The sequence below is a fragment of the Alligator mississippiensis genome, chromosome 3, assembly GCF_030867095.1.
Source record: "Alligator mississippiensis isolate rAllMis1 chromosome 3, rAllMis1, whole genome shotgun sequence".
NCBI classification, from domain to species: Eukaryota; Metazoa; Chordata; order Crocodylia; family Alligatoridae; genus Alligator; species Alligator mississippiensis.
In genome coordinates this window covers 49,900,731-49,972,819 of record NC_081826.1, presented here as the reverse complement: position 1 = coordinate 49,972,819, position 72,089 = coordinate 49,900,731, and the positions used below count along the sequence as shown (strand labels likewise).

Here is a 72,089-nt window from a genome sequence, read left to right as displayed (position 1 = left end):
TTTGGTAGCTGTGTTGGTCTGAGACAAAAAGAAATGCAAAACTCTAAAACTATTGGTTCAGAGATGATACCTTTAATTAGACTAACTAAGAAAGATTTGTTTTTCTATTTTTGTTTGTGATTTCTTAGCTTGTCTAATAAAAGGTATCACCTCTGAACCAGGAGTTTGAGTTTTGCATTTCTTTCAACCTCAAAGTTATTCAGGAAACTATGCCTTGATTAAGGAGACCCACTTAACACTTTGACACCTTCTAGGAAATTTGCCACATCCTTATTTCATTCCTAGGGTGATTCAGACTGTCAAACAATCTTGAGCTAGCCAACACTATTGATGCTGGGGGGGGGCGGGGGGCAGGGCTAGAATGATCCCCTGACACACAGTACTGAATCTTCTTTCAAGCTGTTCTGAAGTAGACTTAAAAAAATACAGGTAAAAGTCTGCTCAGACTTCATGGCCTGAATGTAAGGACTAGAACGAGAATTAAAATGCTAGTCATCTGACCTAATTCTGATTTTCCCCCTGTATTTACTTAATTCAGTTCGGTAGTAGCTTTTGTTTTCTTATAGGGGACAAATGCCCATGTACAGTAGAAAAGACAAGTAAATCTCACTGCTTCCTTTAGAAAAAATCTGTAGAGTATGGAGAGAGAGAAATACAGGGGATTTGTGGTAGGAGTACACAGATGGGTGGGATGTCCTAAAAATGTGTTCTTGGAAAGTTGTTTATTGTGACATGAGGTCATGATGGAGCTTGTGGTTTCATAAGGATGTCTCAGGGCAGGGGTTGTCAGTGCTACCCAGATAGCTCAAAGGAAGACAATTTATGGAGATCCAGAAAAATAACCAATACTCCTGAATCTCATACACGAGGTATCTCATGGGGGAGTGGTGTCATGGATTAGGAACACGAGACACTCATGTCTTCTGGGATGCTTCTTGAGGGCCATTTATCTCGCAGGAATACTGGGACTTTCGTAAAGAAATGAGACTGTCCCTCCCACCTCATAACACTTGGTGTGTCTGAAGAGAACAAGTAGAAGTTATCAATCACAGTTTCTCTCTAAAATCCTAATTCTTCTTCTTCTTCTTCTTTTTCTTTGGCAATCCCTCGCAGTCAAGGATGACCGTCTTCCATGATTGTCTTATCTGCGTGCCTGAAGATGGCTGATGAGGCTTATCCAGGATCAACAGACTCTACTGCAGCTAGGGCATGTGTTTCTTTGTGGGGTAAGTAGGTGGCATCAGATTTTTGATTTGGCCCACAAAATCTTAACTACATACAGCAGAACCTGAAAGTGTGTATTGCTTCACTTTTACCTTGTTTTGTTTTTATCATGATGATCTCCCTGTTTGACCAGCCTTGAGTTGACTTATTTAGCAATATTTACCTTTTTCAGCCTTCTGTATCAGTAGATATTCTGCAAAGAGGACTGTCTCATAGTTTGGACAATGTCATTGGTGTGCTGGGACAGAAGTTTTGGTTTTATAACTTATTAGTTTTGGTTTTTTTTCTGGTCTTACTTAACTGTTTGGTTAGAATGGCTTTCGTGCATTTGTGTGTTCTGGTCAGCCTTGAGTATTCAAAGTCAAGGTCAAAGATAAAGCTCTACCTTGGTTGAGGAGTCAGCAATCTGCTAGAATTTCAGAGTACACACGTCCAGAGCTTATAAAAGCAAACAGCTTAGGTCAGCTTTTCATTCCTGGATTATTTGGAGTCATACTGTGCCAAGCTGTGTAAAAGTAGATAGCTCAGATTTTCATTCTTGAAAGGAGATTTGAATTCAGTGTGCATGCCACGAAGTGAATTGCAATGACAAAACCATAATAGTCACTCACTTAGAAATTACATAGTTCAATGTAGTAAATTTGGAAGGTAAATCTTAAATGGAGAGAAAATGCGTGCTGAAGAAGTCCTATATGGATTGAGTAGTTTATTATATATAAGCATTGACAGGAATGCTCATTTTATCAGATTTCACAAGGAAAACCATTTGATTTGCCTTTTGGGGTATGTCTGCAAGGTCCAGACACATATAGGTTTGGAACTGTTTCAAAAGGAGAAGGTGTCAAAAGAGCAGCATCTGTTACATTGTAATCATTAAGTGTGAAAGAGCCAGGAACAATCAAATGAAGCAATGTTAAAATTGGATCATTTTGCTATATTTGTATTATTCTTGGCTGGTTCACGTGTAACAATGAGAATGCAACAGCTGTATTACAAATGTTTGGAGTTGGCATTTCTGAGGCATATCTCTGGGCATATTGCGGCCCACCCTATGCTGTGGAACCTACAGCTGCTAAGAGGCCCCCTGCACCCGTGAATGCTCCAAATCAGTGCCATAGCAAGGGGGGAAGAGGGCCGGGTGGTTGCCACCACACCGCATTGCCATCGCCACCAGCTTCACATCCGGCTGCTTGCCACTCCTGCTTCCCCACCAGCACTGCTGCTGCCATCTTCTTTGCATCGGGGGCCCCAAAACTATATCTTGCATGAAGCCCCTGAAAATTGTAGGCTGGCCCTTCCGTGCATTGTTGGGAAATCTTGTCTCTCTTTCCTGAGCTTCTGTGTAAAGTATTCTAACCCAGTCAACAAATATATCTAAAGTGGTTCAGCTCTTGTGCACACCTTTTTTTTTTCTTTGTCCTTCAGAGCCATGGTGCTAGTCCCAATGAGAGATTCTCCTGCTTCCAGATACGCTGTTGTTACGAGATACAAACTGTGGCTCACCTCTATAGTTGTGGACATTTTGATGGCAGAATCTGTCTTTTGAAAGGTGATGGTGAGTTCAGCTAGATCAGCCAGTGGCACAGTTAAGACATCCAACACTTGCTGCTATAGCTGCAGATTCTCCACATGCATTTCTAAGGCAGACTGTCCAGAACGTTATGGTGGGGCCACCTTCTCATGACAACTTGGACTGGCCAGCAGTGCCTCCAGAATGCCCTCATGAGGAAAGCCATCTTCCCTGAGCCGTGTAAGTAGACTGTCCTGGATGCCCAGTATCACAATATACAAGTGAAGGAGGCTATGCTAGTCCAGAAGTGAGCTGTTATTGTAATCCAGATTGGGGCTACCCAGACTGTAACAAGTTTGTAATTAACCAGACTGGTGTTTGCAAATCAACTGTGGTGCTGGAGGTTTGTGAGGGTTGCTGATATAATTTATCCATGGCTGTGGACATCACTGGCTTTGAGAGAATGGGCTTCCCAAACTGTGTCAAAGCCACCAGAGTCACTCAGACCTGCTACAAGGAGCAAACAAGAAAGATAGCTATTCCAATCATTTTACAAGCCTTGTGTCAGCATAGAGATAGATTCATTAACACTAATGTGGGATGTATAGAAATATAGTGATAGGTAACTGTCAATCCTCCAGATCATGGTGTATGGTATAGAAAGAAACATGATCATATTGCAGTGATCTGGTGCTTACTTGTTGGGACAAACAGGACCTCCCTTCTTTTGAATGCCTGGTTATCAGTGGGATGTCATGCCACCATTAGTTTAGCTGAACCTGCTTATCTCTTTCCACAATAATTTATTAAACCAGATCCTGACCTCAGGGAGCTTGGGAAAAGGTTTTTTAATTAAAAGTATAATAGTTTCAGGATGGTGGTGTATGTGGTGACTTGTGCATTTGGCAAGCACAAGATGAGAAGGCACTGCTTGGATGCTAATGTTACCAATGCCAGCTGTGTTACTGTGCCACGTTATTCCCTGCACAGTATCTCTGAGGCTGAAGATAGGCAATTTCTCATAGGATACTGCTGGTTTGCAGGCTTGCTGCATTTTGTCCTACTTCTTTCCATTGACAGTCTTATTTAAGAAACTGTACAATCATTCTCTTCTCAGCTTCATGGTCCATCTCCAACTCCATTGAGAGTCCAACTTCTCATCTGACTTGCCCACAATGTTCTTATTTCAGTTGGTCTATAAAGGTGCATATCTACCCTACCTTCTTTCATAATGTTATGCCACAGTTCATCTCCAGATCTTTTCTGTATCTGATGATGGCTGAGAGTCCTAATCCCAAGACTCTTTTGTAGATTGTGTGGTCTAATAGAAATGTAAGGTACTTTCAAGAAAATGAAAGGAGATATTTTTATGAATACAGAAAAAAATAGAATTCTTCCTCTTTTTATTCTTTGTATTTTATATCTGGAGAGATCTGTTATCAATATCAGTCTAGCAGTATTGCAAGGTATGGAGGCCATCTATTCCACTGTGGGAAAGGGGACCAGTGGAGGAATTCTATGCAAGGCAGATTTTTCAGCTGGTGGCTGAACAGCATATCATATAGTGGACAAGACTAGCAAGTTCCAGAGACAACCATTTAACTTTTGTCTGGTCCGGGAATCTGACTGAATATATTTCACATAAGAGAAATCATAGAGGGTCAAATATCACCACCCAGGTGTGGAAATTTGAGTGAATATTTAACAAAATCCTGAACAAGAATGCGGGGGATGGCTAGTAATAGTAATGCCTCTCACCTTCTTACTAAATTCTCCAGAGGGAATGGAAACATTTTTGGAGATAGCAGTAAGGACTCCATTGTGAATGGAAGAGGAATCCTTACTGCTATCTTCAAAAAATTCTCCATCTACTCTGCATCACTGGCTGTCATAACCCAGACAGTCAGGGAGACTGCAGCAGTGATAACAGGGATCTTACTCTATAGTAATGTGTGTAACAGAATTAATCGTATGTTGAAATATATACTTGTGTGCTAAACTTAAATCCCGATTCCTTCTTCACTATCATAGAATCATAGAAAATTGGGGTTGGAAGGGACTTCAGGAGGGGACATCAAGTCCAATGTCCTGCTCAAAGCAAGATCATTCCCAACTAGATCATCCCAGCCGAGGCTTTGTCTAGCCAGGTCTTAAAAACCTCCAAGGATGGAGATGCCACAACCTCTATGGACAACCTATTCCAGCATTTGACTACCCTCCTAGTGATAGTTTTTTTGAATATCTAACCTAAACTTCTCTTGCTGGAACTTGAGACCATTGCTCCTTGTTCTGTCATCTGCCACCACTGAGAAAAGTCTAGTTCCATGTTCTTTTGAACCTCCCTACAGGTAGCTGAAGGCTGCTATTGAATTCCCTCTGTCTTCTCTTCTCCAGACTAAATAAGCCCAGTTCCCTCAGCCTCTCCTCAGAAGTCATGTACCCCAGCCCCCTCACCATTTTTGTTGCCTTCCACTGGACTTTCTCTAATTTCTTCACATCCTTTCTATAGTGGGGGGGCCCCTAGTGAGTGTACAGTTAGTAAAACTTAATAGCTAGTTGCTGGTTTACCATTTTTATACCCATGCTGACTCCCTCCCCCAACAGGGGTTTATGGACATAGGATAGCTTCCACCTTCCACAGATGCCAGTTCTAGCTTTCTGCACGTAAAATCCTATATTACCAGTTTTGTAATGGTTATAGCCCAGAGATCTTGCCTGCTTTTGCTGTGATTTCCAAGACAGTGATGGATGCCACTAACCAGGCCACAGCTCTAGCTCCTGGTATAGTACCATTTCCTCTCTCAGTTTGAGCAAATTTTTGGAAGATGGCCTGAGAATATCCATTAGCCCATCCTGTCATATGGGGTGCTTCAGGGCTGGTTCTAGCACCAACTCTCTTTGCGAGTCTGCTCTGGCCCCTCAGCAGCCAGACTGTTCTGGTCCTGTCCCTGCCTCTTCTGCTTCTGGTTCTGCACAGAAGACAGTCCTGGGTTCTGTAGTGGGGGAAGTGGTGAGCATCCTTTTGAACTCTTCACAGAAGGAGCAGTAGTCAGGAGGTTCCTGGACTTATCCTTTGTATTTTGAGGTTCTGGGTGCATTTCCTGCACTAGGCAGGATTCCACCTTCCTCCCCCTGCCAGGTTGCATACAGTGAAACATTAAACATCTGTATGTAACCTAGCAAGTATCTTCTGATGCACAGGAAGTTAATGGGAGGTTTATATGTAGATGCAGTGAAACATAAAGGTCACAAGGATAATGTTGGCAGGCTATCCAAACACACTCAGTGACAGCAATGTGTTCTTTAGCTACATTCTTACTGCTAAGTGGGTAGGTTCTAGCTACACTGAAGTTCAGCATGTACATTGTACCTTATGCCTTCAGACCAGCATACCAGCACCTTTTCAGTATACACAGGGATACATGCATAAAGTCTTCATATGTGAATGGCAGAAGGTTTTAGGCTAAAATGCACGTCACGATATGGAGCAAGCCTGTAGTGTGGACAAAGTGACTAATGTTAAAAACCCTAAACAAGTTATTTTTTTCCCTGTAAATGTAGCTTTCATTTACATGCAATAGTAAGTAATGCAAGTGTAATGAAAATTGAACTTATTATAGTAAAGCTATGATGAGATTTTTGCAGCCCCCCTATTGTTTTTGGTGTTGGAAGTACACTGAAATATTGCAGACATAATGAAATAAAAAGGTACAAAAATGGTATAGCTTATATTTTTCTACATGGTAGATAATTGTTTTTGACCAAAAAAAGAGAGCTAAAATGTGGATAAACTGTCAAATTACCACACATTATACAGGCAGCAGAATTTACCCCCCATATGGTATGTTGTTTTTTGGGGTTTTTTTTTTTTGCTTTGGCAGATCTTCCTACACATATCTGGCTGTTGATGAGGTTTCCATCCATGCCTACCATTCCGTCCATATCCTGGCATGCATGTCTGTGAAGTGAAAAGCACATGATCCTCTGTCTGGCTCTTTGGTTGTGACATGACATGTAAGCTATGACATTTCTCAATCAAAATCAGTGTGACATGCCTTTCTTGTACTGCCAGGTATGCTATATATACTATGTCACAAAATGTGGCAGTCCTTCCTATATTTTGTTTAATCAGTTTCATTCTCTTGTATTTTCTGCTTAAAAACATTAAATAAAATTAACTATATTTTATATTTGCAGTTGCCTTAGAAATAAATAATCTCAGCTGAATTCTTTTAAGCTTTACCAGACCATATGCTGTGCCATTTTGCCCCATACTGTTTATGCAAAATAGCATTAAAGCCAGCAAAGACCATGCAGCCAGCTTATAACATCCACTGCCTTCCTGTTAAATAAGACAAAGGATATTTCAAGCTGGTGTCTGAGCCATATGTATAATGTGCTAAATCCTGCTCGCTTTTTACTCGACTGAGTAGTTGTTTGTATGAGTCAAGTGAGCATTTTTGCCTATTGCATCTCTGTCAAAGGAGAATAGTGTATATGGGTTCACAGTTGATCAGAAAACATCTCATCTCATGCCACATTAGTTAGCATTGGCTCTTCTCTTTGTATCTTTCATTTAGATGACAGATGGGTGAAATTCCATTTTAGATATAAACTAGAGGGCCATCCACTTGGTTGCTTCTGTAGCCCTAGCTCACTGCGTCCACCAGGGGCTCTGCCTAAGCAGTGTGCATGCCACACTCCCACCTCATCTATTTCAAGGAGTCACTACAACTGCCTGCCTTCCCACGTCAACTGTGTACTGACTGTTCCCGTCTTCCCTTCAGGCTGCTTCCATTTCCCCTCTCTGCCTTGTTCTAGGGCTCAGTGTACTCTTCATTCTCTCCTCTACTATGGCTTGGTTACTCACTTTAAATCACTTTTCCTCCAGACCATTATACTTCAGACCCAACAGGGCCCAGATACACTCCTATTCCCCATGCCCCTTTTCCCCACCATACTCCTTCCATTTATATTCTTTCCTCTTTCTCTTTCACTTCTATCCCAGAGCTCCCTTGCTTGCCAGGGACCCATTCCTCTGTTCAACTCTATACCTGCCTCTCATTCATAGCAGCATTCCCCATTTTATTCTGCATCAGGATCTCTCCTTCTGTATGCCAGGGGCTTGTGTGCTCCATCCCTCATTTCTGGGCCCCTCATGACAAAGGCTCTCTGTACTCCATTTCCCCCACCCCCCACTGGCCCCACTTTCCACCATTTTCTTTTATTTTGTCTAGGACATAAATCATTCATGGTGTCAGCATGTTAAATTCTATCAGGAGGATGGGTAGAGATGACATATGTCTAGTGCTATTCTGCAAGGTGTTAATTGGTGTCATTGACCAGTTACTTGATCTCTAGACAATTGCACAGCTGCTAAAAGCTGTGACACTGCTAAGCAGAAGATGGGATTTGTGCATTCCCTACCATTTCCCTTTACAGGTTTCCAGTTCTCCCCCCTTTTCCCCCACCCCCAAATCAACTGGGTTCTGCCCACGGTCACATAACACATTCCCTGAAATTCTGGAATTCATTAGATTTAGCTTTCAAAAGTGTTGCATTACATCCAAACAGCCACATCACTAAATATCATCAAGTTGAATGTAAGGGTCCATGTATGCTATTCGTTCCAACAAGACCCTGAAATATACTGTAGTCCTGAAGTGGGTTCTTTGTGTGCTAGTGTGTATTTAAACGTCTAGACAAGCTCTGCACCTCACCTTATTTTTCTTAAATCTCCCAAATTATGTATCCCTATGTCAGACCCGTATTTGTCTAACCTACAGCATTACATTTTATGGATGACTGCATTACTATAGCAGAAAAGTGGTTTCTGATATTAAAATCTCATTCTGGTTTTAACTCGTGATGTTGCTGTCTAATATACCAGTATTCCTCCTCCTTTAAAGGAGTTATATGTGCTGATATGAGAACAAAAAGAGCTGTCAGTAATCTTTTCACATCATCAATATCCATTTTATTTAAAAAAAGTTCCCATGTCGTGTCAGTTATATTTCAAATACTTTACTAAATTAAGTCTCTGAATTAAATCTGTAAACTATTTTTAGTTTGATTTGTTAACTCCTGTTTACATTTTCTCACCAACATGCTTGCTTCTCTTAGCATCCATTATGCAAAGATAGGTATCAGAAGCTTAATATTTAGCATGTGTTTAGCTACAATTTGCTTGACTACTGTTTATATTTTATGGGAAGGGGTTGTATTTTTTTTTTTTTTTTTACTGGAATTTGGATAAAAGGAGCATTTGGACACTTTTTCCTCTCTACAAGTAAATTTACAGATGCAACTTTGCTGCAGTTCTTTAGACCTGGTCACTAGCTATGCTGCTGAAATACTTTTTCTTCTTTTCTCTATGCTACCTACCAGACATTAAAGTAATGGTGCAATTGGGGTCTGTGGAATTTTATGCCCCATCCCAAACATTGTGAACCCTGGCAAACATGCCAGATGTTCCCGGCAGGACGTGCAATATTTGGGATGGGGCATAAAATTCTTTAGATTCCAGTTGCATGACTGCTGGGGCTAAACTAGTACCTGAGGCTGCCCCCAGCCTGATCCAATGGAGCAGGCAGGGGACAGCTGTTTTCCAGACTTTGGGAAACAGTTGTTGTGTACCTGATCCTGATGTATGCCTGATCAGGCAGAAGCAGTCCCTAGTCCTGGAGCTGCTTTTAGCCCAATCCCTGCAGATTGGACCAGAGGTAGTAGCCCTGGGACCTTGGCTGTCTGGAGCTGATGACAACAATCAGCTGATAGTCTATATCTGCTGGAGCAATCCTAGGTCTGGGACATGCCACGTGTTCAATTTAAGGAACTATACAAACCAGCCACAAAGATGTTCTGTATTATACATGGAACATATTTGTGGCTGGTTTGCCATTTTATGGCTGATCGTGTTGTCATGACCCAAAGGTCTGATTTTTTTTTGTGTGTGCTTCGGCACTAAGAATTATCCCCATGGGTTTACCGCTTCGTTGCACGGAGGAGTTCTGCTGCGCAGAGAACCTGCGTGCAGGGAAGTGTTCCCGCCACTTTGCAGCAATCTTTGCAGGGTGCATTTCCTTTGCAACACAGAAATGCATGGTGCAAAGAGTTCCCGCTCATCGTATGCAAATTTGTGCCCTGCAATTGGCTAGTTTTAAATTATTCACACGTGGTGGCTAGCGATTGGCCTGCTAGCCGTATAAGAGGCTTGAGCAGTTTCCGCCCAAGCCGAAGAGGACTCTGCATCCATCTCGTGGGGACTCTGGGTGTGCGCGGCAGGGTAATAGAAACCCTGTGTGTTGCTCAGAGGAGTTTGGCGGCCTGATCCACTGCCCACCTCTTCCCGTCTTCGAACGGAGCCTACTATAAGACGTAACGACGAGTTTTATGCGCGCTTGTCCTGGACATCCGGAGTTTGTCTGCGTGGAGCCTAGCAACCTCCACATGATTGTTCGTGTTCTGTCTGCGTGGAGCCTTGCAACCTCCACGTGTGTTCGTGTTTTCTGTTGTAACCGCAACTCAAGCAAGTTCTCAGCCTACACCACGACCATCTCCTTGTAAGTAAAATAATCTTAAAATCAACTGTTATGTGTCTGTGCCTAATTCTAGCTCGGCGCCCACCGTCTCTGACCCGGCCTGCCCGGGCTGCTGGCCACAGCCCGCGTGCAGAGCAACGAAAGCGACCCGGGGTCAGACCCGGCGCGCACACGTGTGGCATGTTGCAGTTTGTGGTGCAATTAGCAAGTTAATCATACCATAAATGCAATGTCTGTCAGGACCCTATTTGATTACTTGTGTGTTTTATTACTCTCCAGCTTCCACTTTCCCACTTCCATTCTCACTTGATCATAGTAAATTTTACATTTTATCTTGTGAAAACAATTTAAATGTGTAACCCACCAGGCTCCATCTCCTACTCCATTTCAGTGTCCCTGTGTGTGGATATATTCTTTGGAGAAAAATACTATCTTTTAGTTAAGACCATAGACTAGAGCTCTACACTGAAGATCTAGACTTGATTCTATGCTTTCCAGCAGCCTCCCTATGTATCTCTGAGAAAATTCACTAAGAATGGGATTTTCAAAAGCAAAGGACATTTTTCTTGTGATTTCCCAGTTGGTCTAATAAAAGGTATAATTTTGGAACCAAGAGTTCTAGTTTTTTGTATGTCTTCAGGTCACATTAGGCAATCTTGTAAATATTGTTAATCACTTTGTAATGGAATCAAATAGAATTCCTTGGAAAGTTACAACCTTAACGATTTTCCTGTAGTTTGTGGAAATTCTTAATGGAAGTGACTTCTCAAACTTTCATTCAAGAAAATGAAAGGAAGAAAAAACTTAAGCAAAAGGTATTTTCATTATTTTTTCCTTGCTCTAAAACCATGTGTCCTTTATTTCTATAAATGGCCTAGTAAGTGCTCTTTTCCTATATGAAGATTAAGTGTGCCTTTCACTAAGATTAAGTGCCTCCATTAAATGGGACTGCTAAAGTTATCTGTTTATAATGACCGAAACACTATGAGCTGTTCCAAATGGAATGTGATGATCTCATAAATGCTTCTGGTCTGTGAGTAGGTGCAGAAAAAACCTGAAGGATTACTGCCTATGCCAAGCTTTATGAATTAAAATGACAACAGATGTCAACTCTTTATGGTTATGCTGAAAATCAAAAGTGAGACGATGATACAGGTAATAAAGACTAAAATATGCAGTAGACAAGGTTCTTTGGGTAGATGTGGTATCTTTTATTAAACCAACTAACTAGTTGGGGAAAATTGTTCTTTGCAAGCGTTCAAGCACAAACACCATTCTTCAGACAAATAACACCTATTGCTTTCAGGCACAAACATCTTTTTCAGAAGGGCGTTTGTGTCTGAAAGCTTGCAAAGAGCAATTTTTTCAGCTATTTAGTAGGTCTAATAAAACATATCACATCTACCCAAAGAACCTTGCCTGCCTATGTCCCTAGACCAACACAGCTACAACTAACAACCCCAAAATATGTAGTAGTGATTTCTGATTGAAACTAAAAAGATGTGTTTTTTCTTCTTCAATATTGAGCGTATTCGTTTTATTCATAATCTTGTTCTGATAAAGGAATTTACTAGGAATAAGCTACTTTAGAAGACAACTGTGTGCTAAGCAGATTTTTAGTGCAGCAATGCAGGGATAGAGAGTTTCAGAACCAAAGCAGTATAAAATTTCAGCAGAAGATCACACCCCAGCAATGTTAAATATATGAAATCATATAATAATTCATCTGAAAGACACCTATTCTCTTAAAAATTTCAGTTAAAAAAAGAATGAAAAGACTGTGAGGTTATTCAAGTGGAATAGTAGAATGAATCTCTATAGATATTGTATTGCATGTTAGAAGCATTTACAGACTGCAGTTTAACCCTCCAACCTGTCTGAACATGCTCTAATAGTCTTTTAGTCATGTTCTCAATTAAACATTGGTGTGGGAAGTTTCTGTAGCCAGGGATGAAAGCTGAACAGCTGTCTTGCTAGAGCTAACTGCTGATCTCTGCATGTAAAAGGTGAATCACTTAACTTTATGTTCTATAAAGACAACATAACTTGTATGAACTCCTTTGTTTTGGAAGATATGCAGACACTGATTTGGCTATGAACGTAGTTCCCTGCTTATATTACTGCTAGATGTAATCCTTGTTAAATCCATACCTAGGAACTTATATAGATTTCTACTTTTGGCATGTTATGTTTATCCTGTGTCTTGTTTTGGTTAGCCAGTCCGGAATTAGCTTCTTGCCATTTCTTCGCTGTTTCTAATATGCTTCTAGCATAGTCTTCATACTAACAGTGATTAGTATTACAAGGAAATGTATCTAGATGAACTGAACTGTAAAGTCTAAGCAATGTATGTTTGAGAAGGAAATATAACCTTCCAACTTTGATCTCCTAGCCAACTATATCCATGTGCTCTCTTCTACCGGCATTGTTGTTATACTTGTCCAAATTGGACTTCACACTCCTGGTTAGGGATCTTGTTGTTCATGTGTTTGTAAAGTTAAGCATGTATTTATGATGCACTTTAAATCATGAAAAAGAAGGACAAAATATAAATACGATAGTCTGCTAATCAATCAATGCCTTAGTGCTAATTCCTGGTCCCCAGCAAAGTCCAAATAAAGGGATGGATGCACAGGAGCTATGGAAAGGCTGACAGTGCAGGATGCCATTCTTGTCTGATGGTGGGGTATGAAACCTGAGCACAACCACTTCTGGCTCTATGGGCTGTAGCAGTCCCTGTACCCAATTGACCCATTACCACAAACAAAAGCAGTAGATGTTATAGCTAATGAGTGGCAGAACCATTCATATCCTCAGACTCCTATGCACTGCAACTCACAAGCCAAGAAATTTGTGGGTGTTTGTGGTGAAGTGGCTCCTGGTAAGCATTTTCATATGACTTGTAAAGGATGTGGCTTTCCTCTTCACAGTTTCCCTACTTGCTAGCTATGCAGCAGAATCCTGTGCTTTGGTTTTTTTGCACCTGCTAAAGATAGAAAGGGAACAGGATTTGGATTCTGTTGCTAATTTGTCTGCTTCCAATTTCTATCTGAAAAATTAACCTGAAATTACCTTCTAACTAATTCTTGTACACCTTGGATATCAGATGCACTCTCTTTGAGAAGCAGTGTGAGTATTGTCAAAGCTAGAGATATAATTTGGGAGCTGGGGCCCTGGTGAAGGTTTATAAAGGGAGATGTTTTAATTATTTTTAATCTTGTATGTTTTTGATATTCCATTATTGGCAAGCCAGTTAGCGTTGATGACTGGGAACAAGTATCTACTCTCCCTACAGTCAGTTGAAGCTTTTATAAACTGTTCAGGTCCCATATAGATGAATCTGTTACTGTTTGACTGAATAGTTATCTTAGTACAATTCAAGGTCAATATGAGACCCTAAGCTGTACATTGGTAGGGAAGAGTCATCAATCTGCTGGAATTTCAGCACAGACACATTTAGAGTTTATAAAAGCAAACAGCTTATGTCAGATTTTCATTCCTGGACTGCCAAGTCAGACTGTGCGAGATTCTATAAAGCAGATAGCTCAGCTCTGGTTTTCATTCTTGAACTGAGACTCAGATTTCAATGCACATACCATGCAAGTGAATACCCATGAGAAAATGATAATAGTTATTTAATTAGAGGGGTAAGGGAATGCTGAATTTTCTTTTTTGTTTTACAACTGCTTTGGATCACATACTTTAATTTGGCTAAGTAAAATACTTGCAAAAGAACCTCAGATCCCACACTAATCTTTTTTTAATATTTGTTTTTTGCTATTGCCTAAAGTAAAACACAACATCAGAGTGTAGTGGATAGAGCAGGAACTAAGGGGTTTGAAAAATGACCTGCTCTATACCCTAGGAAAATAATTGTTTCACTTACTCAGGGATTGGCAATATTTTCCAGTGGCAGGTTAGAATTACTCATCTGAGGTCTAATGAGGGCCAGTGCTAGCATCTGGAAACCATTGCCACTGCTGCTTCACCCTACTGCCTTTTCTTCCCCATGATGTGACATGGATTAAGTGCTCAGGGAGCTAGCCACAACACAGCACAGGCAAAGCCCCCTGGCTGCTGAATGCTGCCTGTCGGCTGGATCTGACCTATGGCCCATAGGTTAGTGCATGGATCAGCAACCTATTAGTGCACTGAGATCAGTGAACCATGGGCTGGAAGGGGACCTCCATAAGTCCTCTTGTCCAACCTCCTGCCTGAGATATGTACTTTGGACAGGCAGTATCATCTAATAATTAGAGCCCTGGCAAGACTCTAGTTGGATTCCAGCTCTAGCACTGATCTTTAGTTTCCCTTCCCATTCATTTTAAGATGCAAAGGACAGTCTTGATACTCATGTTTTGTATGGTGCCTAGTATGATATGGTCTCATAGTGGCTGGGCCTTTTAGTGCTACTATAACACAAAGAATAAACTATAAGAATCCTGGAATGAAGCGCACACACAAATGTAAGGCAGGAATAGCTTGTTTGGTGAAATACATCTTTAGTTGAGTCTGTATATAAAGGGCTTAGTCTGTCTGTCTGTCTGTCTGTAACACTTCTAGCCAAGTGTGCATGCACCGCTGAGAGGGTGGGTGGCGACTGACTGTGGAGGCCAAAGTTTGAGCCACTGCCAGGGAAGTTTGTGGTGGCAGCAAACATGTCCTGGCTGCCTGAGCAGTGGGATTCCCCATGCCTCCCTGCGTGAGGGCAAAGGGAGGGTGTCACGGTGGTAGTGCCTTTCTGCTGCCAACCCCGACACGCCCAAAAACAGCCAGCAGGGAGGGGGAGAGGGAAGGGGGAGAGGGGAAAGGAGGCAGGTGGATGTGGGCCAGGTGGAGCGGGCCAGACAGATGCAGAGTGGGGCGGAAAAGGGGGTGGCGCAGGGCCGGACACAGAGCAGTGGGGTGGGGGCTGGGCTGAATGCAGAGCGGCAGTGGGAGTGCAGGGGCAGGGGATGGAGTGGGGCTAGACACGGAGCAGTGACGGTGAGGGGTGGAGCAGGGCTTGACATGGAGCAGCAGTGTGGGTGGCACGGGAGGCAATGGTGCGAGATGGTGGGTGGCACCACTCCATCCCCTCCGCCCCTACCCCCCCCACCATCATTCTTGATGGACAATTTGCTAGTATTTTCATAAAAATGGGCCCTGAGATGTCATCCGTAGCTGAGTTAGTACCATGTTGGGGGGGGGGGCGGTTAAACTCCCCAGGGAAGATGCAGACCTGGGTTTTTTACTTACTTCTATGGCAACATTCAAGGGAAATTTTCTACTGCATGAGCTTTAGGGAGGTCATTGTCAAAATGTTTGCCATTTATATATCTATCGCATCTAATTTATTAGGATTTGTAAAGTACCTGTCACCATGTTATCATGGGCTGCATCCAAGACTCACTGAAGTTGACTGGAACCTTTCCAGTGATTCCAGTGAACCTCAGATAAAGTCCTAGATGCTACATTTGGTAGAATCTGGTGTGTAACAGACTAGGGACATGGACATGTCAGATTCTGAGCTCTGCATTGTTCTTTGAATGCTCTGTTGTGCTTCAACCTCCATTTTGGTTGTATCTTTCATTGTGGCCTTCAAGTTCTACTATAGTTTCCCTGATTATTAGAATTCTCCTTTTGTGCTAGGAAAATGACTGTGAACAAAAAGGCTTTGATGTGCTCTCCCCTACTTGAATAAGGGGGCTTCTGCTGATGAGGCCATTGATTTCCCTTCTCCGCCCCTCCGATTCTATGTAGAAACTTTTCTTGGAGAAAAGCATGGACACATAGTAAAGGACAGAAACAGGGGCAATTATCATCTGTGAGACAGCAAGGCCACTGTGAAAGCAAAGAAAAATGTCTCCCGTCTCCTTTAAGGATGGTGAAGTGACTTGAAAAATGAAGGGAAATCAGGCAAAAGATGTGAGGGTGGGAGGAGTTGTTCAGGACCTTGTTTCCTTAAAATGTACTTTGTTCAGAGTAATGTGGCTGTGATTTAAGAAATTCTTTGTAAAGACTGTTTTGGCAGGAAGGCAAACAACATTTTACCTGGACACCAGAATACTTACTCAGAGAACATGAAGCAACTGAGGGCTCAGAGAGGCTGGATGATCTTGGTAGCCATGGTGCTCAGGCAACATGCCAGGAGACTCAAAACTAAAAAAGTACTATGCTCAACTAATGTGAGCCACTGAAAGAACATGTTCATCCATCCTAGATTGGAGCTCTTTCTCTTGCTCTCCTGTTCTCCACAAATGTAACATACAGATTTTTACAAGGTGTCCTCAAGGTCATTAACTATGGGTTACTTTGGCCTAAACAACACATAAAGGGCCTTAGAAGGACATGGATCCAGGATCTTGGTGCACTCCACCTAATTCTTGCAATAGAATACTTTTATGTGCATGACCTTTTATTGGGATGCACAGATGAAAGACGGTAAGATTGGAAAGGCCGCTGGCACCGTAGGCACATACGTATCAACCAGTTGCAGTGCCTAGTTATGACAGGTACCCAACTACTGCTCTCTTCACCTTGTCTCTCCAGGGAGATGCTTAGAGTCAAAGAGTCTTACCAATTCTTACCATGACTGGTTAAACTTTATACCCAGCCTGGAGTTACAGCTGGATTTTGCCTTGTTTCCTTTTATGGGCAAAGAGGAAGAGTGTTTTTCAAACAAAAACTTCCACAAAAGCCTTCAAAATTAGAGGGGAGACAGGTCCTAGCTGAGGAAATACTGAACTGGGGCAACTCATGAATATGAGGGGCCAAATGGGCCGGTATGGAACCAGTCTCCCTGGTACAGAAGGCCAATGGTGGGTTGTAGCTAGGTTTGGCTGTGCAGCTTCCTCTGTCTAGTGGATGTCCCATGTAAGATTAGATATGGAAGATAATATGGGTCTGAGGAGCTGCTGGGGCATTATGGTAGTGTTGAAAGGGAGGGTAGAGGAGAGATGGGGTAGATGACAAGCAAGAGGCAGGATTAAGGATGCGGTGTGTTCTCACCATCTCCCTGCTCAGGAAGAGGACATTGAGAACTGTCTGGCTCACTTCAGGAGCCTGTTGATGGTTATTTGGATAGTCCAGGGGCTTTGGGTAGATTCTGGAAACTGACAGCAGCACCATCTTCTTCATTAGTCTGAGCATACCCCAAGGGAGTTTGAACCTGTATTTCCTGCTTCCCAAAGTGTTTTAACCACCAGCCCACAGGTTAGGCATTATGCCTCCTTTCCAGCTGCCTTCTTGAAGCTGAGCTGCCTCTCCCAGGTAGGGCAGCATCTGTTTCACTGAGTCATACACCTTTTAGCTTGTTCTTTTCCTCCTGGCCCTAAGGACCTTTGCTGTCCAAGACTGCATCCAGACAGGTGCGGCTGTGTGGTATGTGGCACCATAGACAGGTCTACGGTGCCACATACCACACATTCAGGAGTTTCCCATGCTGCTACCTTGTAGCAGGAGAGTGGGGAAGGGAGGGTTGACCCCAGGAGATCCTGGAGTCAAAAAAATGGTTGCAGAAAAAAAGCAGGGTGGAGCATGTGGAGACAGTGCGTGCCACTCAAAAGTGGAGCCTGGTTGGCTGGAGCCATACTCTGGCTGTGGGCCAGGCTCCCAGCTTTAGGAGCGATGTGGCTGCAGCTTCCCCAGCCCCCAGGTAAGGCTGCTGGGGCACAGTTGCTGGACCCAGCCTCCCCTACCCCACCCAGGGTAACCTGCCATGTGCCAAATGGTGCATGACACAGGTGTTCCCTGTGGAGGCATAGGGCGTGCCACTGCTGGTTATCCCATGGGGAACCAAACGTCTTCACTTGTCTGGATGCAGCCCAAGAGGCCAGCTTCCAAAGGAAAACTGGAGAGGGGTCTGGATAATGCCTAACATTTGGCCTGGTAGTTAAAACACTTTGTTAGGAAGCAAAAGATGTAGATTCAAGACCTCTCTCAGCGAGAGGGATCCAATACAGAGGTCAGCAACCTTTTGCTGAGGCCAGAGCTTGCAACCCTGCCATGCCTGTAGGCCAAGTCTCCACACCCCTTCCACTTCCAAGTGGAATCGGCAGTCACTGGCAGCCATCCTCCTTGCTACAAATACCCAGTCCCTCCGCAGTAAGGAAAGAAGGTGCAAATCAGTGAAGCAACAGGCTCTACACCAGAGTTTAGAGCAGTGGAAGTAAAGGGCAGCACCATGCAGCTCTGGCAAATGTTTTACTGAAGTCATTTGAGTTGCCAGCTGATGCATGCAAGCTAATAAGTATGTTTTGCATTTCAAATGCAGTGAGAGGCATATTCCCTACTAATTTAAAAGAAAATACAAGCATTAAGGAAAACAAAAGCCAAAACAAGACCTAATTTTGATGGGGATCTGATGGCAAGGATTTTATCATTTGGAGCTGACAGATTTAGCTTTTTTATGTAGTGTAATAATTCCATATCTTATAAGAAATGGTACTTTTTTTAATAGCCCAGAGCATGGAAATTCACCCTTTTCTTGTCTTTGGGAGTCTGCCTGTTATGAGGCCTAAGGGGGAAGTTGTGAATTACATACCTGCTCAGAGTAAACTACATAGATGGGAATATATGTGAGAGAAAAATGTGAATTTGCGATCCACAATAACATACGTAGTTAACTGGGTCAGACTGATCCATAGTAAAGCTCCAAACCAGCGTTATACTCAACATGAAGAAGTTGGAAGTATTGCTAAATATGCCTCCTTGAGGTTGTTTTTCCCCTTGAAGTTTAAAGTCTGACTTTCCAGAAACCCTCTCCACAGGGAGTACAGCCATTTGTCTCCTGCCACCAAACCCAGAGTGGAAATAGAAGTAGCTCTCAATCATGATGAAAAAAGCAGCAGCACCCTAATTTCCATGAAAGGGAGATGAGCTATGCTTGATAGATACCAACTATTGCTTCAGCTTGAGCTGTCTTCTCAAAGAATCACCAAGCAGCAGTCCTATGGTAGTGCTTACACTATGCCAGTATTCATATTCAATGTGTTTTTTTTCAGTCTGGACAAAGAATTTGACATATTCTTATTAACAGTCAGAGTTTCAATAAAATAAAACTTAAACAAAAATCCTTTAGCAACAAAAAAAGATTCCTTTTAAGCCCTCATTTGACTGTCAAGTAGTCTGCATTCCTTGACTTCAGTGGGACCAACCTTTTTGGTAGGCATGCCACAAATTAGCCCCAAGACCTCCACAAGTGTCACTCTGATCTCCCTGCCCCAGCAGTTCGTTGCTTTGCTTTCTGTTCCCAGCCCTGTGCTGCCTGATCTGCTGCTCTGCCTTTTCCTTTCTGCTCTGTCCTGCCTGCCCCATCCCTGATCTGCTACATCTCACATACAGAGGCTGTCTGTGCCATTTGTGACACGTGTGCCACAGGTTGGCCACCCCTGCCCTACTGAATTTCATAGATTTAACCTCTCAGAGCTAGTGCAAACTGTTTGCCTACAGCAGTGGTTCCTAACCTTTTTAGACTTGAGACACTCCTCATGAGACTCAAGGTATCCCTTGGGGGAAAATGCCAGCTCTTATTTTCACTCACTTTTTGATGACACAAAAATGAGAGAGCAATTCTTTTGTTGCAAAAACCTCAGAGAGACCTCCAACAGGTCAGGCTGTTTTTAATACAGTAGATTCCTATTTGAAATCACTGGATTTATCTAGTGAATCATGCTTGCACACCCAACAGTGCTAGTACTACCCCCACACTGGTTGAGAATCATTGCCCTAAGAAAACAAAGGTTTCCCATTTCCACCTTCCTCCTTGCCCAACCTAAAGGAATAGCTTTTTTCCACTGGAAGTACTTGTTACATCTCACCAAGGAAGTTGGTTTTAAATACAGTGACCCCTTTTCAAAATGAATAATCAAGTCTGTAATCATGGGCGGATCTAGAATTTTGAAGAGGGGGCGGGTGGTGAGATGCACCCTCACACATAAGACAACATGCATTATTCACTTGAATCTAAGTTGACCCTGAATATAAGATGCCCCTCCCTCCCCCCATAATAGGATTCTATAGATGGAAAATGTATTCATCTGTTATAATTTTCTAGGTACAGAATCTAATTACCAGAGGGCCCCCTCCCGCTGCTTCAGAAGGGAAACTAGTGGCTGGGGGATGAGGTGCCCCCCTTGTCCTTTACTCCCCACCTTTTCCCCCCTACAGCCTTTCTGCCCCTGCTACCACCTGCAACCCCTCACCCAGCTCCCCACAGCCTCTGCCCACCGCCCTCCTCGGGGTCAGACCATGCTGGGTCTCTGTTCCCTCCCCAGCGCAGCGCCTGGAGGCTCAGCCCTTGCTAGGCGGGGCAGCAGCCCTGTCCCCCTGATTGCCTGGGCAGGGGACAGGGCCAGGTGCCTCCTGCTTGGGGGGGAACCCACCCGGCTGTGCCTGGAAAGGGAGAGGGGCAGAAGCTGGGGAGGGCAAATGGAGGGGTGGGGGCAGGAGGATGCTGCGGGCTGACACCAGAGCCTCAGAGCTGCCCCCCCCGCCGGCCCTCCGCTCTGCGGGGCGCGGGTGCCGGGAGCGCTGGTGCGCAGCAGTGGTCCCGCCCCGCCCCGCCCCCGCCCCCCTGTCGGCGGGAGCCACAAAAGAGCGGGAGCCGCGGCCGCTTCCCGCAGCCGCTGCATCCCGAGGCCATGTCGCACCCGCCCTGCCCCTGGGGCTACGAGAAGCACAACGGTGAGCGGGTCGGCGGGCGGGGGTTCCCGCGTGTGCCGGGGCAGCCCGGGCTGGCTGGCTGGGCTCGGGCTCGGGGGACGTGGAGTCTCCCCTGACCTGCAGGTGTGGGTGCTCGGGGCAGCACGCCTCAGCGGTCCGAAATGCTTTGGGGCTGAGCGCCAGCAAGCCTGCAGTCTGGATGTTGGTGTGCCGGGGTGGGGGGCGGTGGGAGCATCAAATGGCCCGATGCTTGTTGTGGTAGCGCAGCTCCTTCGCCACCAGGCACCCTGAGGGGCGCGTGCAGCCCCTGCCAGCCGTGGAGCCTGGTGCACTGGTTGCAGCCTCCCGGCTGCCTGCCACGCTTGGCCCTGGCTCTGGGGGGTTATAGATCAGGGACAGCCGGCAGGGTGCAGGCCAGGGAGCAAGGTGCAGGGGTCAGGCTACACATCTGTTGGGGACAGATTCAAGAAAGCCCTCCAGTAACTAGCTTCTATACATGGAAAGTTAAAGCGAATTATAATGTGTCCTAACTACCCATGTATGGAATCTGCCTCTTTTTGGGGTGGTCATCTTGTGTTCAAAGCCATCTTGGATTTGGGTACCTATGGTATTAATTGGAAAAATAAATCATCATTATCAGTGCATACTGTTCCATCCAGTAATGTAACATAGAAGATAGATGAGAATGGAAAATCACAGTATTAGCCCCAATAGTAGTAGCAGTAGGCATCTGTCTCGCAGGACCATAGAATTATGATGTTGCTTATTATAATCCTCATTTGAAAGATGAAGCAAAGCCAGAGTGACCTCTCCAGGGTGCAAGAGCCTGGGCAGTGTATATGGCGATACTGAGCTGCCCACACACCAGTATCCCCCTCTCCACCTTGCTGGTTTAATCCAAAGGAAAGGCAAGTGTCAGTTTGGCTGCAGGGGCTGCTGAAGCAAAGGAGATAATCTAGTTGCCTATCTACTGCAGGTAGATTAATGGTAGCAGGTGAACTTGACCTGACCTGCATTAACACCAGTACAGTATTTCTAATTCGCTGACAGCGAGGCTTTGGTGTGTCCTTATTGTTTCTGAGACATTGTAGAGGAACAACACGGCTTGGTACACTTTCCTTCCAAAGAGCTTTGGAGAGCTCTTCTTCAATTGCTTATGTATCTCCATATCCTACCTTGTTTAATTCTAAAATTCCAGCCAGCCAGTGACTCCAGCTCTTTCTCACCAAGTTTGTGGAAACGTACAAATGGTTGCCAGCATCATACGTTATCCCCACTCCTTTGTACCTGCAATGAGGGAACTTTTGTTTTAGCCAACTGTGATAAATTTGCAAATATGTCTGATGTTCTCTGTTGAATTAATCTGGACTGCTGACACGTTTTAACTAGCAACATTTCTTCTACTTGAATACAAAAGACCTAAATACAGACTACAAGAAAGAGTTTTGGGGGGTAAGGGAATAGGGTACTACCATCTCTGAAAAACCAACGATTGGGATTTGAGAAGGCATTGTTCAGTAACTTGCTACAGAGCTAGATAAGCACATAATTTTTTTATTTCAATTAACGTGGGTTGTAGCTCTGATGACATTGTCTGGCACTGCCAATTTACTTAATGTAATGTATAGAAATCTCTGGTGGAAAAAGCTGAGAATGAAATGGTGCCTGAAAAAGCTTCTTCAGAAGAGTCCAGCAATGGTAGAGAGGTGTGGTGTGACCCCAAAAGGATTTGGGCTGGGAGTCCTAGCCCAATCTCAGCCCTTATTCAGTGCTGTTTACATAGCATGCATGTCAGTGGGATTGTCAGTTGGCTGGCATACAAAAATCAAGTTTTAGGTTGGGCAGCATCCTTCCCAGACTTATTCAGGAGAGTCCCCTGGCCAGGAAGATGTGTAGTTTGGGGTGACCTGAAGTGGGTTTCGCCTTGTGATCCCACCCCAAAATAAGATCAATATTTGGTGCAATGTACTTGGCATACAGGCCTTAAGGGTGTCAGGTGGCAGGCTGGCACTCAAAAACAAGCAGCGTGTCAAGCACGGACCTGCCCTTGCTTCTTCAGGAGAGTCCCCAGGTGGTGGAGAGGTATGGTTTGGGATGACCCAAAAAGGATTTTGCCTGATTAACCCCAGCCCAAATTCAGATCCTTATTCAGATCCTTTGTAGGAACATATATAGTACACAAATCTGAGGTGATGTCATTTGGCAGACTGGCATGCTAAAACCAAGCTTCAGGTCAAAGCAGTGCCCTATCTAGACTTCTTTGGGAGAGTCCCCTGGTGGTAGGGATATGTGTTTTGGGGTGATCTGAAAAGGATTTAAACCCATAATCCCAGCCCAAACAGCTCTTTATTTGGGGCAATGTAGATGGCACACAGACCCTCTGGACCCTATCAGTAGGCAGGCTTGCATGTGAAAACTGAGGTTCAGGCTGAGCAGGGATCTGCCCAGGCTTCTTTGGGAGTGTCTCCCAATGGCAGAGATGTGTGGCTTGTGAGGTGACCCAAAAAGGTTTTCCATCCATAATCCTAGCCTAAACACATCTCTTTATTTTGGGGCAATGTACATAGCACAGAGGCTGGCGCTTGAAAACTGGGCTTTGGGTTAGTCAGGGGCCTTCCTAGGCTTCCGCAGTAGAATCTCCCAGTGGCAGAGATAAGTGGTTTGGGATGACTCTAAAGGGATTTTTGCCTGATTTAATCCAAGATCACGCTCGGTTTATAACTTGAGGCCTTGGGGCTTGTAAGTAGGCAGGCTGGCATGCAAAAATTGAGGTTTGGGTTGGGCAGAGGCTGCCCAACCCTTTCTTCAGGAGAGTCCTCCAGTGGCAGAGGTGTGTTGTTTGGAGTGACCTGAAAAGGATTTCCCCTCATAATCCCAGCCCAGAGACAGCTCCTTATTCAGTGCCATGTACATAGAACACGGGTCTGGGGTGCCATATTTTGGTAGGCTGGCATGCAAAACAAGGCACACTGGGACCTGGTCAGACTTCTTCAGGATTGTCCCCCGGGCATGAAGACAGGATTGTCCCCTGGACACATGATTTATGGTGACCCATAGTTGGTTTTGCCCCATAATCATAGCCCAAACACAGCTCCTTATTTGGGGCAATTTACATTACACACAGGTCTGTGGGGCTGTCAGTTGCCAGGCTGGTGCATGAAAACTGAGCTTTGGGTCAGAAGAAGCCCTGCCCAGGCTTCTTCAGTAGAGTCTAGCAGTGGCAGAGACATGTGGTTTGGGGTAACCCGAAAAGGAATCTGTTCCATAATCCCAGCCTAATCTCACTTTTTTATTCAGAGCTATGTACTTGATACTTGAAACTTTTTTACATTTTTATTAGTAAATATACATTTTGATGAAATTCTAATGCCTTAGCATGTCTAATTCATTGCTAACAACCTTTAAGTATATAAAGATTAGCTTTGAAAAAGGAACCAAGAACTGGGAGCCAGGACTAAGGAACTGGGAATAAGGAACCAATTTCAGCCTCATTCAGAGCTCTATAGCAGCAGTTCCCAAACTGTGGGTTGCAACCCCAAGTGGGGTTGCAACATCAGCAGATGGGGTCATAGGGGCTATGCTGAGGAAATGGGGTCATGCTGAGGACAAGTTTGGGAAGCACTGCTCTACAGACTTATTTCAAACCTTTGCTAAAGCTTGCTCATGGCAGCCATCAGTGGAGTAATCAACGCAGGTTGCCACATCTGGTGAAAAGGGTACAGCCTTAGAGAACATTTCTCTTAAGTAATGCATCTGGGAGCCAAAGAGGCAAGTCATATTTAATGGATGAAAGACTGGATCTTGGAAAAACAGTGGATTGGAAGGACTTTGTGTGGTGGATCACTGCTTTAGCATGATCTTTCAATACAGCGCTTAGGCAAAAAGGCTGTTGCAAACTTGGGCTGCATGAAAAAGCTAGCGTGGAGGAGAGATGGGGATTTGATAGCCCCCCATGTGGCTACATTCTCTTAAATGCGGAACTATAAGCATTGGTACAGCACTAGTAAGATTGCTACTGGAGTACTGCACTCCAGTCTGGTGTTCCACATGAAGAAGGATGTGTGGGTACTGGAAAGACCTCAGCAGAGGGCCACAAGGGTGATCTGGGGGCTGGATAGCAAGCCTTACCATGTGAGTTTTAAGAAACTTTAAACTTACTCAGTTTAAAGAAGATGAGAATGACAGGTGTCAATTGCTACATATAGGTAGTGACACACAAAAAAGAAACCTGATGACAGGGGACTCTTCACCGTTGCCAAGAGAGATGGAACAAAGTCTGGTGGCTGGAAGTCAAAGTCATTTAAATTCAGCCTCCAAATAAAACAGAATTTCCTGGCTGTGGGAGGAAATAACCACTGGATTAGCTTGCTAGGGGAAGTGGTGGGTACACCATTGCTCAGAATCTTTAACATGAGATGAGAGATGCTTTTTAAAATTAATGTTTTAATCTAGCTTCTGAGATAAAATCTGGGATTGGGTGGGGGATAGTGGAGGCAGAACATTTGCAGTTGTCCTATATGGCCTTGTAATCTGTGACTCCAGTCAACTTCATTATTGTGGAATGCAAGGAGAATAAGAGATCTTGCATTGCCCTCAACAGTCTCATTACACTTATAGCTCTGCATTTAAGAGAATGTACCTGAAACTCTCACCTCCAGGGCCTCATCTGGTTGCACAGGTCAGGGAGGATTTTCCCCTCCCCACCCTCCCCAGTGTAATATTTGCTAGACTTAATATGAGTTTGGGGATTTTGACGGGTTTAGGATTTGTCTTTCTTTCTCCCCGCCCCCCCTTCTCTAAGATTGGATTTAGTTGAAGATGGGACATTTGGATGAGGCAGGCCATTACTCTGAGGAAATAAAATCTTAGATTTGTGACTGGCATGTCTTATGTATGCAGTCACATTAATTACCAGACATGGAGTCAAGGAATTTTCTTGCATAGTAGATTGGCAGGGGGAGCTGTATTTATCATCTTTTCTTCTATGCAGCTTGGGGCGTAGTTTCTATGCTGATATCATTTGGACATATTCTGCCTAATCGGTCCTTTATCATTGCAGGGGTCTTGGGTATTGATGGCATCCTTGGTCTTTCTTTTTCTCTGCCTGTGACACAGTCATCTCATTTGAAGAGTGAAATGCTTTAGTTCATAGGTGTCACATTCATCTGCCCCCATAGGCTGGATGAGTGACATTGGGTTGGTTCGCAGGCTGCATTTGGCCTATGGACCTCCTCCCCCTTCCCCCCTCTCCCACAATATACCTGATTTAGTGGCTGCTTCAGCCAATCTGGGACTTGTGCTGCATGTGGTAGAGATCTGGCCTGCTGACTGGCTCCATGCCATGGGTGCATGTTGTGCCCCATGTGATCAGACTTAGGGGCAGCACTGGGTGTCAGGTGGTGAGGTTCCGCAGGCTGGATCCAGCCCATGGGTCATGTTTGACACTTGCTTTAATTTAACTAAAGTCTTTGGGTTTATATCTGTTGAAATGGAATGACTTGTGATATACTGGAGGCTAGACTAGAACGGGGTGGCCAACTTGTGGCCTCCATGTATGGCATGTGGCAGAGGGGCAACACAGCATTAGATAGGGCAGAAAGCAGAGCAGGAGATTGGTCAGGGGTATAGGTCAGGGAACAGAAAGCAGGGCAGGAGAAGGGGATTGGCACTTGCGGAGGGTGTAGGGCTAATTTATGGCATGCCTGCTAAAAAAAAGGTTGGCACCCCACTGGACTAGATAATTTAATGGTCCTTTCTGCAGTGAAATCCTGATAGGTCATGAAATTACAGGCATCCAAGTGACCAGCAGTCCACTTGCTAATAAGAGTTACTGGTGTTCTTTAGCCAAGCACGACATTAATTCTCTATATTTTAAAACAGAAATCAAATTTATACCTGGCTGGAAGACATTTTAATAACATTTCTCTTAATTTCTTCCTAGGACCTGATCGTTGGTATGAATATTACCTAAATGCTAAAGGACACAATCAATCGCCTATTGAAATCAATAGCAAAGAAGTCCATTATGACCACTCGCTACTGCCTTGGTTTGCTAGTTATGATCCTGGTGCAGCTAAGACCATTCTGAACAATGGGAGAACTTGCAAAGTTGTTTTTGATGACACTTTTGATAGATCAGGTTAGTATTTTTTAATGAGTTAACTTTTGAGTGCTTGGAAGACGAAACCTATTCTTTTATGCTAGTTCCTGCTCAACCATCTCTACATGAGCCCTTCTCAGACGAAAAGGCATACTGGGGGTAAGATGTGGGTTCTTTAAGATCCACATTTATGCTGCCTAATGGCCTCATTGTCAAGCACCAAGAGCAGGGAGGTTGCAACTGCTGCACAGTCTCAGGTTGGGGGAGGAGCTATACAGCAAACACAAAACCTTATCCTTGGGCTGGGAAGCAGGGAATTGAATTCTAGAGATGCAACAACCACATCGCTGTCCATGGTCACAAGAGTTCAGATATTTTGGCTTTATGCAAGGGGGTGAATTTCACCCAGTGTGCTTTGATGGAATGCTTGAATAATTCTTGTGGTGTAATAATACTGATTTTTTTTTTCTTTCTTTTTTAACACGAGAAGAATGCAGATCATTTAATACTTGATTTACTAAGGTTCTCAGAGAGATATCAAAGATATTTTTGTCGGGGAGGATGGCAGGATTAGACTTATAATATTTCTTGCTGAAAGAAACCCAAAGTACCAAAGGAAAGGGCTGAATAGTTTTAGTTGTAAATAATCTTCTTTTTAAAGCAAACATGACATTCAAAATCATCAGTCTTGATAATTTATCTACTCACCTGGAGTAGTTACAAGAATATGCACTAGGTTGTACATCATTGTGGGTCTAAAGCTAAGAATGGACTCGTTTTGAAACCAGTATAATTATATGTGTAAGCATTTAGCTTCTCTTGACTTTATCACTCTGATATCTCAGTGGTTGTGTTGGCTGGACTTCCTAGAAAATACACTGACAAGAAGCTCTAAAATTGCTTCGCTACTTACTGAAAAACGTTAACTGAATATTACAGCACTGTTTCAACTCTAGGAAGTAAAATGATTCAAAACTTGCTTTCATCTTTACAAAGTTTGCATAGTCCTAAAAATAGAATAGCAACAGCCAAAATGTCAATAAAACTGTTACTGAAATTTCAATATCAGTAACCCTGTTACTGAAACCTTGGCATAACCTTGTTAAACCAAGACATTGTAAGAAGCTTTGGAAGGGATATGATATAGTTGAATTCAGTACTGCACTCACTCACTATATTTTGAGTGTAACATATGCAGAATTATGCCATTGGATTGTAATATATGAAATGGTAAGCTAAGGAAAGGTAAAACAGAACTTTTCTAACTTTTAATTGGACCAGCTTTTTTGTGCTTAATATAGAGTATATATTATGCAGCTAAAATTAACAGTATCACACCATTACTAGTAGGGATCACTGTAATTTAGCACAAAAGATTTTTGCTAATAGATTTAATGATCTTATATATTTTAATGTGTGTATGCATCTTTAATTTTGATTGTGGTTTATTTGGATTTGTTCTCATGAACCCACCAATTGTCGAAGTGCCCAGTCTGTATTATCTAATAAAATAAGATGCAGCAACACAAGACTGAGAGTAGTTGTTGGATTTCATTTCTTTCTCTGACAAGAAGAAAAATTAATCTATTTCATGGAGATCACTTTGCTTTTATTCTTAATGTGTGATCTTTTTCTGAATTTGATTAATTTTGTTTTGGTGCAAATGCAACTCCATTCTTGATGAGCTATACCAGCTACTTGACTTGCTCATCAATGTTGTCTTATTGTTTGTTTCCTTCTGCTCTGCCATCCAATTTTTTTTTTAAATCTGACTGCTCCAGTCTGTCATCTTACTTTTAGACTATAAACTAATGTCAGCACAATTTCAAATAAAAAAGGGCTCTGATTCTTGATTGCAGTCCAAAGACACTACTGTCAAACAAATTAAAAAAAGGAGTTATTGAATGTAAAATGGAATGCCCAGCCTCAAGCAGTGCATGGCATCAATGTTACATTGCGGCCATAAAAGTTTTCAATTGTCTGAATTTCTTTCGGATTAACTGCTCCAAGTGTTTGGCTCAGATCTGAGATGAAAAGTGACTAACTGAAAAAAGTAGGCGTCTCCCTCTATAAAAGCAGAAAAAAATTCAGTATGTTCTACCCTGTCTCTCTTGCCATGTCTTTATTTGCAGGGATAGTTTGTTTGCTGTTCCCTCAGGGCTATAGTAAAAATAAGAGGTGCACCGATATATCGGATTGGCACCGATAAAAGAAAAATTAACATTATCAGCAGTTGACTTTTGTTTGGCCAGTGTAGCTGATAATGTCACTGATTTAAATGCCGCGTGTATGCATGTAGCCAGGAATGCGGCCTGGCAGCTTGTAGAGCAGCCTCCTGCCAGGAAGTCTTGGGGAGGGAAAGGACAGAGGGCAGGGGGGTGCAGGGCTGGGGACAGGAAGGAGCTGTAGGTGGCTTGTCCAAGGGGTGAGGAACAAGGGCGGCTCCCAGGTGCTGCACGCACCCCTTGAGGTGGTATGGTGGGTATATGCCTTGCTGCCTGGATTTGTGTGTGGGGCGATGGTGAGCGTCCCACTGTGGGCTCAGGGCCGTGGGCTGCGCTGGCTTATTCCCTGCAGGGGTTGGCTGGGCTGGGGCTGCACTTGAGGCAGGGCAGGCAGTGGCAGCACTGGGAGGGGTGGCTATGGCATGGTCTATGCCCACCCCAAAATTTTCCTGTAACCCCCTTCTCAGCACCGCTGCCGCCCTCCCCGCTTCTGCTTGCCCCGTCTGGAGGAAGGAGTATTAAAAGTAAAACAACCTAGTGGTAAGCCAGGCTTTCAGTCTTCATTACCTGAAATGTCTGGCTGAAGGTAGAGCCCTCTTTAGTTGATGGTTGCCTTAGGGCTTCTTCCTGTGTGAAGACAATGCCAGACAGCAGACCAGTGATTTAAAACTATTAATACATACTTACCTGCGAACCAGACAGGGGGCCACTGGTCCCAAGGGTCTTCATGAAAAAAGAGTCTTACTATGACTTGGTGCTACTTATTTATTTATTTATTTATTTTTGGCTTTTCCCTTTTGACCATTAATAATTCTGGAATGGATGGCTTTCATGGACCCAAATAGAGGGCTGTCTCCCCTGACTGACTTGGCTGTGATAGACTATTGAGATACTGTGGACCAGTCTGGGAGAACAGTCTGGTGTGCCCTTAATGGGTAACTTGGGACAGGAGTACTGTGACAACTTGGTTCAACATGTGGTCACAATATCTCTCGCTGATGGAGGCTTGACAGATCCAAGCCTCTGAACCACCAAAGTCTAAGAATGTGAGTTGGTGAGAAAGGGACAATGTGGTTGGTAGAATACTTACTGAAATGGATGACAGAATCAGCAGTGGCTCCTGCAAAAGATGGCTATCTAACAGCAACAGCTGGTTTGTTGGTTAAGTGTATAATAAGAGCAACCATAATACTTGGTTCAAGTGATTACTCTCCTGAAGCCTCAGTGTTCTGTGGAGATTTTACCTGTATAGATTCTGGGCCATTGCCTAGTGATAGTAGTAATACTTACGAAAATAGCTTGTGGGAATTTTGTTCAAATAAAAAAACAAAATGGCAATAGTAGTCTGTTTGGCCATCTGAGCCCTGGGCCATCCTGGTAGCCCCATACCTAATGGGTAGCACAGCGCAGGAGGGGAGGGTACTGCAAAGCAGCCTGCGATGCCCGAGGACTGTGACCTAACTTGAGTCAGGAAGTGATCTGCTACAAAAGTTCGATAGACTGGTCTAACCTATTAGAAACCAATTGAATCTAATACTGCATCCATCCATGTCTATCTTAGACTTGGTTTCACCATTTTAAATTGGTCTGTGTCGGGGTGGGCAAAATACGGCCCGTGGGCCAGTTCTGGCCCAAGAGGCCATTCTACCTGACTCGCGGAGCCCCTAAAAAAAATTCAGAAAATTAATTTATCTGTCCTTGGTTCCTGTCAAAGATGACAGGAACCAAGGGCAGTAGACCCAGGGGAAGCCCTGGAGAGCTCCTGCAACAGCAGGGCCCACCCAGCCCCACCTTCCCAGCTGGAAGCCCCAGCAGGGGCTTCTGGCCTGGGACCATGTGGCTGCCCCAGCGTGGGAAACTCAGGTAAGGGCAGGGGGGGTGTGGGGAGGGGCAGGGGACTAGCTGGTGCTGAGCGCAGGGGGAAAAGCAGCTCCTCCCCTGCCTTGTGCCCAGAGCTCCTGGCTGCAGCTACAGTGTTTGCTGCTGCTGCCCAGTGCACAAGCTCCAGGTGGGCAGCAGCAGCCAATACTGCCTGGCGTGGCAAGCGGGGCGGGGAGTGGGGCAGGGGGCACAGCTGCTGCTGCCATGGCACAGCCCTGACGGGCAAGCCCGGAGCCGGCTCAAAGCCCAGGCTAGTAGCGGGGGCAGGTTACAAGCTGGTGCTGAGCGCAGGGGAAAAGCAGCCCCTTGCCCACCCTGTGGCCGGTGCCCCATGCTGCAGCTGCTTGCAGCCCCCATGGGGCTGCCTGTGCCTGCTCAGGACAGCCCTGTGCAGGCTGCGAGCGGCTGCAGCAGGGAGCTCTGGGCATGGTGCAAGGAAGGGGCCACTTTTCCACTGCACTCAGCCCCAGCTCCTTCCCTGCTGGTGAGCAGGGGGTCAGGGCTGCGCTCTGCCCCCTGCCCCCTGCTTGTACTCTGGGGCTGGGGGGGCACTGGGAGTGAGCAGGTGTGGGAGCAGGGCCCACACCCATGTCCCAGGGCCAGTGTCAGCAGGGCCCAGAGCAGGGCGGCAGGGGTACAGGGTTCCAGCTGGCAGGGGCTCTATGGAGCCGGGCCAGCTCCCCCCTCTCCCTGCTGGTGCAGCCCAGCCCAGCTCCACAGACCTCTGCCAGCCTGCGCCCCGCTTTGGGCCCCACCGGTGCTGGCCCTGTGACATTGGTCCCAAGTCATTGGGACATTAGTCCCAAGATGGTGACCAGGGGGCAGGGTACCTGTCAAGGATTGGGGCTACCCATGCAGCCCTTGACAGCTTGGCACAACTTGGTAAGCAGCCCTCTGCCCGAAATAATTGCCTGTCCCTGGTCTATGTGTACTGAACTATTGTTCTATTATAGGTTTAGACCGGGTTCTGATCATTTATACCAGTTTGCATAATGTCTGTACCTAGCCTAGATGTCCTGCTAAACCAGGGAATGATGCCAGACTCAGTGGAGGTAATGGGTGTCATATCTGAATGTTTCAGCTGTGTTGGGGAGCAGAGAGCTGGACATAATACCCTGAGCTGGGCATCTGACTAGCTGTGTGGAGTAAGTAGGGAGCTAATAGACTTGCTGCACTATTGCTATGAATTCCAAAAAAAGTAAGTTTACCATTGTGCGGGCCGAGCCGGAACCCGGGCCTTTTTGTTGCGCTGCACGCGGGCTGTGGCCGGCAGCCCGGGCAGGCCGGGTCGGAGAGGGCGGGCATCGAGCTAGAATTAGGCACAGACACTTAATGGTTGATTTTAAGATTGTTTACTTACACCGAGATGGTCGTGGTGCAGGCTGAAAAACTTGCTTGAGTTGCAGTTACAACAGAAAACACGAACAATCACATGTGGAGTTTGCTAGGCTCCACGCAGACAGAACTCTGGATGTCCAGGACAAGGGCGCCTCAAATAGAAAACTCGTCGATACGTCTTATAGAAAGTTACCGCTCGAAGACGGGAAGAGGTGGGCGGTGGATCAGGCCGCCAAACTCCTCTGAGCAACACACAGGGTTTCTATTACCCTGCCGCGCACACCCAGAGTCCCCACGAGATGGATGTGGAGTCCTCTTTGGCTTGGGCGGAAACTGCTCAAGCCTCTTATATGGCTAGCAGGCCAATCGCTAGCCGCCACGTGGGAATAATTTAGAACTAGCCAACAGCAGGGAACAAATTTGCATGCGAAGAGCGGGAACTCCTTTGCACCATGCATTTCTGTGTTGCAAAGAAAATGCACCCTGCAAAGACAGCTGCAAAGTGGCGGGAACTCTCTCCCTTGCACGCGGGTTCTCTGTGCAGCAGAACTCCACCGTGCAATGAAGCTGTAAACCCACGGGGATAATTCTTAGTGCCGAAGCACACACAAAAAATCAGACCTTTGGGTCATGACAACCATCAGGAAAAAGACTTCTAGACAGAAAATATCAGATCACAGCTTCTTACTCCATGACTTTTGTTTAGAAGTCACTTTGTTAGTTCATACCATTTCCCTGTGGGCTGCCTTGGTCAGAATCTTGAGCTGTCCTTGCTGACCTTGAGTTTACCAGGAAGTGAACAACTTTTGCCTTGCCCTCTGAGCACCAACTAAACTAAGTCTTAAGATTTAGGACCAACAGCACCCTTTTCTCCCCCTCTCCTTGATGGGCATCCATGTTTTTAAAGGATAGGAATGGATCTGGGTGGACACCTGGGGAAAGAAGCACATAAAAAAGTCAGCATACATTAGTGATACTTGGTTATATCATCAGGTATTTGGAGGCAATCACATTCGATGACCATTGCCATGGAGCCAACTTATGTCTTCCACAGGGAAACAGTTCAACCAAACTCTGAAAGAGCTACTAAAGAGGTTCTTTTGCTTCCAGCTCCACTCTCTTAAGATCAACAGAGCCTTTTTGTTTTATCTGTAATATTGAAGATACCTCAGTCATGCATAGGATTTTTTTTCCATTCAAACTCCTCTGTGGGAGATAATCCCCAATGAGATGTCAGAGGAATAGGCTTTGAAAACAGAACATTGTTTTACTATTACTGAAGTTCAGGAGGGAATTTAGAACCACCTTAATTCCCAAGAGGTCCAGGAATAACCCAATAATGATGGAGTGCATCAATCTGTGTTTAGTCCTGGTGACTGAGTATTCCTGCTGCTCCTTGGTGTAGTCTCCAGTGTGTTGGCTAAGTAGCATGGGTCTTGTGTCCAGTGTGGCCAGCTAATAATTTACTTAATCAGATAAGACAATAAAAGGAAAAAACAGGTCTACCAAGTGACTCTCCCAGTGTTTCAAGAGGCTTAAGAGGGCTTGAGGCCAAACCAGAGCCAGAATTAGGACTTTATGCATCTACCTCCCAAATAGCCAAGTTAACCCAAAAAAGAAAGAGCCTGTCTCCTGAGCAAGTAACATAAGTGCACCAGGTTGTGAAAGTCTCTTCTCTGGTGGTAAATGTCTCTTCCCATTCTGGGAAAGTCAGGAAAGCATTTGAGAGGAACCTTGTCCACTTCCCTGAAAAAAGCATGAGGCTGTATAGCAAGAACTGCTGTAGCTGCATGTTAATGAAGGTAGCACTATCACTAGCAAAGCCCTAATATCACATGGGACCATATGCTTATACATTGATTTAGGGGTGGTCTGTTTTGTTTCTAAGAATGAGCTGTTTCACTGCTGAAATGGCCAAAAGCAGAACGATGCCAAAGAGGAGAGAAAGAACACTGGTATGGTGAAACATTCATGAAGAGGAGGAGTGAAGCCCAAGAGAGGAAGCTTAAAATTCTAAATGAATACTAACCCAAATCCCAAGGAACACTAAAGATTTATTGAGGAAACTGAGGCAGGGAATGACATGTAGGTCTTTATTGTTTTTAGTTGGATATGTCTATATCTTGTATTGCCTGAAGTAGAGTGAGTATTTTTATAGAAATCTTACTGAAAAGCCTGTGTAAGTTTCCTTCTACTGCCATATCTCTGGATTTCCCCCAAGGTGTAATTTTAGGAGATGGTGTTGGTATTGTGTATTGGGAGAGGTTAGCATTGGTTGTGGGGGCTTGTGGCTTAGCATTGGTAGTTCTGAGAAGGGTAACATCCAGGAAGAGTTCTAGATATGTCTATACATAGGGATCACTGGAATTTGTGCCAGAAGTGCACTGTGTGGTGACTCCTTGAATCTTGCAGTTTCAGTTGTGCTCCCCCCCCTCCCCCCCGACAGGCAGAGGGGCACCACTGGCTCCACCACTTGCTCCTGACGGCCAGGAGACAAAAACCACAGTTTTAAATATACTTCAGTTTTTGCCTCCTGTTTGGCCAGCTGCAAGTGGCAGGGCCACTGGGGGCCCCTTCACCAATCAGCAGCAGGAGGCAAAAACCATGGCATATTTAAGAACATATTTCTCACCTTCCTACTGATCAAGGGCAAGTGGCAGAGGGGGAGTGGGGAAATGGTAATATTAAAGGATCCACCATGCAGCGCTTTGAGGGCAAAAATTTTCGTGGCCCCTATCTATACAACAGAAGGCAGCGCTCTGTGAAGATACCAGAGCTAGCTGTACATGCAGTAGCTTCAGACCTAGAAGTAGGTGGCTGTTCTTGTGCAGTGCTACACCTGGGCTAATTAATGCAGCCTTGTGCTATGTAGATTCTGAAACCAAGAGCCAGCACATTCAGAGCATCTCTGCATCACATTGTTTTGCACCATGTTGAAATAGTCTTAGAAAACAGCTATAATAAATCTCATGCTGTTGGACGCTCTCCAGAAGGATTAATTTGGACCCCAATACTAAATCAATTGCCTCCAGCTGCAGCAGAAGATTTTTTTTTAGGTTGAAGACTAGGTGAAACTTTTTGACTGTGTAGGTGGTCAAGCATTGGAACAGGCTACCAAGAGAAGTTGTGGAATCTTCATCCCTAGAAATTTTCAAGAACAGGTTAGACAGATACTTGATGCAGGTGGTTTGGTCAAGGATGACCCTGGCTTGAGCAGGGGCCTGTCCGTGTGAGTTCAGCCCTACTTTCCAATGAACTGTGTGCTTTTAAATTTCCTTCAGTCCCAGTATGCTTCAGCTACCATCTGTTTCTATCCATGTTATCCTATGACTGAAATGCAGAATCCAGAAATACCGTTAACTTTACTCAACTGAAAATTACTTATGATGACTTATTAATTATATTGTTAATGTTATTATTACCATATCTGATAACTTTTAAAGTCAGAGTCAATAAACGTTTTAAGAATTTGTCCAGTTAAAACCCAGAACAGTACTTCACTTATTTAACCTAGTGTCTATGGCACATGCCAACAAAGAACAGAAACAAAGCTAAGCCTTTCTCTCTGTACTTAGCACATCCTTTTATCCCTAGGTAATCCAGCATGTATGATATCAAGTTATAATTTGAGACCAGCAATACTTAGACACAGGAGGATTTAAGAATTGTATTAATGTTAACTTTGAACTTTCATGCCATTGTTAGAGGTTGAAACTTGGAGGTCAGATCTTGATTGGTAGTCAGACAAGGTCTTGCTAGAGTGGCTTGCCAGTTTTTTATGCCCCTAGAGACACCGGTTTCATTCCTACTTTAGGTCGTGAATGAAAATGCATTTGGGACCTAATCCTATAAGCAGTCCCTAGTCTAATGAGGCCTATAACTGAAATAATGCATGTGTTTTGGTTATTAGGGCTGACCTGTATGTACTGCCAGAACTGTATATGAAATATGATCTAATTCCTTTGTGTGCTCAGTGCCATTTCTCCCTTTAGCACCAAGTTTACATCTTACACTGAAGTTCTTTTCCAATTAAGTACAAACTTCTCTTTTTTTAAGTGGGCTAGCCTAGAGAAAATTCTAGTCCAAATGTGAAGTATGTAAATGTGTTGTGAAAGATTTTTGAGAACATGCTTACCTGTCTCATTAGCCATAATCACTGAAGGTGCTGAGATCTTCTGAGCAAATGCTTATTTATGAATTTAACTTATAATCAACTATAACAGTTTAATTATGTTTTCCCTTTTGTTTATTGTAAATCAACACTGAATGCAACAATTTATAATTTGGGAATAATTTAGTAACATCTATAGTATAGAATAAAATAATCAGTGACATGGACAAATATGATATGCTGGGGAAGAGTCAGCATGGTTTTGGTAAAAGGAAATTCTTCCTTGCCAGTCTGCTAGAGTTCTTTTGAGGGTTAACAAGCACATGGACAGGGGGGATCCAGTGACACACTATAGTTGAATTTTCCAAAAGCTTTCCACATGGCCTCTCATCAAAGGTCTTAAAAAATAAAATAAAATAAAATAAAATAAATGTCTGGTTGCCAGGGCACTGGAAGGAAGCTTATTTCCTAAACAGAGAGCTGGTTAAAAGATGGGAAGTAATGAGTAGGGCTAAATGGCTTCTGTTCGGGATGAAGGAAGGTCAAATGGGGTCTTGCAGTTATCTGTGCTGGGTCCAGTTTTGTTCAACATTTTCATCAATAACCTGGAAATAGGCTGCACAGTGGAGTCTCCAAGTTTGCAGATGATAGTAAATTGTTGCAGGAGTCAAATCCCGGACTAATAGAAAGGAGGTGTAGAAAGATCACGCTAAGTATATGGGCAAAAACTTGGCAGATGAATCTCAGTGTCAACAAATACAAGGTAATGCACATTGGGCGAAAAATAACCTCAACTACATGTACACAATGCTGGGTTTGGGACAAGCTGCTATAACTTGGGGAAAGAGACCATGGAGTCATTGAAAATAGCTGATGTTTTTGGAGAGCTCAATGTTTAGCAATGACTAAAACTACTCATACAGTGTTGGGCAGAACAGAATTAAAAACATAAAGAAAATGTCATGTCATTATATACATCCATGGTGTGCCCACACTTTGAATACTGCGCAGTTTTGGCCTCCACATCTCAAAGGCTGTAGTAGAATTCGAAACAGCATAGGGAAGAGCAAAATGATCAGGGGTATGGAGCAATTTCCATCCCAAGAGTAAGAAGGCTAGAGCCCTTCAGTTTTGAAAGGAGAAGGCAGAGAGGGGATATAATAGAAGTCTGTAAAATTATCGTGTGTGTGGGCAAAGTGAATAGGGCACTATTTTCAGGACGTAGTGAAATATTAGAGCTTGGGGGAACCCACCAAAATTAGTAGGAGACCACTTTTTAAAAACTAACAAGAGTGAATACTTTTTTTATCCAGTGTGTAACAGGAGGGATGGCAGGGTCGCCGTGCTAGCCCTTGCCGCCTCCTCTACTGTGCCAAGCTTCAGATTTGCACCCTCCTATTCTCGCCTGCCACGACTTTGATGATATGTTTCTTTTGTAGGGAGGCTACCTCTCCTCCACTTGGCCACAGTTCTCCTGCTCTGGGTGTCTGGCATGTCTAGGCCTTGCGGGCCTTCTCTGTACGCCACCCTTCTCACTGGGGCTCTTCCCTCTGCAAGGCTGCCCTTCTCACTGGGGCTCTTCCCTCTGCAAGGCTGCCCTTCTCACTGGGGCTCTTCTGTGGAGCTGGGGTCTGTACCCCCAAACTCCATGCCCTCACTGGGGCTGCGGTCCTCACTCTATCGTGAGTCCCCTATGAGGCCTCCTCCATCCCCTTATAGCCTCACCCAAACCACCAGTGTTAAACAAACTGCAAACACAAACAACAACATAAACACAAGCCCCTGGGCTACAACGCAAACATAAGCCTCCAGCTATAACTAGGCTCAGGCCTACCGGGTTTTCTCTCCTACCACGGTGACCAATGCTTTTCTGGCATTCAGGTTCTCTCTCTTCTGGCCGGGAGTTTCCTCATCCTTCCCTGTTGGTAGAGAACTCCTACTGTCAGATGCCAGTCAGCCACTACCTCTAGTCTCAGCTCCCCTCCTCCTCATACGAGCCAGGTCTTGCCTCTTATAGCCAGCTGACTGCTGGCAGGTGTGGGTCGTTTGCTGGCTCCCGTTGCCTTGGGAACCAGCACCTGAGGAGTCTTCCGGGCGCTCTCAGTAGCAGGCACCTTAGTGTCCTGGTACACAGTGCATAGTTAACTTGTAGAACTCATTACCACAGGACATCTTAGAGCAGTGATTCTCAACCAGGGTGCCATGAGTTGCTATTGAATCTTAGCACTGTTAGGTATACAAACATGATTCAGAAGATAAACCCAGAGACTTCAAATAGGAATTTGTAGTGCTAAAACATTCTGATCTGTTGTGGTCTTTCTGAGTTCTTTGCAAAGGAAGATTTGCTCTATTACTTTCTATAGTTTTCATTTAATTTTTTATTAAGAACTGGTATTTTCCAAGGGGTGCCTTTTATCTAAAAAGGTTGAGAACCACTGTTTTTATAGAGGCAGGTTCTATAGCAAAGTTCAGAAGGGACTGGACCAATTAATGCATGATGGATCTATTATTAGCTATTAAACAGAACAGAGAATCCTCTGGCACCTCTAAACCCATGATAGTGAATACCAGGGAAGATAGTGGTCAAGGGATAGACCACTTTAGATGCAGTTCAGGGAGGGATCAGCGAACACAGTGATAGATGGGGCTGGGACCAGAAAGCTGAGCCAGAGATCAGGCAAGGGAAGGGGATTGAAGTAACACTCAAGAAGGATGCAGGGCTTATGTTGTGACACACCTGCCAGAAAAGTTGGTTTTCACTGCTCTAAAGCAAACACTGCTGCTACTTCCAGAGACAGAATACTGGGTTATTGGTCTGACCCAATATGACACTTGTGTCCTTAACAATATTTCATTAGCTTCATTTGCGAGTTACCACTCTAGACATCGCACTGTATATGTGGCCACAAATTGGGGCTTTCAAACTTGAAAGAACTGCTGCATATGTCTAAAATAGAGCCTATCTTCAGTGACTAATTCATATTTTTGCACTTGATATTCATGGTAAAAGGGACAAGGTGTTATTGTAGTATGAATAGGGATATGCTTATGCACTGGCTTCAATTTGACTATCAAGGGTAGTAACGGGAGAGAAGATGTACAGTGCCATAGGCTTCAGCACAAATTAGCAACCAGAGCATGTCTGTCTTCGGGGAGATCCTAGTAAATTTGTATGGATTGCTAGATTGTGCTCCTCCACCCTCACTACCCTTGTTACACATGCCAGCTAGAATACAGTTGGCACAGGTATGCCTGTGCTACAATAACACCATCTTGCTTTGTACACCTACTTTCAGGGAAACAAGACTTCTCCTATGCAGCCTGTCTCATCTCAGCTGCATTCTTCTGTGCAACTTTCACCCTTACTGGTGAAAAATTCATTTTGAAAAATTACTCTACACAAACTCTGCTTCTTTCTCCTTGGGAAACCCCTCTAGGATATGTAGCCACTAGGAGTTGCATGAAATAGTGAGACACCACTCCTCCAGACCTGTATGTGTCCCCAGGTATAAGTCTCACATTGTGATGGGAGTTTATCTTCAATAAGTATTGGAGGCTCTCAGTTTTGTTGAGCACTTCAGATAACCCACTCCCATTTGTAGAATATTTTAGTGTATTGAGTAGGTTCCTGGAGCACCACAATATTTTGTGTGCTTTGTCATGTCTACATACAAAACACAAGTAAAACACTCTCCTCTTATTTGAGTAATTACGTTTACATTAGGTTTGCAGGCATCTTAGTCTTTTATGTCATGAGTGGTTTAAAACAATGAAACACAAATTATTCTGCATTTATAGAGACAAGCATGCATTTTTGGTATGAAATCTTACAGCCTCTCCTGATGCCAGATTGAAAATAACTGATGATAACCCACAAGTGAAAATAATTTATCAGTATTTCCCTCAAATGGGATTACATGGTTTTACAAATCTATTTTAATGGAGGATTGACATCCTTTACAGCTATTCCTATTACGGTTAGGTAATACAGTACACTATTTCCAATCTGAGCAAACACATGAGCAGGAGCTGACAACTTTTCACATCCTTCTGACATTTTAATTTATTTGATGCTTCAGAAAAGATGACTATGGATTTACTTTTCAGAGCCTGAGATGTACATTAGATACAGCTAATTAGGAGGGCCCATTTGGGTGAACTTCTGAATGCCTTGTGTGTATGGCCATTAGGGAAGGGCAACTGAAGGCATTAATACCTAACAGAATCAGGTGTATCCTTAATAACTATCCTTAACAAATAATTGAATGTCCAAACATAATTTTTCTGTTTGTCTTATAATCCAAAATCTTCATTACTTGTTTAGAATAAAAATCTATAATAAAAAATAAAAAGATTGTGATCTACTGGGGAAGTCAGGATGGTTTTTATAAAGGGAAATCCTACTTTATCAATCTTTTAGAGTTCTTCAAGGGTGTTAAGCACATGGACAAGAGAGATCCATTTGACATATATTTGGATTTTCAAAAGTCTTTTAATAAGGTCCCTCACCGCTGTCACTCCTGTGGGTGACGGTAGTGCTGCAAGAATTAAACCTGTTGAATGTTTGTAGGGGAAAATAGCAGCTTGTCTAACATATTTTTTTCTCCTGTCACCTCTTCAGGAACTAGACCTACCTTACAGAAAACATTGGCTTTTTAAATATTCATGACTTTTCAAACTAGTCTGTTGCAGTTTGGGGTTAAAAGCATGGCCCCTGTAGACCCATGTCATAGACTTTGCCATCAAATTCTAGGATTTCATCTGATTTATGGCAGTTCTATAGCTGTGGAATTAAACAGAAGGATATAGACCAAATTCTGCCAGAAGTGAAGTACCTCAAGGCCCACCAAAATAAACTGGATTTCTAGAAGGTGCTCAGCAGCTTTAAGGTTTGCTCTTGTGCAGGAAATGCTTGCAAAGCTTTTTGAAAAAGGTCTGAGCTTGGTTGATGCAGATAATCAATTGCAGTGCTGAGAGGTGGACCACTTCCAGGAATCTACAGACTGCGTCAGCTCCACTTCCATTGGGGTTCGTCTGATGACCATGGCTCGGAGCACGTTGTGGATGGAGTGAAATATGCAGGAGAGGTAGGATTCGCTTTTTTTTTTTTTTCTTTTTCTTTCTGTTTTGAAATACTTACATGGGGCCAGGTGAAAATTTAATGTTATTGCACAGCAGGGAAAAACACTGATTTTTATTTCTCACTTAACAAATACTTACTTCTGTTTAGTGATTTATAGATTAAACCTCTTATTTCTACATATTTTCTTAACTGTGAAACAGGATGAGTCGCTTCCAACAAACATGCAATTTGGACCCATTAGCAAAAATGTAAATATCCCTCAATCTGAACACCACCCTTCCTGGAAAGATGTTTTTGCTTATTTCAAAGCAAACCACATGTGGGAAATTTTTCACAAATATGAGGGGAGGAAAATGAAACAATGTAATTTGTTACATTTTACTTAATTGTATAAACAATCTAATAATAATTAATGATGTATAGATATTTCCATGGTCTCTAATCGTCTATGATTTCCATATTGCCATGGAAATATCATGAACTGTCTGCTTGAACTGTTTTGTTAGTATTGCAGTTCTAAAATCTGTACATGCTGTATGTAGAGTTATATAGTATTCTGCCCATTCTGCATTAAAAAAATAATACTTGGTAGACCATATGCATAATTACAGGTCATTTGGCCTCAAACTTTGTCAAGTGGGATCTGAGTGACTTGTCCTCCACATGTTTTGTAGCATCAGTTGTTACTGTCAAGCTGTCTGGCTTTAGTAGCTTCTATTTGCAGGCTGAGTGGGTAGACTCCACCTTCCCAAACTCTGACTTTTGTTCCATCAGGCAAAATGTTTCAAGTGTGTTTTTGGAGGAGTGCCATTTAACCTCTTTCCTTAATACAGAAGAGAGAGAGAATGTCTGGAGTATAAAGTGTAACTAGAAACCTTGGGCTATATGGATTTGGCCTTAGGTGTCACAGTATGCCAACAAAAAAGTAAGCAAAGGGTTCTAAATTCAATAGTTATTTTATTCCTGATTCTCCGTATGTTCAGATACTCAGTAACAGTCATGACACTAGTAGCTATGTAAATATATGGAGGACATCTGAAGAAAGAAAGAAAGAAAAACCTGTGGGGAAAATGTACTGAAAATAACTAAAAATCAGAGATGGACAAGATGACCCAATAGTTCTTGCTAATCTCAAATGAATGCAGGGTGAAGACAAGAGTCAAAAGCATGGGCAGAATGATTTATAATGCATTTATAAAATGAATTATGATTCTTTCGTTAGAATGTGTTTATCCTGAATACCCAGGTAGGATGAGGAGGAGATCAATGGGTAACTCCAGTGTTTCATGTGTGCTTTGCATGCCTGGTTAAACATCTCAAAGCATCTCCTTTGAGCAGGGGGTTGGACTGAATGACCTCCTGAGGTCCCTTCCAGCTCTAATTTTCTATGATTCTATTACATTATCATATTTAAAGTTATTCTGCACAGTCACCATATTAAAATATCTACGTTTAAAAGCGAAGTAGCTGAGAAGTGATTGTTTAAAAAAACTAATGAAAGCACTGGGACAGGTATAGGATATAGTTACACACATCAGCTTTTTATGGCATTTGGAGTCCTATCCTGTATTTCCTATGCTTTCTGAACTCTTTCAGTTGAGTGCCTCAGGAATACTGGATTGAATTTTGATGGCTTATTACTCCATAATAGGATTCAGAGTACTTTAATTTTTTTCATCATTTTAGCTTCATCTATTACACTGGAATCCAAAACACAGTAATTATGCTGATGCTGTGAGAAGATATGATGGTGTGGCTGTTTTGGCCATTTTTCTAAAGGTAAGTAAAAAGTGCTTAACCTTGCATGAAGCATATGCTTGTTGTTTGACCTATTGCAGCAAAAACAAATTCCCGTTGTACTTTTTAATATTGTATCATGTTAGAAGAAAAGGATCAGAATGGAACACAGGAATTTTAGCTTATTTTGGGTCTGGACTTACTAAAACTTACCTTAGGGGTGATCCAGCCCTCAGAACCACTCTAGCCCACCAGGCTACTGATGGGCAACCAGAAGTTGAGGATATGTGACCAGTGGCAGTGGTCTACTACAGAAACTGGAGCCCTTGGGCCTGGTGGACATGGTGATGAGTGGCAGGTTGGTCAACAAGAGCTGATTAAAACCCTACTCACCCTCCAACCACTCCACTTGTCACCACCACCACAACCCTATTTCCTTGGATGCTGACCCCACCAGCATGTGCCCTGTGCCAGAGTTGGAGCTGCTGCCGCATGCCCCAGATTAGATCAAGAGCTGCAACTGGTGCTGCATATGCCAGACTGATCTAGCCTGCAAGGAATCCAGCCTGGATCTGGCCCAGGGCACAAAGTGAGTTTGACACCTAACTTTGCTGATACCCACTCACAAATAGACTCCCTAGGTCCAGCCCTGACAGTACCAAATTTATTATTGTGCAACGCTTGTATTACTTCCGAACATGTCTGATGCCAAATCTGTGTGTCCGAAACATTGTGTAGACTTGAGGACCAAGGGGGGATGGAACCTCCAAGGTGCATTTGTGTTGTTTGAGGGGTGTAATTTCAACAGTAGATGCCTATCCAATAGCAGTCAGCTATATATTACTTCTTGCCTGATCTCCATTAACAATCTCTCTCAAAGTTTTGCCTTAATCTTCCCTGTACCCTCACATGTACAATTTCAGCTCAAAAATGGCTATAGTACTCCTTTGAGAGGGAAATTACCATCAGATGGTAAATGTGCATGCTCATGGAACTATTTTTGTTTCTGGTCAGTGAAATAGTTAGATGTGAAGTCACTTCCCTTTTTAATTATGATAATATCTTGTGCATCAAGTTTGTAGGCTCATCTTGTCCCCTCTCAAGGCAGTACAGTTTATACTATTCACTTCCACTGAGCCTTGTGTGTGTTTAGCATATAGCAGAATTATGAACAATTAGTTACTTCAAATATTATTCAAGAAATGTACTTTTTGCTTTCTATAGAGTGTAACATTTAAGTATGGTATGTTCTGAGAATATTGACAGATGGGAGTACAGGCTTTTTTTTTTTTTTTAAATAGTTGTAATATACAATGAAGCATCATACAAGAAAAATCATCTGGCATAACTGTTTTTTGGCTTATGTTTTCTACTTTGAGGTGGGGAAACCTGTCAAACGAGAGATGAAGAGAATTCTTGAAGAAGTTGGAGCTATTAAGTCAAAGGTAACACGGTTTTTATTATATCAGGTTAAGTGAAATGCAGCACAACTGCAAACCAAAAGGTCAGATTTGATAGTACATAGTGGCTGCCCTGCAATATACAATAACCACTAGGACTGTTCAAAGCTTCGGTTGCTGATTTGATTCAGTGGAGATTCAGCCCGATTGGCGGCTGAATCTCAGAATCGAATCAAGAGATGCTTTAATCTCTCTGAATCGAATTGGAACCCTCCAAATCAATTTTGAGAGATTTGACGATTCAAACATAGACACAGCTTTAAATGTTTTTTTCTACATACCTCAAAGTACCAGGCAGCTCGTGAATGCTGAGATGCTGGGGCAGATGGAGTGTCCCATGGGAGCATGGGGGGGCCCCCCGCATGCTTGGCGGCAAACCTGGAAGTGGACCAGAAGCACTTCCAATCCACTTCCAGGTCCACTGGGGAGAAAGTGGGGGAGCCCCCCCGGCTCTGTGACTGGTGCCTTCTGGGTCGGGGGGGGGGGGCACCTGGGACCCCCCACAGCCAATCACCAAGGCGGGGGCACGGGAGGGGGGCCTACGTGCTTGGCAGCTGACTCGGAAGTGGACTGGAAGTGCTTCTGGTAGGTGGTTGAAGTCATCATAGATATTGATATTTCTTGTATGGTCACAGTTATTAAGTAACATTACATTTTGGTGAAAAGAGTTTCTCAGAAGTTACAAGCCTTACTTGCCACAGTGGGCACTTTGATAAGGTGTGTGCTATATAAATGTGACCTTGGCTTTGGACTAAGTCATTTCTGGGAAAATAAATTTCTGAACAAATTTTTGAATGGAAAAGGAGTTGTATCACTTGAATGAAGTTGGACCTTTCATTGATTCTTCTATGGGAACTTACATCCTCCTTTTAAGCAAGACTTGTATGTCTACTTAGGCTGCTGATGAGATTTCTGGTTTGCTTGTCTGTCTTCTCTTTAAGGGGAAAGAAGCTCCGTTTCCAAACTTTGATCCTTCAATTCTTTTTCCTAAATCTCAAGACTACTGGACTTACCATGGCTCCTTCACTACACCTCCTTGTGAAGAGGTCATCACCTGGATTATTCTGAGGGAACCTATTGTTGTCAGTCCAGACCAGGTAAACCACATCTACCAACCCATTGGCATGGCTTGCACTGAGGGGTATGATGAATGAGGTAGGATGAGTGGCACACGCAGTGGCAGCATTCAGGGCCAGCCTGTCTTATCCTGTGGAACCTGTGGCCACAGTGCTCCCACAGCCAAGGAGCCGTGCCCCACTCACCCCCGCGCTGCCTGCTCCATGTTTAAAGGGCTCGATGCAGGCCTTCTTAGGCCAAGTGGGGGAGGAGTTCCCGGCTCCTCTCCGGCCCCGGCCCCAGCCCCAGGGAGGGAACCCAGGAGTCCCCAGCATGTGCTGCCCCCACTCTGTGCCCCTTGTAGCGCAGCCCACATGCACACAGCCAGGCCCTATTTTATTTCAGTGAGTTTATACCACAATTAACCACAATTCTGACTTTTTTTTTTTTTTCAATGGATTAGGGGGCCCCAAAACTATCTTGCAGGGGGCCCCCAAAAATTGTGGGCCAGCCCTGTTTGGAGACAGCAAAACAATCTGTAAACTTTTTACCCTCTCATCTAGCTATACTTTAGCCCTCCTGAGATTTCTGGGGAGACTGGCAGGTTTCAGATTTCCTGCTGATTCTGCCAGCACTAGCTGCTGGGGTCACTAAACCTCCAAAGCCTGAGATTCAAAGACCTTGATTCTATCGTAGCTAAACTCCCAAAACCTCCAAGGCAAGTCATTCCCTCTCCCTTCCCCCCCCCTTGCTCCCCCTTACCATTATTATAATTGTTCATGAGTCGCCAGAATCGTGCAAAAAGTTCCAGTCTTTCTGAGGTACCTGGAGCTCCTCTGGCTTGATGGGCCAATCCTCTCAGATGCCTTTGCTATTCTCCATTTGTTTTTCCTGTTGTCTGCCTGACACCCATCCCAACAATGGCCTCTTTTGTCTTTCATTGGGAGTGGCAATTGTCCTTGCCTTAGAACACAATGGCAAAGTAAAATTAGTTATTCCCCAAACCATAAAGCTGGAAATCATTAATGTAATTTTAATATATACAGTGTTAAGTCATATAATTGGATATAGCTAATATGGGCTTTCCAGTTAGACCACATATGCCATATCAGTATAGTACACACAAGAAAACATTTAATGACATTGTAAACCCCCAAAACGTAATGGGGTCTGTGAGATAAGGATCAAGAATCAATACCTATTACCACATGACTGTATTTACTCAGATCCTACAAATATTTTTCCTTGTGTATGTCAAGATTTAAAGGTATTTGATATTTGGAATCCTGCCTTTGTATGCAAATTTCAGGTGAGCTCTGCTAAGTCTTCTTGACGGATTACCACAAATCTGGCTAGAGCTTCATTACCAATTTGGCTATTTACATTACAGAGGATCAACTAGGGATTTATCTGTAACCCTGATGAAAGTGTAGCTATTAATGATGCAGGGGTTTAGGTTGTAGCCGTGTTGGTCTAAGGACATAGGCAGACAAGGTTCCTTGGGTGAATTTGATATCTTTTATTAGATAGATAATCTAAAACTAAAACTAGTTGGTCTAATAAAAGATATCAAATTCACCCAAGGAACCTTGTCTAGCTATTAATGAGCAACTGTGAATTTAAATTCATTTAGGATGCAATGACTAAGTGCTGAGGAAGTGCTCACTTTCACGTGATATATTTTTGATGATTGCTATATTCAGGCAAGTAGCTTTAGGAACGATTTTAGAAACAGAGTACCTAGATACAACAGTAGCAATGAATCCCTTAGTATTTTATCCTCCCTATACAGTAGCACATGGGCCAGGACAGTTATGGCATTTGTTACAGTTATAAATTTACAGGGAAGAATTCTTCCCCAGAAACTACAGTGTATAAACCAGTTGCTTGGGCTACATTCTGGGTAAAGGATTGAGATAAAAGGGCAGAATTCTCCAGACCAGTTATACAATGAAAAGTGCAGTTTACAACTCTCTACTGTATCTTCTTTTCATGCTGCACTGGGCATTTCTCTCACAAAATGGAAATTATGCACAGCAGCATTTCACCTATTCATTAGAAACATTAGGCGCCTATACACAAGCAGCAAGCTGTTCTGATGCACTGTAATTACAGTGTATTAGAGCAGACTTGCTTAATCAAATTGATTTTAATCAAGTCTGCTGGAGTGTGGTAATTACCATGCTCCAGCAGCGTCAAGTGTCTCATGTATCAGTGTCCCCGCACTTCAAAATGAAATGGCGAAAGGGGCACTTTCATCTAAAGCTTGTTGAATGAGCTTTAAATGAAGTGTTCCTGCTGCCATTTTGAAACATGGAGACGCTGATACATGAGACGTTCTGGGCACTTTTAATTAGAGCAGCTCTCAGAGCCACTCTAATCAAAGCGCTCACCCTGAGCACATGTATAAACGCCCATTTGTAGTAAATATTGATAATCTACTGTTTTTTCTTTCCCCGCCCCCTTGTGTTCTCATTACATTATATAGTGTACTTCTGATTTAACTATGGCTTTTGTCACTATGGTTCAGAATAATAATTCAGATACTGAATGTTTCACTGCTGTATATAAATATAAGCTAATTTGTGGCCAAGATTCATATTACTTGCATACTCTTGCACCTGCCTCCTTCCTCAAGAGAATGCCAATGCAGCAAGTAGTTCCACAGTGCAAGAATCCTTGTGCATCACAGAGGACACAGGCAGAAGTGACAATTTTCACCCAGTCTGGCCACAGAAAAAGAGACTGTGACCAGACACAAGTGCATGGTTGCAGACAGCTTCAAAAAAGGCCAATCGGGCAAAAATCTGAACCCTCATTGAATGAGGGGTCAGATGAAGATGTTTCAAAACGGAGCATCTTCTATAACTTGTATCTGCACTACATCCCAGCCTCAAGCTGTTTTCAGAATAGGAGGGGGGACAGGGAGCAGAGGGAGTTCAGTCTGGGGTTTTTTCAGCCCCCACTGGAGGGTGGGGTGGGTGAATTGGAGCCCCCCCAGGTGGGTGAATTGGAGTTCACCAAGTCCCCCCACTAGTACTGACTTGGGAACCCCTTGAATGAACTCCCTCTGGTCCTTGTCCCTCTTCCCATTCTGAAACCAGCACAAGCTCATATGGAGGAGGGGCTGGTGCTTGGGGAAACCAGCTGCAGGCTTGCAGCCAGCAGCTAGAACCCCCACCCCACTGGAACCAACAGTGAACTTGTTTGATGTGGGGGATCATTGCAACTCAGAATGCTTTTTGCAAAGCGTTCTCAGTTGTAGTGGGGAGCTGCACTTCTGTCTGCACCCAGGTGAGGGAGTGCAGGTCACTTACAGAAGAGGTGGGAAAGGTCAAAAGATCCATTGGTACACGGATCCATTGTTTAATGATCAATGGATGCTATTTCACCCATTAGAATCCTAACTCGATTTCATGAATGCTTGTTGGCATTTTTTATTATGCTTCCTTGCAGATGGCAAAATTCCGTAGCCTTTCCATGAATAGTGAAAATGAACCTTTTCGTCCACTTGTGGATAACTGGCGCCCTCCTCAGCCTCGGTATTACAGGATGGTGAGCTCCTCATTCCTTTGAAATCTCTGCTGAAGTGAAGTGTCTTCAAGGGACGAAATTTCTATATCCCAAAGCCTAGTAAGCTTTATGTCCTCTTCAACTCTTACACGCATCTTCATCCAGAGGTTCTGAGACTGAATCTCAGCATAACAAAATTTGATGGATCACTGAATCTAATTGTAGAATGGAAAAGTTTACTCAAGGCAAATCCTCAAAATAAAATGGAAATATGGAGTCTGCTTGGTTCTTAAGTGCATTAGCTTTAACTTTTGCTTGTTTGTGAAGATTTCTTAAAGAGGAAAAAAAGTAGTTTTTAATGACCGGAAAAGACATTTTCCAATTACCATCATATTCCTTAGTGTTTGCCTTTTTCAACACCAAAGAGTCTTTCAGAAGAAATGCAAGTTACTTTCAACTTTTAAATGGTAATACAGATTAAACTCTCATTTGTATTGGTGTAACTTATAAGCAGTCAATGTGGGAGAGGTGATATCTTTTATTAGACCAACTAGACTATTGTAAAACATAAATAAAATAAAGTCTTTATTTTCAAGCTTTCAGGTTCACGTGCCCTTCCTCAGGCATAGGAGAATGCAAAGATTGTAAACTTTCTCCCAGGTAGAAATGAAAATTCATATTGCATAGGAGAGCTAGAGGGTGGTGTATTATATACACTTATGGGTATACCTGAGAGTGTACTTTAAGATTTTGTATTCACAGAAAAAGGGAGCACTAAGATTCACTAAATTTCTGTTGATACTCAAACAAGTTATGATTTTAACAAACTGAAAGACGCTTTTAAAAATTGAAATCATGGTGTTATATCAAACTAGGAGTGTAGAATGGGGGGAATTTCTCACTTTTATTGTGACATTGGTTTGTTCTGTTTACTAGATCAACTTCCATTTTAAATTTGCAGCGATTGAAATTACATGACTTTTGAGAAGCTTTAGGCTTTTACTTTCCTGACTCTCTGGGTTGCCTTGTTCGTTTCTATAGAAAGCTTTGCAGCATTATAAGTTACTTTATATACATTTTTCTACTTCACTTACCTGTCTCAAGGCCAAATTCTGCCTCACATGCATTTCATACAGATGTTGATGAGATGTGTGCAACTATCTGAGACCAGCACTTGACTCTTACTATATAAAAGCAATTGACTATGATGTTCTAATCTCTTGCTGTTGGGTTTACAGTAGCAAGAGCAATAAACCAAGATTGTAGAGTGTACTTAAAGTAACAGCATTTCTGCCTTAAGTGAACCAATATTAATAAATGCATTTACAGAAGAAAGTGTTTTTTGTTTTTCCTTTTGCAAGAGGCAGGGAAAAAGAATAGGACAAAAATTGAATAGAAAGACTTTCCACACTATATTCCTGTGGAACATAAAAGTAACTCTTACATTCAACCTGTTTGCTTGTGCTGCAGGATACAGTCACATTTTTGTGATTCCATGGAATTAGCATCTTAAAATGGCACTTGTTCTTATGATTTGACTTGTTGGCTCTGTAAAACCTCATTTGCAATAGCATTTTTTTTTCTTGTTTGCATGTATTATCCTGGATCCTTCCAGCCTCTATATATTCAGACATATATCCTGCTTGAACTTCTTGAAATGTTGAAGACACAAGCCTGTATTATTAAGAATTTATAGCTGTTTTGTCCTGTAGATCTAGAATAATATTTAATACAGCACCAAGAGTTCTGTGAGGCTGAGGTAGAATCAGATAATAGATACCTGTGAGGTTAAAGAAAAGCCAGGTTGGTCAGTGCTAATTAAGTCATTTGGAACCAACAAGTCTGAGACTTTTTCAGTGTAATTGCTAATGCAAAATGCATTCTTCTATCCCGACATATTTTTTGGGTATCTTTGTCACATTCAATCAGCAGATATACAACTCATATAAACGAAAGTGGTGTTGAAATAATCATTTAGAGAAGTTCTTTCCCCAGTCATCTGAAAATCTACAACGTATGAATATAACAGCATGGTGAACAGTGGGACAAGGGCTGTGAAGTACTGGGAAATGTACATTTATCAGTGAGCTGAATATAGTAAGGAGATTAAGGAGAGATTTGAGAACATTGTGGATAGGGCCTTTGGGATGTGAATAGATATTATAATGCTTCTGTGTCTGATAGTCTCATATTTTTCATGCAGGCATTGATTTTTTTTTTTTAAATTCTACAGATATAATGTTTTAGCTCTCATCTTTCAGGGAAGATTTTTCTTGTAACTGTAGGAAGGTTTCACTTCATATAACTCAATACAATCATACACATCTTGATAGTAACACTATCCAGCTATATACATTAACAATTTATTTTTATTTTATACTTTTTTTTTTTTTTTTTTAACTTTGAGGGTAACATTTTATTTTCAACATAATAAAAAAGCAGCCTGCACACAGGTAAATGGGATCAAGCTTTCGTCTGGTAAGTATACTGAAGTCTCAATTTATTTGGCTTTCATTACACTTTGGCTTACTGCACACTTCACTGTGTCCCTCTGGGTGCTCTTTCTTAAGGCATGCTGTCTTATGCATCCATGAACACATCTAATATATTTATTCATTTGCTAAATCTAGCACCAATGCCTTAGGCAGCCTATGGGAGGCAGGGTGAGATTGCAGTTCCTGCCTTTATCTTCTTGACTGGACCATTGCATCTAATCAAAATGTAAATTTTCAGTCCTAGTCAACAGAAAGGGTTAGTCAAGGCCAACATGTTTCCTGTTGGGGGGGAAAAAAAAAAGGCCAAGTAAATATAACCTCTTAGTGGTCTGTGAAAGTGTTCTGCGATTCTAGCAGTGGAGCAATTGATGGTACCATGGTGTATTTTGCTGTATTTTGATACTCAAAAATTAAAGGACCAATATCAAAAGCCTGAAATAAAATTGAGATCACTGTGAAGAGAGAGAAATCATTTACTGTTTCTTCAGTACCATAATTCATCCTGGAAGGGCTGAGTTCACTGCAGAGGAGATCCAGTTTGGGAAGAATGAACCCAAAGCAGGAAATCTAGAAAGCCAGGACTGATGGAATGATGGGCCACCAATAGAGTTGAGTGACATTTTTTGAATGAATAGTAAATTTGTCGAGAAATGTAGCTTCAGCAGGATTTGGATCTTTTTGTGAGTTTGGGTCAATTTTTTAATTGGAAAAATAGGTAAAGAAAATATCAAAATACATTATGATTTCAGTAATACCATAGAAATTGTGAAGTCTTTCAGTTGTACTTGTGTTATCTAGGACTCGCAACTTATTCCCTAGGATATTTTCTGATATATACATTTCTTTGCTGCAGTAAGAAAGAGGTTAATATTATGATGACTGGAATATTTTCAGCAAGGAGAAGATATGTCTCCTCCCAGTCTGCACAGAAGAGCACAGCCAACTCTGATTACTGCTTATTTGGTCAGAGTTCCATTTACATAAGCAGTGCAGAATATTGCTCTAAGATCTGCTGTGGCAAGTGGTGTGTGTGTGTGTGTGTGTGTGTGTGTGTGTGTGTGTGTGTATCCTGATCACAGTGCATTACATAAATGGACAAGGAACTTAAAATAGAAAGCAGTGTTCTGAATGCTCTGATACAGGATCAGCTCTCAAAAAAAAAAAAAAAAAAAAAAATCAGAAACACTGGCAAAACAAAATGACACAGCTAAGACCTGCCCTTTCCACCTTAGTGTAGAAGATATATTAGGAGCACATTAGGGCTGAAGTACCTTGCTTTCTAAAGCTTGGACTATGTAATGGGGGCCAAGCTTGAGGCGAGATTTCCTGCTGGCTTGCCTACCTGTTTCTATGGGCAAGCTACCAAGTCTTTCCTGCCATGACTTTGTTGTTTCCATAAACAGTTGGTATAATGCAGGAGACTGCCCATGACAGCCCCAATGTCAGTGGGTGCTTTCTGTGGCTCCATTCCTCCCCTACAATGCAGCCCAAGTCTTGCAGATAGCATCCACATGTTGTAACCATATCCTAGCCCTTAACTCCAGCCTCTCTCATTAGGCTCTGTGCTCCTCACTCATACCAGGCTCCTTGCCCCCCACACACACATACACACACAGTTGGGGTCCTTGCCTCTCACTGGGTTCTATGCCCCTTGCTAGGCTCCACATCCCTTTCCAAACTCTGGCCTCCTTGCCCCTCATTTGCTTTAGGCACCTTGCCGCCCTCTGGACCCCCTTTGGTCCTGCTGACCTCCTTGCCAAATTATCCACTAGGATGTGGGAGCTGGGGTTAAGGCACTCCTACCCACCTTTCAGTGGGGTAGTTACTGGCCTGGCATTTTCATGCCACTGGGAGCCCCACCAGGCTGCCCATCCCTGGCAGGGTGCAGTTCTAGGTCATGCCCAGGACTAAGAGTCTCCTATCCATCCCCATAAGCTTTTGCCCTTACCTCTAGGGTTGTTCCTGCTGCAGCTCAGCTAGGTGATGTTTCTGCCTGGCTGGCAGCAGCAGACTGCAGCCTTTATGTACTAGGTTCTCAAAATGGCTGCCACCATCGGGCACCTGCTGGATGCCTGACCCCACCCTTAAAGTGGCAAGCACCAAGAGTACCTTTCCACAGGCTGCTAGAATGGTCTATACAATTGTTTTGCATTCATAATAGATTGTAGCAGGTTTGAGATGTTTTACTTTGACAGAACAAACTAATCAGCTGCCACTAGGGTCCACGAACTGGGGATGTCATAGAAAGCCATGATTGTTTTTAGTTCTAGAGTGTGCACGGAGAAAAGGCAAAATGAATTGGCCCAGATATAATGAATCCAGGACCCCACTGTGTCAGAAAACCCTGACAGCTGTGAGGAGGAGGCCGTGCACCATTTGCAGGGTAGGAGGCCCCATGTGAATGTGGAGGACAAAAGGGAGGGCACCTCAAATGCTAGCAGTTCCAGGATACATCTGAGAAGCTGTGACTAGCAGGGTAGGTAACCAGCTTGTCATTGGACAGGGAGGGGAGGAGGAGGCAAGGTAGAACTAAACTATTTGAAGTTGTTTTTATTCTGTGACTGTTCTTACTTGTAAAGGAGAGGGAAGGATTTCTTAGACGATAAGTTTTATTGGATCAACTATGTAGTTAGTCCAGTAGTTAGACAAGCTTTTAAATGCAAGACATTCTTTGTCAGGCAAGACTTGACATGTCTAATTTTATCCCAACTACATAGTTGGTTCAATAAATAATTTCACCCTAAGAAATCCTTGCCCCTTGCACTGTTTCTGGACCATCGTAGCTACGTCACTTTTGCACTACCTTACTTTAAAGGGACACCTACAGTAAGTTGAGCTTGTTTGGGCATAAATCTTTGGCTTTTCAAATGCAAAGCTTCACTTAAACTTAATATAGCTCCTTTCTTTCAATAGACATTAATTACTGTTTTGAAAAAAACAGCACATCATCACTGCTTATAATTCTACAATGGCACATTCTGCCTAAAACAGGAAAAGCTGAACTGAAACCAGAGGAGTCTCTTTCCATTTTCCAGGTTGACTACAGCACAAAAAAGGGAGATGGTGAAAAGCAGAGAAAATTAAATTCCTCAGGCCTGATAAACAATGTCTTGCATTTGGAAGCTTGTCTTATTTTATACTAATGATGAAGTTGGTCCAATTAAAGATATCTCTCCCCAAATCCTTTCTCTCTTGCATTATTCCTGGACTGTCATAGCTACAGCATCACTTCAGCACTACAAGAAAATTAAAGTCACTCAATAACATGAAAAGGGGCATGGTAGGAAGACGGGGAATCTACACCAAACCAGGAAATTAACATGGCAGATGCTTAAATTAAAATAGCTGATATGACTGAATAGTTAGCTCCCATCTTCCTGCAGTTATTCATGCCTTTTGGATTGTATTCTTGGTGCAAGCACCTTGTCATCTGTGTGTAAAGCAATGTGGAACTAGAGAAAATAATAATATACTGCCTACAGATGAGAGAAGGCAAGGGAGAAAGACAGCATAATAAGAGAAAGACAGATTAGTCCCTAGAGGGCAAATGAAACTTCCCTTATTATTTATGGTATTTGCCTATATTATTTTTCCTAAAGAGCTGAGGCTGATTACTCATCCTGTAAAAGGATTAGGTAGGAATGAGGAGGCTGTCATATGGCAGTTGTCATGCAAGGAACAGAACTATCCCACATTTTCTATTAAAGAAGGGGGGATTTAAATATTTTCAGTCCAGGGTTTTCACAGCACAGTCATCAGTGCTCATCCAGAGTGAATTATCCTCCCTTTGCCCCAGCATGGAGTGCAACTAGACTTTGGGGTTGTTTGGTGTAGCTGGGGATAATAGTCACCTCCTAACCTGCAGGTGAGTCATGGAGCTTCACTGCTGTACCTTTGTATCCACTTCTTTGTCCCCTGCACTTGCATTGCAGAAGTTTTGGTTTGCAGAATAACAACCCTGACATGGACCTGCCTCTGCAGCCTCTTTCATATCCGTCTATTTGAAACTTAGAGACTGCCCTCTGTACCCTTTCAGTCTATACACCTTACCCTTAGAAGCCTCACAGCTGGTATTGTCCTACTACACTTTCAGTCCCATATGAAAATAAGCTCATTTTATGGGCACCTGTTTGAATTCCACACTCAATGTCTATGTTTAAAAGATTCAGGAAACAAGGTAATGGTTGTCATTACACCTGCCTGAGCCTTTTTAGTTTTTAATTCAGACATGTGGCTTTGTGTGCACTGTATACATTGGAAAGAAAAATAGTAATCAAAACTGAACTGGTTGAGTCTATTAGCAAATCTCATGTCTATGGAAATGGGCAGATGTCAGCAATATATGTGCTTTCTGCATGCAGATTTCTATGTGGTGCTAAAATAATGATCATCAAGAAAAAAAATCTGAAAGCTCCAGAGTCAAATTAGATTAAAACAAGTGCTTCATTATATCTTAGGTGTCCGGAACAAGTTATTATTTTGTACGTTAAGAGGTACTTCAGTGACATTTTGAGTAGGTTTTCCTATAACAAACATAGCAATACATTCCAGGGATAAAGTATAAGTGAGACAAGTTCATGTTATTTTCTATACCACTTAACTCCATGACATTCTGAAGAAAATGCATTAGTAATACTTTCAGTGGACATGTACAGTCCGGGGTGGAATGGGGTCATTCCTCACAACATTATCATTATTCTTCATTTAAATTCTGATTCAATCCCCATTGTTCTTAAAACACTATGGACTTCCTTTAGCCTACTTCATGGTCCTCACCTTTATCTTCTTTCCTCTATTCCATTCCCTCCACCTGACTCCCCTGTTCCTTTCAGCAAATAGCCATGAGCTCAATGCCATATGTGAATTATTTTTAACAATGAAAATATCATTAACTTTTCACTCTTGTCTGAGAGAGAGATCAGCAGCTGGAGGTATGGGATATTTACATACTTCAGAAACAGGAACTGGGGAAGGAATCTAGACAGTCAATGAGGACCAGTCAATGAGGATAGTATAGGGAGCTGGCGGTCATACAAACGTGAGTGTTGGAGTGGGAGAATCTAGAAGCCTATTGGTGTGGAGAAAGAGAAGAGAAGGTAGGGGAGAGAGATGGGGCCTCTTCTTCTTCCCCTTCTTCCTGTACATGTCTTCCTAGTTTCCCATCTTTTGTCCCATTCCCTGTTCCATATCCTCATTTTGTCATCCTGCCTGTCTTCTACGCCCCCCCCCCCAATCTTCTCCATAAGCTCCCAGTCTTGCTATTAGCCTGAGATTGCTTCCTCTTCTCTCCTTAATGAAAATTAAGAGCTCTGTCTCAGTACTGAACTGATGGTTAGACCTCCACAACTGGATGGCAGCCCTAGATTTAAGTTTGGACAGAAGGAGACGTCTGCAGCAGAGAGAGAAATTTGAGAGCTCCCTGTGGGATCTCTAGGTGGTGAGGAGGATAATACCACAGAGGGCGTTCTGAGGAAGCCATTAGAGGGGTGCAAGTCTCCTGAAGAATCTAGAGAGAGATTTACAAGCTACATCCTGATTCTTTGTGCAGCATGTATTTGCAAAATGACATCTTCACTTATGTTTATTTTCCTAAAATACCCCTCTGAAAAAATTAGTAGTTTTTGCTTGAAGACTATAGGCCAAATGGCTAACAGCATGTCTATAATGACATATCCAAGGGCTGATTGTTGATAAGTTAGACCAAGCAAGGGAGTATACGTCAGGAGGCAAGCAGATATGCTCTTAGCTGCCCCTGCCTAAATCCCCTTGGGGGTGTAAAAGTAGCAGCTCTGTGGGCTGTCAATCAAGAAGGCTGTAGTCCCAGAGCTCTTCCTTCCTAGTCCTAGTTCCCTGCTCCTAGTCCTGGTTCCTGAGTCTTGGTTCCTTGTGTCCTATCCTGGTTCCTACTGCCCCTCTTCTACCCCAACCTGTGCCTTGCTTCTGCCTAGTTCCTGCCTGAACCTTGCCTAGCCTAGCTTGAACCTGTGCCTCACTCTTACCTGAATCATTGCTTAGTTTCTGCTTGCCCCTGCCCCTATGCCTACCTGCTCCTGTCCTGGATTGCTCTGTTCTTGTCCTGCCAGTTACTCATTTTTCCAGACTTGGACTTCCCCGCTTGCCCATCAGCATGCCTTGAATATGAATCCAAATTCATTTTGACCCCTGGTCAAAATTTAATGTTAAAATTGCCATTGATATCAGTGGAGGGCAAGAACAGCCTCTGACATTTATTCTTCTTTTCCACATATTTTGATAGTTTGTCTGGTCATACTTTATACTTTGAATATTGGAACAGGAAATGGAATTAAAATATTGTTACCAGTCTCATTTAATTTAGTTTTTTCCAGTGCATATGTACTAGTTCAGTACAGCTATAGTTTTAGCTTTCTTATAAGAAACTAATGCCCACTTGGTAGTGATGGAAGGTTTTTGGTTCCCTGTGAAACAAACAGCAGAACATTGGAGAGAGAGGGAGAAAGGTGAGATTCCAGGTGGAAGTATTGGAAGGCACAGAATGAAATGTTGGACTGTTCTTGGAAAAGGTTTTAATGTCTAACAACACAAACATGCCACGGAAGCTGAGTATCATGAGAGGGTTCATAAGGAATGGTTGTCTTAGAAGGCAAGCTTATCACATGTCTCAGTATCTCAAAGGGGATTAACTTGTTAAAGACATATATATATTTTATATGCATGGGGGTGTCTCATGGACTGGGAGCACATATGGAATCTTTTACGTGGCGTTCCTTGGTCATAGGGAAAATATGTAGGGGGTGTCATTTCCTCTAAGGAGAGTTTCCTTATCTTCCCATCATAATACGATTGTAAAGAGAGTAACAAGCTGCTGGTAGCCTCCCACTAAAGATCTAGATCAGTAGTCGCAAACCAGTCAATTACAATCAACTGGTCAATCGTGGAGCCTCTGACAGTTGATCTCAGTCTGTGGGGGCTGAGTGTGCATCTCCCCCAGACTGAGATCAACTGTCAGAGGCTCCATGTCCTATCATGAAGCAGGCAGGGGGCACAGCTCAGGCCAGCGGTGGGACACCTGTGGTGTTGCACTGCTCCTGGGGCAGCTGCAGCAGAGCTCAGGGCGCAAAGCCCAGTGTAAAGTGGCACCAGTGCGCCTCCATCCCATGCACAGATCGGTGGTGGCATGTGTTCCCTGGGCCTCCGCTGGAGTGTGTGCAGTGGTGGGAACTCCCCCATGCCTCCCAGGCTCCAATCATCCCACCACTCGGTATGACTAGGGCCCCACTCCCTCCCTCACCACAGGGGCCTCAATGTGCTCCCCGCCCCCCCCCCCCCCACTTCCTTCCTCCACAGACTGACCTGCTGGGTGGGAGGGAGGGGGTGGCACGTGGTAGATCCTGGGTTGCACTTTAATTAAAAAAGTGATTTGGTACTTAAAAAGGATGGAGATCACTGATCTAGCTCTTGGCCAGAGCCATCACCTCATATTTATCTTCTGTTTCTTGTTGGGGTACTCTGGCTGTCTGACCTATCTAGAGTTCATTCTCTTAAGGTATCCAGAAAAGGCATTTTTTTTCTAATTTGCTGCATTAGCTAAATATATGGCAAAATAGGACGTTCCCCCATATTTCCACATGGATAGCATTATTGATGTGCTAGAACGGACTCTCTGGCTCCATATCCCATTAGTCTTTCTGGCCTCCACTATAGATTCTGTTTTTTGGTTAAAACCTGTTAGCCTTTAGCATTCAAAATCAAAGTCCAACATAAAGCTATACTGCGGTCAAGAAGAATTGACAATCTCAGTCCATAGAATTTAAAAGCAGACATAAAAGCAAACAGTTTTGATCAGATTTTCAGCCCTAGGGTATTTTGAGTCAGACTACCAGAATTTATAAAAAGTAGATAGCCCAGCTCAGATTTTCATTCCTGAATAGATGTGGACTTCACTGTGCATGCCATGCAAGTGAATCACTATGACAAAACTGTGATAGTTACCTATTTACAGAGATTATGCAGTTCAGTGTATCAAATCTGAAAGTTGTCTTATATGGACGGAAAGTGTGTGCTGTAGAAGCCCTATATGCATTAACCTGGTAATATTTAATTGGACATATGAATGAATACTGCTTGTCTCTTTATGACTATGCTAATTTTATCATATATCCACAGAGGAAAAGCTTTTCTTTTTGCCTTTTAGGGTATGTCTGTTCTGCAGAGTAAAACTGCATCCATGATCTTATGCTTGGGAACACACATATGTGTGAGTCGCACATGCCTATGCTGGGATAGTCCATATGGGTATATGGTGCATAATCTATATAGGTGCATATCCCAGGGATCATGTTGGAGCTGGCTGCAGCTGCTTTAAGGGTTGCTATGAATTATGCGAGATCTTGTCCGGTCCTCCTTTCACCTCTGTGCAGAAGAGTTCTTAGCGCACTAGTTTGTCTACCTGGGACACTTCCAACTCTGCACACTACTTACTTTTACCTTTTCCAAGTGGAGCTAAGCCAGAGATTCAGCACCAGAAGGAGAGTTTCTCCCACTTTCAGATATAGGATATAGAAAGATGGCATGCTTTATGGTATCAGATATTTTGGAAACAATTTCTGTCTTTCAAAAGATAGCAACTGTGGATCTCAAAGGTGGAGTACAGCCATGATAGCACAGTATAGTTGAGGCACTTGATGTTGTGGTATGGCTGCAAATGCCCCTATATAGACCAGTATGTCTGATTCGGATAGCATCGTGTGATGGAGATGTAGTTATGGAGCCCTGCAGTAACCAGCAGCATCTCCAGAATTCCCATATAAGGAAGGGCACCTTCATGTGTTGCCCTGTGGGGTCAGGCCAGCTCTCAGGATCTCAATATTGTGCTGTTAGACAGGAGGGTGTGACACAATTGTGCGCGCACACGCACACGCACATGCACACACACACACAACCAGCTCAGGCACATACACATCCAATCCAGCCTAGGCACATGCATACCTATCACCAATTCAAGCACATACACTATACACCCCAAAAGTTAGACACAGATCGCTAATTCATATATCATGCAGACAATGACATATATATATATACATACATACACACACATGCACACTCGCCAGTTCACACACATACAATTCACCTACACATACACACAGGTAAGTTCCTAACTTGGACAGTACAGTGTGTGTGTGTGTGCTTGGGGCACCTGAGATACTTGGGTGAAAGTTCAGGTGGGAGAGAGAGAGAGAGGTAAAGTGTAGGGAGTGAAAGTTGCCAAAACCGGGATTAGAACCGGTGGACTATAGAGAAGCTGGCTGAGGAACTGAGGATTGCGTTTACTTAAGGTAGACTGGGGCTGGAAACTGAGGCAGACAGCTGAGATATGGGGTGGGGTGGGGGGGCGGATAAGTGGTGACAAGGAGGAGACAGCCAGGAAAGAAACTGAGGCAGAAGCCTGGTTGCTCAGGGGAAAAGGAAAAGGCAGTGGGGATAAGACAGTGGCAAAGAAACAGGGTTTGGAGGCAGAGAGGAGCTCAGGACAGGTGTTGGAAATGGCAGTGAGCCAGAAACAGGAGAGGGAGAAATGAGACAGAAGTTAGAGGGGCGAGGAGCAGAGATTAGAGCAGGACCAAACCATAATAAAACAAAACCCAACTTAGGGGTCCAAATAACAGGTTTATTAAACAGACAACACACTACACAGCCCCATGAAGTTATTGGTTCGAACACACACACACACACAAGCACTCACAATAGCAGCAGGAGAAAGAGACTCAGTGAAAGGGTTGGAGTCCAGGTAGGAAAGAGAAGCAGAGTCCAAGTCCTTGGTTGAAGAGGGGGTGGGGAGTGATAGCTACCTATCCAAGCTGGAAAGGGGTCCTTGTCCACTAGGTGTTGTCCAGAGAGGGGTCGCCGGCAGGGCCTCTGGTTGGATAGGTGGTGTGGCATGGTGCTGGTCCGGATGGAGAGGGCATCCCACTGGGTCTGTCTTCACTGCCCCTTTTTATAGGGACAGACAATGTGTGACCCTAGTGACAGGAGGCATGCCCAGGCAAGGGTCAGCCCCTGGTGTACTAAGCATGTGTGCTCCATGCAGGGATGTGTAGTTTCAGGCGTCTGTAATGGTTGGGTACAATGGTAGAGTTGCTGGTTCTGCAGGGTCTTTTGTCTTTCAAATGCTGGTCTTGTCTCTGTTCCTGGGTGAGGTTCATGGTTTCTGGATGAATCTGTCAGGACCGAGGGTGGTCTAAGGCTATGGCCAGTAGCCCGGACCGTCAGGTGGGCTTTTTCCACGATGGAATAGAGTTAGGCACAGAAGCGTATTGGTTGTATAAAGAAAGCTTTACTTACACTGCCGATGGTCACAGTGCAGGAAGAAAACTTGCTTGAATTACAGTTGCACACAAACACACAGGGGTGAGATCTCTCTTCGAACCAAACCGAGATGAGTCGTCGATGTACGACTCCACGAGCGGTTCACACGGGGGTACGTCAATAATTCCACGATGACGGGGAGTGTTTAGAGTCTGATCAGGTCCCTAAGTCCTCCTCCAAGACACACGCGGAGTTTGCTAGGCTCCACAGCGCGCTTAGAGTTCCCCACGAGATGGTTGAGGGGTCCTCCTCCAACTTGGGCGGAAACTGCTCTAACCTTTTATATGGCTAGCAAGCCAATCGCTAGCCGCCAGGTAGGAATAATTTAGAATTGACCAATAGTGGGACACAAATTTGCATACGTGTGGCGGGAACTCTTTTGCACTGGGGTTTTCTCTCTGCAGCTGAGAAATCCACCGTGCAAAGAAAGCTCCATGTGGCGGGAAAATTCCAATGTGCCGAGGCACTAAAAATCATTGGGTTATGACAGAATCAATGCGAGGTGATGGCCCAGTCATTACAGGCCATTCAGTAGAGGCCTGCTACCATTGTATTTCAATCATTCCCAATCACTGTCATTCATCCAGGAACCAATTTACATGGGAGGGGTACATGAATCTTACAGTTGCAACATGGGAGATGCCTGGGCACAGGACACAAGATGGAGGTTTGACATACAAAATGGAAACTTGACATGACTTACGCTAACTTGTATATATAGGCCTAAAACAGTAATCACACGATATAAAAGCAGAACAAACATAATAATTATCACTTATAAAACAGTGGGTATCAATATCAAAATAGCAAGGAACTTATTTGCAAAGAGAGGAGAGAAAAATAAAACTTACTACTTAAAATGTTAAAGCTTATCCTATATCTTAGCTTACTCATACTTATCTATAGGGAATAGAGAGGGAAAGAAAAAGTCAGAAATGGTTGGGTAAGGGGAGGGAATGTATTTTAAAATAAATAAAAAAAGAAAAACGGGGGGTTTTGCTACACATGGAGCTTTATGAGGCGTTCATTCCAGCCCTCCCGCACCAAAATACACAATAAAGGAAACTATCTCAGTTCAGATGGGCGTTGATACTACCATCTAAATCTGGCTTCCTAAGACTGTTACAGTTTTGGGGCTAATCGGTTTTGCAAAAATTGGCCTTGGATTTTTGGATAAATTATCTAAACATCATTGGGAGTGGAACCACAACTCAGGACTCCTTCCCTATCAGGAGAGTGCCATCTTCACAAGGACAGAGTCACGCTCCCTCTTGCTAACTTTCCTTCTGGCCCCATGTCTCTTGTATTCCCTTCTGTTCAGTGGCCCAACTTCAGCAGTAGGATTGGAGGATTTTCTTAGTCCATCCTAGCCTATGGCCTGGTGGTTAAGGAACTTTTCTTGGAATCGATAGATGTGGACACAAACCCCACTCAGACTGAGTGGGACTTACAGCCTAGATGTCCATATCCTAAGCAAGTCCCTTAAACCTAGTACAACTCAGTTACAAGAGAAAATTGGATATGCAATGAAAATCTATCCATGGCATGTTAGTTAGCACTGGCCCTTCTCCTTTAATCTTGCATTTAGGTGGCAGATCCCATTCTGAATGGACCATTCCTTATGAACTAAGGATATGCTTCATTGCTTCTGTAGGCCAAGCTCATTGCATCCACCAGGGGCTCTTTCTAGTCTCCTACCCCCCACAAGCAATCTATGTGCCACTCACCCTTTCCCCTATATTTTCAGGACTCTACAACCTCCACAATCCTTCCCTTGTACTAGGGGAGTGATTCTTAACCAGGGTGCAGCTGCACCTTTGTGTAGCTTGAGATCCTTTCAAGGGTGCAGTGGGATGCCATGCAGTGTTAGCACTGTGAGGATTGCAAGCATGATTCATAAGATAACCCAGAGATTTCAAATAAGAATCCATAGTGTTAAAAATATTCTATTCTCCTTGCAACACAAGAATTGCTTTTATTTTCCCATAGTCAAAAAATGGATGAAAACAAAAAACTAGGGTGTCTTGAGTCCAAAATGGCTGAGAAGTGCTGTGCTAAGGGCACTATGTACCCCACTACTCCTGCAAGGTCCCCTATGCCATTCTGCCTTCCTTGTGCTCCCCATTCCTTCCACCGTACCAGAGGCTGCGTGTGTTCTCAAAATCACCCTTCCTCACATGCCCCTCCATTACCCTTTCCCCAATGCCTGTGGCTCTCTGCCTCATCTTCTCCTTCTCTCTTTATTCTTCCCTATGTCTCCTTGTACTGTTGTCCCTTATTCTCCCTCTTTATTCTATCGGCTAGACGTACTTGCAGTCTCTATTTTCTTACATCCCCCCTTCTCTGAACATGCCTCTTCACTCATTTCTCCTTTCCAGCCCGTGCCAGGGTCATCCATTCCCAGCATATCAGGAGTTCTTTGTAACCTCCATTCCTTGACAATGGGCAATTTTTCAGAACCATCCCCACCCATGACAGAGGCTCTGTATGCTGCCCTCCACTGTTGTTCTTCCTGTTTGGGAATTGAGTCCCTGAAAGTGTTGACATGTTAAAATCTGTTTGGAGAATAGGCAGAGATTAAGCATAGCTATTGTTAACCAGAAAGGGGTTCTGTCTATTTCTGCCTTGAATATTCCCAATGTTTTGGAATTGGTTATATGTGGCTTTCAAAGTTATAGTATTACATCCAAACATGCACAGAGAAGTGCCATTGAGTTCAGTGAAAGGCTTTGCAAGTACTGCTAAAAAGGCAGATGAAGAGGGTACTATGTGGCATTTCTTCCAAGCAGCTTTTGAACTATACTGTTGTCCTGAAATGGAATCTAGTTTTACACAAGAGGATATCTATAATTAACATGTAACTAAAACCTTTGCCAAGCTACACCCCATCTTATGCAGTACAGAATATGTGTATCTGTCTGTGCTGTTGTATTATACTTTCTGGGTGACTGTAATTTTGTAACACCAAGACTAATGTTAGCATCTAACATGCTAAGTTTCTGGATGCTTTTCACATGCAAATGTGACAGTAGAGATAATATATTATTAGTTTGTTTTTTTTAAAGACCTCCCTTCATCCCATGTCACTTGTACTGGGAATGTTTTACCGAATAAAGGCAATAAGCTAAAAAAGTGAGGACAATTTTCTTAAATTATTTATATACGTTTATATGATATCATCATATACTGCCTGTGTTACGAACATTTACAGGCTGCAAAATGACCCTCCAACCTGGCTAAACAAGGCTTTTATAGCAATAACAATATGTTCTCAGACATTGGTGTGGGAAGTTTCCAGGGCCAAGGATGAAAGGGTCTGAGCAGCTGTTCTACTAGGACTCATTTCTTGTCTCTGTTAAAATGATGAACACAAAATGCATTTTCACATTCTCTAAGGGTAATATCACTCGCACATACTCCTTATTGGCAGACCTGTGTAGAGATCTGGACAAGTATTGCACAGACTTGTGACCTGCTAGCAGAGAAGACTAGCCAGGTTAAAACAGATTTCTTAGTAACCACTGACACCCAGGAAGTAGTTGCTGGGGTTCTGTTGCATGTTCCTTTCCAATTTATTTTTCCTTTCATCTTTATAATTTTATTAATAAATGCCTATTTTCACAAACTTTAAAAAAATAGATATATCAATGAACAGGCTCAGCCAGCAACATGGGCTATTTAAACCCTATTGGTGTTTTACCTTAAGCGATAGTGAAAGAGCAAAAGTTTGTTTAGAAATATTCCAGAACTGTGCCTTTCTTTCCAACCTCTTACTGTCTTGTCCATAAACAACTGCTAGGGGAAGCACGGGGCAGCATGTGCCCCCCCATGACAGGGCTGTCCCTACTGGTGGCAGCATCTGTGGGTACTCACCAGCTCCGCCAGCAGTGGCATCTGCAGGTGCTTCCCCAGACTCGGGAGGCACCAGTTGCCCATGGTCTTGTCCTCTCTTCATACTTACCTCTGCTGAAATTATTTGTCTCATTGCTTTGCCTGTGACTTTCCTTTTTACATAATGTCTGCATCTTCTCCTTCTTCCTTCACTTTCAGAGCAACTCTAAACCAGGGCAGTTTACACATGAATGAAGCAAGGCTAAGTTGTCCTAGTTTAGTTTTCACACGGGGCACAGAACCAGCTACAGGGAGCAGATGAGGTCTACTATGCCGCAACCATTGGTGATGTGTAGGGGGTGCACGTAGGTGCATGTGCACCCCCTGAGACTGGCTGCCACTGCTGGCAGCACCTGCAGGTGGTCGCTGCTCACCACCCCTGCCAACGCCGCTCGTGACATCTGCAGGTGGTCGCTGATCACCAGTTAACATTCACCACCCTCCCCCACTGACACCGCCGTGGCTGCCTGTGGGAACTCCCCGCTCGCCACTGCCATGCCCCCGCGTCCAACAGTTGCCGCCGTCTGCGGGCACTCACCATGCCCCCCCAGCCTTGGGAGGCATGCAACGTTCATATTCCCAACTCTTGTGCTTAATTCTAATTAATGTTCAGAATGCATCTTCAGGGTGGCTTTGCCTCCTTGTTTCTGGGTTTGGCATGTGTGGAGCAGGAGTTGGTGGGAGGGGGCCGTGCTTCTCATTGGTGTACTCAGCAGCTAGCAGTGTAAATATTCCCTTGGAGTCTTTATAAAGAGATTATGCATGCTTTTTTAAAAAAGATATTCCTTAATCCAAATTCTAGAAGAAACTTCTCAGCCTGATGGGGGAGAAATGAAGTTCAGACTGAATGGTTGTAGGGGTCCCTTCTGGCCAAGGGGACACTAATCTGTGTCTCTTTGTTCAACTCCTTCTTATTTGGGACATAGGAAGTATGGAATTATCTGCATAGCCATTAACAGGCTCAATACTCTTTCATTTCTGCATTGAGATAATGACTATAATAAATTTTCATGCTTCAGAACATTAGCCAATTTCCTTGAGAGATCAGGAAGGAAAACTTTCCTCTGTGCAAAATTGAGCAAATCTAATCTCATTTTCTTTCTTTTTCTCCTTCAGTGCATCAGAGAGGGGGTACACAAAGAATATTCAAAATAACATTTATAATGTAAACTCTTAACCCACTTTCTAGTCTTCTGATTGGTGTCCTACATTTTGCCTGCTTGGATCATGAGAGTACAGGTCACCTAATGAATTGTTTGCCATTGTAGAAGCCTCAGGCATTGATAGCATCTCCCTCTCTCTTCTTATCGTGAAGATTTAAATGCTTTATTCTAATTAAAGTGTTTTGCCTTAATATAGGAGACAAGGTTCTTAATATAGGAGTATCTGGGTAAAATTTAATGGCTCGTGAAATGCAGGAAGTCATATTAAATGATCCAACAGTCTCTTAAATATGATGAACCTATAAAACTATCATAGATCATGAACCATGGAGATCCAGGTGTTTAACAACCATTTGCTAATAAGAGATGATGATGATGATCTTTAGCTAAACCAAGAATTAATTTTGAGTATCATTGCATAAGAAAGGTCACAATTACATCTTCAGTGCCACTGTTTGAAAAGCAAAAGACAAAACAACTCAGCAGCAGTAAATAAGTACAGTTGTAAGGAGATTGTCACAACCCAGTGATTTTGGTGCCTTGGCATGGTGGAATTTTCCCGCCACATGAGAGCCTCTTGCAAAGTAAAAGGCTTTCTGTTTCTGCAGAAAACCCCGGTGCAAGAGAGTTCCTGCCATCCGAATGTAAATTTGTGTCCCGCTATTGGCCAGTTCTAAATTATGCACACGTGGCGGCTAGTAATTGGCTTGCTAGCTGTGTAAAAATTAGCGCGACTTCCGCCCAAGTTGGAGAACTTTGAGCACGCTGCAGAGTGCCTCTGAAGAGATCTGACTCGTGGCTGAGCTGATCGACAGACTGATCACCTATCGATTCTTCTCCCTGTCGCCGAGCGCAATCCCAGACATATCCCTTTCCCTGCCGGCCCGATTTGTTGATGGATGTGCTGGCCTGAGCCCTGCCAGCTGGAACAACTAACGTAGTTGTTCAGATGACCGGACCATTTTCGTCACAACAGCAAGCGACGTAAGTAAAGTTTTACAACCATAAAGCTTTCTCAGCCTCTCTATTCACCAGCCCGCCCCGACAAACGAGTAATTATTGAATCACCTTGAGTCGGCTTTGGCCGTCCGAGACAGAGATGAATAAATTGTATCATTTATCCAAATAGAAACCAAATTTATGCCTAGCTGGGAGATTTTCAATGGCATTCCTTTATATCTCTTTCTAGGACCTGACCGCTGGAAGGAATATTGCCCAATTGCTAAAGAGGACTATCAATCATTTATAACAGTGAAGCTCAATCTCTTACACTGGCAGGCAGGGTGCTTGTGACTCAGCTGCATCATGGGTGATGACTCATCTCCAGCAAGGGAGAAAGGGAGAGAGATTGCTGCCAATGTCAGAGAGAGGGGAAGGAGAGAGCTTACCTTTGATAAATAATACCTGCCTGGGGAAGGGGGAGGGCAAGGAGGGTTGTGGAGGGGACCAGCATGGTGTGGCATAGAAGAGGAAAGGGAAAGCATCAGGCCAAGCTGCTTGTTATTGATCCCTGCCAATGCTGCAAGTTGGAGCTAGTCACTTCGAGGGCCAGATCCAGCCTGTAGGCCATAGACTGAGTACCACTGATCTTTAGAAAGCAATAGTACAGACGTCCTTAATGAGCTGTATCTACTGCATCGTTTGCTAGGTATGATCCTGGTGCAGCTAAAATTATTCTGAACAAAGGGAGAATCTGCAGAGTTATGTATGTTGATGTTTTCAATAGATCAGGTTAGTAGGAACAGACTATTCACCATATTTAGGGTCAGGAAGGAATTTTCCCCATGGTCAGACTGGCATGGAGTGTGGTGTTTTCTGCCTTCATCTCTAGCTGGGAGCATGGCCCTCTTCCTGGGATATCTTGAGCACATATTAACAGGCTTTGGCTGGGACAGCAGATTCCACCCCTCCCAGCACCACCGCCACTGCCCTCCCGCCTGCCCCACGCAGCTGAGCCCACCCCACTCCTGCCACTTTGAGCCCAGCCTCAGCACAGCCCCCGCAACCAGGAAGTGGTTTGCACTGCCCCTGTCGGGAGTGCCACACCTTTGTGGGCTCACTCATGTGGGGCAGACAGGCAGGCAGTGGTGCTTGGAGGGAAGGGTGGCTCCAGGCGGGGGGGACTAAGGCAAATTTTGGGGTGGCTATAGTCTCCCCCAAGCATCCCCCTAGCAACCTCTTCCTGGTGGGAGGGCTAGGCCAGGGCTGGGTTCAGAGCCGGCAGGAGTGGGGTGGGCTCAGCTGCGTGGGATGGATGGGCGGGCAGTGGTGGTGGTGCTGGGAGGGGTGGAGCTTCCTGGCCTAGCCAGCCTCCACCAGGAAGAGGCTGGCACTGCCTCTGGTGGTCCCCCAGCTTTACTTGTGGCAGGTTAGGGTGTTATGGCTTGTGTGGTCAGAGTTGACTGTGTGGTAGGCTAAGAGGTTAGACAATGGATTTTTATAGGATGGTTTGGATAAGAATGATCCTGCTTCAGGCAGGGGGTTGTTCCAGATGACTTCTTGAAGTCCCTTTTAGCCCTACCTCTTTACGATTCTCTATGATTTATGTTTGTAAAGTGTTTAAAAGACATGATATGTGTGAGACAAAAATATATGCAAGAAGAGTAAATCCTCCCTAAGGGCTTTAAGGTACACACAGCTAAACCACCTGCATAAACACAAAGTATCATTTCTGAGAAATGTAATAATAGTTTTTTGATCAAGGAGTGCCATCCAAATCCTGCAGCCCTTGCTTACACAGAGCTCCTATTGACATCAGTGTGATTTTTTGAGGACTACAGTATTTGACCTAAATTTTTTTTTTGCTAAAAAAAAGACCTCAAGTGTAAAAGGAAAGAGTTGAGAAACTTCAGTTATAATTAGTTTCTTTAAGAAGTCATTACACTCTCATTATTAACCTATTTACTCATGAACTCTGTAGAACCATGCAAAATGCTGTGTATATAATATGTAGCTCTTACAGGTGACCACATATTTTGAAGAGACACTATGTACAAGGTGCTGTAAATTCATACTTATTAAAATATATGGTCACACTTAAGTGGTATAGTAGACTGAATGTATTCTGACCTGGGAAGCTAAGCAGTCTAGGTTCTAACCCATAGTTTGATGGGCAGACCAAGAGAAAATCATACGTGATATAGGTGAGGTAGTATATTTTTATGTGTATGTTAAACAAATGTTTAACATTTGTTAAACCAGGGATGGTCCTGGGTGGTCAGGGTTTTGACTTAGATGCCCACCTGAAGTCCCTTCCAAATCTTTTTTTCTGTGTTTTCATGGGATGTGATGGAGAGAACTTTGGCATGAAGTTGAGGATAAATCAATATATTGCAGAGATGCATGACAAAATGTACTTATTTTAGAAGACAAGATGTGCTTTTTAGTACTTCAGAACCATTTTGCCCTTTCTGTCAGAAATACTATTTTTATTTTCAAAATGCACTTACATGACTCTACATAATAGACCACAAAACTCTTTGTAGCATTTGGCCCATTAATTTATCATGACCCTTTGATGGCAATGGTACCATGGGAATTACAGATATCATGCTGAAACTAGCCAATTGCCTGTCAGGAATGATGGAGGCAGGGGCTGGGATGGAGTGCCACCACCTAACGCCCTATGTTGCTGCTGTTCTGCCTCTTCAGGGAGTGGGATGAGGGAGCCGGGGCCAGCTCCTCCATCCCCTGTCTGGTCCTTGGCACTGCTTGCAGGGAGTGGGGTGGGGGAGTCAGCTCCTCCACCCTCTGTCCAGTCCCCAGCGTGGCTTTGGAATCATGGCAGCACTCCCCCATGCTTGGAGCACTCTGATTGGCTGTTTTCATCAGCCAATTGGAGTGCAAATAAAGTGTTACAGACAGACGGGAAGACTTAGGCTTTTATAATATTAGAATTTCAAGGGTAAAAGATTTCTCTGAATTATAAGTCGCTACTTTTCTAACTAATTTCTTTTTATGTGCCTCCTTTCTCATCTGCTTCTGAAACAGACTTCCTCCAGAGGCAACAAAGTACATTGTACACCTTGCTTATTTGCCACATGTTAATTTACAGAGGCATGACAGTTTTGGGATAAAGGCACAGCTTATAGCTCTTTATAGCACCTCTAGGCCAATTTTGCAGAAACATTACCATCTACTTTTATCATAAAATTTTGAATTCCACAGCAGGACATAGGCTGAGAAGTACCAAGACATCATCAGTATTTAGCTAATGCAGTTGTTAGAGTAAGTTTTATAAATGGCATTGACTTCTGTGGTTTGTCCTTGATTCATGGCAGTTTCTTATAGCTGTGGAGTATAATGCTGCTATATACTTTAGTTAGAAAAGAATACAGACCTGATTCTGTCTAGTACTGAGTGATGTTCTACTTCAACTCAGATCAGTTTTCAGGTGTGTAATCAGGGTTCAAAGTAGAGCCCCCCTGTAAGATTTTAAAATCATAACCTGGAGGGGGCTCTGATTTTATTAGGGCATTGTGATGGGCAGCCCAATTTTTTTTGCAGACCCCCCCCACCTTTCCCCACCAAGAGTCAATGTGTAATTTGCACCCTGTGTACAACCCTTTTATAGTTTGGGTCCATATGCAGTAAGTGGATGCATTGCTGTTTTGAGATACAGCTTCTTGAAAATCATATAATCTTAGTGTTGGAGATTACTATTTTAACACACTGAAAAGAGTACCACTCCCAGGAATCTACCTTCTATCTCAGATTCACCTTTACTATGGTTCTTTGGCAACCGTGGCTCTGGGGATACTGTGGATGGTG

At 43.5% G+C, this 72,089-nt stretch overlaps 1 protein-coding gene across 1 annotated transcript; it reads left to right on the top strand.

Moving 5' to 3' along the window:
* The first annotated feature begins 20,830 nt into the window (after positions 1–20,830).
* LOC102559670 (carbonic anhydrase 3) lies at positions 20,831–50,020 on the top strand. Its single transcript, XM_006257750.4, has 7 exons — positions 20,831–20,940; positions 26,861–27,058; positions 41,543–41,661; positions 43,344–43,436; positions 44,774–44,839; positions 45,796–45,951; positions 49,367–50,020. The coding sequence occupies exons 1-7, from the start codon at positions 20,898–20,900 to the stop codon at positions 49,484–49,486; spliced, it is 795 nt and encodes a 264-aa protein (XP_006257812.1). The 5' UTR covers positions 20,831–20,897; the 3' UTR covers positions 49,487–50,020.
* Positions 50,021–72,089: the final 22,069 nt, after the last annotated feature.

Bases quoted from the DNA above. Each gene is read 5' to 3' on its own strand.
- LOC102559670 (XM_006257750.4), top strand. From the start codon at position 20,898: ATGTCGCACCCGCCCTGCCCCTGGGGCTACGAGAAGCACAACG. The intron at 20,941-26,860 runs GTGAGCGGGTCG...ATTTCTTCCTAG, and splicing joins GGGCTACGAGAAGCACAACG to GACCTGATCGTTGGTATGAA. The intron at 27,059-41,542 runs GTTAGTATTTTT...AATCAATTGCAG, and splicing joins TGACACTTTTGATAGATCAG to TGCTGAGAGGTGGACCACTT.